This window comes from Ranitomeya imitator, chromosome 2, assembly GCF_032444005.1.
Source record: "Ranitomeya imitator isolate aRanImi1 chromosome 2, aRanImi1.pri, whole genome shotgun sequence".
NCBI lineage: Eukaryota > Metazoa > Chordata > Amphibia > Anura > Dendrobatidae > Ranitomeya > Ranitomeya imitator.
This window is the reverse complement of record NC_091283.1, coordinates 255,638,094-255,705,172: the sequence shown is the minus strand read 5'-3', so window position 1 is coordinate 255,705,172 and position 67,079 is coordinate 255,638,094. Positions and strand designations below refer to the sequence as shown.

Genomic DNA, 67,079 nt, shown 5'->3' with positions numbered 1-67,079 from the left:
TAACAGGAGAAATAGGACAAATTGGACAACAACTTTTGGGGTCCAGAGTACCCTGATACCCCATATGTGGGGGGAACCACCGTTTGGGTGCATGGGAGGGCTCGGAAGGGAAGGAGCGCCATTTGGAATGCAGACTTAGATGGAAAGGTCTGCAGGCGTCACATTGCGTTTGCAGAGCCCCTAATGTACCTAAACAGTAGAAACCCCCACAAATGACCCCATATTGGAAACTAGACCCCCCAAGGAACTTATCTAGATGTGTTGTGAGAACTTTGAGCCCCCAAGTGCTTCACTACAGTTTACAACGCATAGCCGTGAAAATAAAAAATCTTTTTTCTTTCCCACAAAAATTATATTTTAGCCCCCAGTTTTGTATTTTCCCAAGGGTAACAGGAGAAATTGGACCGCAAATGTTGTCCAATTTGTCCTGAGTACGCTGATACCCCATATGTTGGGGTAAACCCCTGTTTGGGCACACGGGAGAGTTCGGAAGGGAAGGAGCACTGTTTTACTTTTTCAACGCAGAATTGGCTGGAATTGAGATCGGACGCCATGTCGCGTTTGGAGAGCCCCTCATGTGCCTAAACAGTGTAAACCCCCCAATTCTAACTGAAACCCCAATCCAAACACACCCCTAACCCTAATCCCAACGGTAACCCTAACCACACCCCTAACCCTGACACACCCCTAACCCTATTCCCAACCGTAAAATGTAATCCAAACCCTAACCCTGACTTTAGCCCCAACCCTAACTGTAGCCTTAACCCTATCCCTAACTTTAGCTCCAACTCTAACTGTAGCCTTAACCCTAACCCTAGCCATAACCCTAATGGGAAAATGGAAATAAATGCATTTTTTTAATTTTTTTATTTTTCTCTACCTAAGGGAATGATGAAGGGGGGTTTGATTTACTATTTATAGAGGGTTTTTTAGCGGATTTTTATGATTGGCAGCCGTCACACACTGAAAAACACTTTTTATTGCAAAAAATATTTTTTGCATTACCACATTTTGAGAGCTATAATTTTTCCATATTTTGGTCCACAGAGTCATGTCAGGTCTTGTTTTTGGTGGGACGAGTTGACGTTTTTATTGGTAACATTTTCGGGCACGTGACATTTTTTGATCGCTTTTTATTCTGATTTTTGTAAGGCAGAATGACCAAAAACCAGCTATTCATGAATTTCTTTGGCATTGCTTTATTCTGAGGACTATAACTTTTTTATTTTTTTTTCTGGCTGTATGGTGGCTCGTTTTTTTGCGGGACAAGATGACGTTTTCAGCGGTACCATGGTTATTTATATCCGCCGTTTTGATCGCGTGTTATTTCACTTTTTGTTCGGCGGTATGATAATAAAGCGTTTTTTGCCTCGTTTTTTTTCTTACGGTTTTTACTTAAAAGGTTAACTAGTGGGACAGTTTTATAGGTGGGGTCGTTACGGACGCGGCGATACTAAATATGTGTACTTTTATTGTTTGTTTTTTTTTATTTAGATAAAGAAATGTATTTATGGGAATAATATTTAGTTATTTTTTCTTTATTTAGGAATTTAATTATTTTTTTTACACATGTGGAAATTTTTTTTTTTAACTTTTTTTACTTAGTCCCAGGGGGGACATCACAGATCGCTGATCTGACAGTTTGCACAGCACTCTGTCAGATCAGCGATCTGACTTACAGCACTGCAGACTTACCAGCGCCTGCTCTGAGCAGGCACTTGGTAAGCCACCTCCCTCCCTGCAGGACCCGGATGCCGCAGCCATCTTGGATCCGGGCCTGCTGCAGGGAGGTGAGGTAGGAGACCCCCAAAGCAACACGATCACATCGCATTGCTGTGGGGGGTCTCAGGGAAGCCCGCAGGGAGCCCCCGCCCTGCGCGATGCTTCTCTATACTGCCGACACACCGCGATCATGTTTGATCGCGGTGTGCCGGGGGTTAATGTGCTGGGAGCAGTCCGTGACCACTCCTGGTACATAGTGCCGGATGCCAGATGTCAGCTGCGATAGGCAGCTGAAACCCGGCTGCGATCGGCCGCGCTCCCCTTCGTGAGCGCGGCCGATCGCGCTGGACATACTATTCCGTCCTTGGGAAGTAAGGCCCACTCCACATGGACGGAATACTACGTCCAATGGCAGAAAGGGGTTAACATGTGCCGCCCTGTTTTTAAAGGGACCAAAAGTAATTGGACAATAGACTCCAAGGCTATTTCATGGACAGGTGTGGGTAATCCCTTCATTAGGTCATTCTCAATTAAGCAGATAAAAGGCCTGGAGTTGATTTGAGGTGCGGTGCTGCATTTGGAAGGTTTTGCTGTGAAGTACACATGCAGTAAAGGAGCTCTCCATGCAGGTGAAACAAGCCATCCTTAAGCTGCGAAAATAGCAAAAACCCATCCGAGAAATTGCTGCAATATTAGGAGTGGCAAAATCTACAGTTTGGTAAATCCTGAGAAAGAAAGAAAGCACTGGTGAACTCATCAATGCAAAAAGAGCTGGGCGCCCACGGAAGACAACAGTGGTGGATGATCGCAGAATAATCTCCATGGTGAAGAGAAACCCCTTCACAACAGCCAACCAAGTGACCAACACTCTCCAGGAGGTCGGCGGATCAATATCCAAATCTACCATAAAGAGAAGACTGCATGAAAGTAACTACAGAGGGTTCACTGCACGGTGCAGCCACTCATAAGCATCAAGAAGAAAAAGGCTAAGAAACATCTGAAAAAGCCGCACAGTTCTGGAAGAACATTCTATGGAGAGATGAAACCAAGATCAACCTCTACCAGAATGATGGAAAGAGAAAAGTATGGCGAAGGCGTGGTCCAGCTCATGATCCAAAGCATACCACATCATCTGTAAAACATGGCGGAGGCAGTGTGATGGCTTGGGCATGCATGGCTGCCAGTGGCACTGGGTCACTACTGATTATTGATGATGTGACACAGGAATGAATTCTGAGGTCTTCAGAGCCGCCATACCGTGTGCTCAGATCCAGCCAAATGCAGCCAAACTGATTGGTCGTCGTTTCATACTACAGATGGACAATGACCCAAAACATAAAGCCAAAGCAACCCAGGAGTTTATTATAGCAAAGAAGTGGAATATTCCCGAATGGCCAAGTCAGTCACCTGATCTCAACCCAATTGAGCAGCATTTCACTTGTTAAAGACTAAACTTCAGACAGGAAGGCCCACAACAAACAGCAACTGAAAACCACCACAGTGAAGGCCTGGCAGAGCATCAGAGCTGTTTTGTACAGCTGACATGTGCGTGCAATAGCGGCGGGTGAAATCGCAATTCACCCGCTGCTATTAATCTGGCCGGAAATGATGTCATCGCCAACCCCCGTCACATGATCGGGGGTCGGCAATGCATCAGGAAGGTAACCATAGAGGTCCTTGAGACCTCTATGGTTACTGATGCAGGCCTGCTGTGAGCGCCACCCTGTGGTCGGCGCTCACAGCACACCTGCATTTCTGCGATCTGATGATCGCTGCTATGTAGCAGAGCCGATCAGGCTATGCCAGCTTCTAGCCTCCCATGGAGGCTATTGAAGCATGGCACAAGTAAAAAAAAAAATGTTTTTAAAAATATGAAAAAACATTGGGAACATTGGATGCCCTCTGCGTCTACCCACTATTCTAACAATGGACGGTCTCTCCGCAATCATCTCCTACCTGCACTTTACTGTCCTATGGTGAAGATCCTCTAGACACCCGGATAGTCAGGAACATTGGATGCCCTCTGTGTCTCCCCACTATTCTAACAATGGACGTTCTCTCCGCAATCATCTCCTACCTGCACTTTACTGTCCTATGGTGAAGATCCTCTAGACACCCGGATAGTCGGGAACATTGGATGCCCTCTGTGTCTACCCACTATTCTAACAATGGACGGTCTCTCCGCAATCATCTACCTGCACTTTACTCTCCTATGGTGAAGATCCTCTAGACACCCGGATAGTCAGGAACATTGGATGCCCTCTGTGTCTCCCCACTATTCTAACAATGGACGGTCTCTCCGCAATCATCTCCTACCTGCACTTTACTGTCCTATGGTGAAGATCCTCTAGACACCCGGATAGTCCGGAACATTGGATGCCCTCTGTGTCTTCCCACTATTCTAACAATGGACGGTCTCTCCGCAATCATCTCCTACCTGCACTTTACTGTCCTATGGTGAAGATCCTCTAGACACCTGGATAGTCGGGAACATTGGATGCCCTCTGTGTCTACCCACTATTCTAACAATGGACGGTCTCTCCGCAATCATCTCCTACCTGCACTTTACTCTCCTATGGTGAAGATCCTCTAGACACCCGGATAGTCGGGAACATTGGATGCCCTCTGTGTCTACCCACTATTCTAACAATGGACGGTCTCTCCGCAATCATCTCCTACCTGCACTTTACTCTCCTATGGTGAAGATCCTCTAGACACCCGGATAGTCGGGAACATTGGATGCCCTCTGCGTCTACCCACTATTCTAACAATGGACGGTCTCTCCGCAATCGTCTCCTACCTGCAATTTCCTCTCCTATGGTGAAAATCCTCTAGACACCCGGATAGTCAGGAACATTGGATGCCCTCTGCGTCTACCCACTATTCTAACAATGGACGGTCTCTCCGCAATCATCTCCTACCTGCACTTTCCTCTCCTATGGTGAAGATCCTCTAGACACCCGGATAGTCGGGAACATTGGATGCCCTCTGCGTCTACCCACTATTCTAACAATGGACGGTCTCTCCGCAATCATCTCCTACCTGCAATTTCCTCTCCTATGGTGAAGATCCTCTAGACACCCGGATAGTCGGGAACATTGGATGCCCTCTGTGTCTCCCCACTATTCTAACAATGGACGGTCTCTCCGCAATCATCTCCTACCTGCACTTTACTGTCCTATGGTGAAGATCCTCTAGACACCCGGATAGTCGGGAACATTGGATGCCCTCTGTGTCTACCCACTATTCTAACAATGGACAGTCTCTCCGCAATCATTTTATCTTTCCAGTTGGTTATAAGGGATTTTAATATAAGCCCATATATACCGGGAAGGAGATCAGGTTCTGTGATTTCATTATATTTTTTAATAACAATTTAATTTACGATTATTCACTAAATTTATTGTTCATTACATTTTTTTAACCAAATAACATATTTCTCCTTTTTACTCATCCTAATACTGATTTCTTTATATTTCTATATTTTACAGAAAACATTTTTATGAGTGTATACACTTCCCCACACTTTTCCATATATTTTATTATCCATCGCTGTTTTTTAAGCTGCTTTTATCTTTATAACTTTAGCCTATCACTTTATTCTGCATTTCTCACCCGTTGCACTGTCACTGGTTACTTGGTGGTCTCATATCTGGCACTTGTCACATGCATTGTTGTGTTTCCTCACACCCCTCACTATCACTTTACCTGACTGATCGCTACCAGATGGCTCTATGCCGCATTATTCATCTTGGTCATACCAACAGGGTTTCATCCTGAACCTCCTGCTTCACTGGGGATGCTGAACACTCGCGTGGTGTGGGCCCGTCCAGTCTCCATGGCAACGAGTCCATTCAGCATCATTCCGGACACTCCCCTTCGGTGACGCCATACAATCAGAGGTGCCTGGAGGCGGAGTTACCCGGGATGGCGTGTGACGCTGTTTCCTGGATCCCGCACATGACACACCACCCGGGGCGTCACAGATGCATTTACCCACGTGGGGTATACTCGCTTCCTGGGAGCTCTGATTGGCATTTGTCCCAGGTCGTTAGGATTACACCAATAAGCCATCAGGGGTATGTCCCAACCACTATTAGGTTTCATGCCAATAACTTGACCCTGAATAGGAAAGGGTGGTATAAACAATAACCACCAATGTGATTGGCTTACACCGGCAGACTCATTCATGTGTTCCATAGATGTGACCGGGGAACAGCCCCAATTAGAAACACTCCCACTGTATCCCAGAGTTACTCACCTTGCCTGGATTAGTGCAGGACCTTGGTTTGTTGGAAACACTTATCCATACCCTCTGAGGAAGCTGACGTGGCGAAACGCGCGTAAGAGGGAATAGTGGTAAATATTTCATCCTTATCGGTATACCACTGGCATGTCGTCTATAGGATTTGTAATCTCCATCTCTTATTTACTCCTTTACACTATATGGGCTGTACTATATTCCTGGAATATTCCATAGAGCACTTGCTGCACTTTATATCTCCTAGTTTTATTCCAGGAATGTAATGCACTGTTAGCGCTTTATGTTCTTACTATTATTACCCTTTGCTCTGTGTCCTCTCATTATAGAAGCTATTCATTTATAAGTGCACAGTATCTAATGACCTTATAAACTGATAAAGTGATATATCTACAATTCGTTTACATATATCTATGTATGTATTTATCTCATACTCAATAAATACAGTTGTGCTCAAAAGTTTACATACCCCTGCGGAATTTTTACTTTCTTGGCCTGTTTTTAAGAGATTATGAATAACACCAAAACTTTTTCTCCACTTATGGTTAGTGGTTGGGTGAAGTCATTTATTGTCAAACTACCGTGGTTTCTCTTTAAATCATAATAACAACCCAAAACATCCAAATGACCCTGATCAAAAGTTCACATACCCTGGTGATTTTGGTCTGATAACATGCACAGAAGCTTACACAAATGGGTTTGAATGGCTACTAAAAGTAACATCCTCACCTGTGACCTGTTTGCTTGTAATTGGAGTGTGCATAAAAGCTGAGTGTGTTTCTGGGATACAGACAGACTCTTACATCTTTCATCGAGCCACTGACTTTTCTGGATTGAGAATCATGGGGAAAGCAAAAGAATTGTCAAAGGATCTTCGGGAAAAGGTAGTTGAACTGTATAAAACAGTAAAGGGATACAAAAAGATATCCAGGAAATTGATAATGCCAGTCAGCAGTGTTCACACTGTGATCAATAAGTGGAAAATCAGGGGCTTTGTAAAAACAAAACCACGGTCACATAGACCAACAAAAATGACATCCACAACTGCCAGGAAAATTGTTTGGGATGCAAAGAATAACCCACAAATAACATCAGCTGAAATACAGTACTCTGAAAACTAGCGGTGTAGCTGTTTCAAGATGCACAATAAGGAGGCTGCATGGTCGAGTCGCCAGAAGAAAGCCATTACTGCCAAAGTATATCACCTACAATACATGACACAGCACAGAGACAAGCCTCAAAACTTCTGGAACAAGGTAATTTGGAGTGATGAGACCAAAATTTAACTTTTTGGCCACAACCAAAAATGTTACATTTGGAGAGAGGTCAACAATGCCTATGGTGAAAGGAACAACCTTCCTACTGTAAAGCACGGAGGTGGATCGCTGATGTTTTGGGGATGTGTGAGCTACAAAGGCACAGGAAACTTGGCCAAAGTTGAAAGAAAGTTGAATGCAACACGTTATCAGCCAATACTAGAGGCAAATTTGCAATCATCAGCCCGGAAGCTGCACATGGGACGTACTTGGACGTTCCAACATGACAATGATCCAAAACACAAGACCAAGTTGACCTGTCATTGGCTACAGCAGAACAAAGTGAAGATTCTGGAGTGGCCATCTCAGTCTCCTGACCTCAATATCATAGAGCCACTCTGGGAAGATCTCAAGTGCGCAGTTCATGCTAAACAGCCCAGGAATGATTTTACAGGAACTGGAGGCTTTATGCCAAGAAGAGCGGGCAGCTTTACCATCTGAGAAAATGAAGAACCTCATCCACAAGGACCAAAAAGACTTCAAGCTGTCATTGATTTTAGAGGGGGAAATACACAGTATTAAGAAATGGGGTATGTGAACTTTTGATCAGGGTCATTTGGATCTTTTAAGTTGTCATGATTTAACCCCTTCACGACCTTCGCCGTACTAGTACTGTAGAGGTCCCTTCCCTCCCTTTGATGTGGGCTCCGGCGCTGAGCCCACATTTTTCCTGGGACATGTCAGCTGTTTTGAACAGCTGACATGTGCCCGGAATAGCCGCGGGTGGAATCACGATCCATAGCAAGTAATTCCATAGCATCATAGCAAGTAATTCTACTGCATAGAGGCGATCTGATCATCGCCTCTATATAGCAGAGCTGATCGGGCTATGGCAGCTTCTGGTCTCCCATGGAGACTATTGAAGCATGCCAAAAACAAAAAATGTTTTTAAAAATATAAGAAAAATATAAAAGTTTAAATCACCCCCCTTTCGCCTCATTCAAAATAAAATTAAAAAAAAATCAAACATACACATATTTGGTATCGCCGCATTCAGAATCACCTGATCAATAAAAAAATGGATTAACCTGATCGCTAAACAGCGTAGCGAGAAAAAAGTTAAAATGCCAGAATTATGTTTTTTGGTCACTGCGACATTGCATTAAAATGCAATAACGAGCGATCAAAACACCGTATCTGCACCAATATGGTATCAACAAAAACGTCAGCTCGGCACGCAAAAAATAAGCCCTCACCCGTCCCAAGATCATGAAAAATGGAGACGCTAGAGGTCTCGGAAAATGGCGCATTTTTTTTTTTTTTTACAAACTTTGGATTTTTTTCACCACTTAAATAAAAAAGAATCTAGACATGTTTGGTGTCTATGAACTCGTAATGACCTGGAGAATCATAATGGCAGCTCAATTTTAGCATTTGGTGAACATGGTAAAACAAAATCCAAAAAAACCATTGTGGAATTGCACAATTTTTACATCATGCATAAATTTATTTGCAATTTCACCGCACTTGAATTTTTTTTCCCGTTTTCTAGTACAGGACATGGTAAAACCAATGATGTCGTTCAAAAGTACAACTCGTCCTACAAAACAACAAGCCCTCACATGGCCATATTGATGGAAAAATAAAAAAAAAGTTATGGCTCTGGGAAGAAGGGGAGCGAAAACTAAAATGCAAAAATGAAAAAGGGCAGGGTCTTGAAGGGGTTAAAAACTGAAAACAATAGTACGACAATAAACGGCTTCACCCAACCACTAACCATGAGTGGAGAAAAAGGTTTGGTGTTATCATTCACATTCTCTGAAAAAAGGCCAAAAAAGCAACAATTCTGCTGGGGTATGTAAACTTTTGAGCACAACTGTATGGTGCACTTAATCTCATTTCAACCTTGATAGTGACACTCTCTTAGGATACATTTTACTCTATGATGGCACTCTAGCACAAAGCCACTAGATGGAGCGACATTTGCCTGAATTTTTATATCTACACATGGTTTACCCAGATAATATTTTATTGCCTTAACTATATACTATTTATTATTATAAGCTGTGTCTTGTCATTATTTGTATGTATACATGATTGATTACCACTTCTGTCTGCTAAAACAATCCCCTGTAACGCCTTTCCGACATAGGGCGTAAATGTATGTCAATGTCTGACTCCCTCCCTTTGATGTGGGCTACGGCGCTGAGCCACATCTTTTCCGGCCCGTCAGCTGTTTTGAACAACCTCTGACAGCAGCATTTAACATAGTAACATAATTATTAAGGTTGAAGGAAGACTTTAAGTCCATCTAGTTCAACCCATAGCCTAACCTAACATGCCCTAACATGTTGATCCAGAGGAAGGCAAAAAAAAACCATGTGGCAAAGAGTAAGCTCCACATTGGGGAAAAAAATTCCTTCCCGACTCCACATACGGCAATCAGACTAGTTCCCTGGATCAACGCCCTATCAAGGAATCTAGTGTATATACCCTGTAACATTATACTTTACAAGAAATGTATCCAGTTCCCTATTACATTTAAGTAATGAATCCCTCATTACAACATCATACGGCAGAGAGTTCCATAGTCTCACTGCTCTTAGAGTAAAGAATCCGCGTCTGTTATTATGCTTACACCTTCTTTCCTCCAGACGTAGAGGATGTCCCCTTATCCCTGTCTCAGGTCTATGATTAAAAAGATCATCAGAAAGGTCTTTGTACTGTCCCCTCATATATTTATACATTAAAATAAGATCACCCCTTAGTCTTCGTTTTTCCAAACTAAATAGCCCCCAGTGTAATAACCTATCTTGGTATTGCAGACCCCCCAGTCCTCTAATAACTTTGGTCGCTCTTCTCTGCACCCGCTCTAGTTCAGCTATGTCTTTCATATACACCGGAGACCAGAACTGTGCACAGTATTCTAAGTGTGGTCGAACTAGTGACTTGTATAGAGGTAAAATTATATTCTCCTCATGAGCATCTATGCCTCTTTTAATGCATCCCATTATTTTATTTGCCTTTGTAGCAGCTGCCTGACACTGGCCACTGAATATGAGTTTGTCATCCACCCATACACCCAGGTCTTTTTCATTGACTGTTTTGCCCAGAGTTTTAGAATTAAGCGCATAGTTATACATCTTATTACTTCTACCCAAGTGCATGACCTTACATTTATCCCCATTAAAGCTCATTTGCCATTTATCAGCCCAAGCTTCTAGTTTACATAAATCGTCCTGTAATATAAAATTGTCCTCCTCTGTATTGATTACCCTGCAGAGTTTAGTGTCATCTGCAAATATTGAAATTCTGCTCTGAATGCCCCCTACAAGGTCATTACCTTGTACGCGCGCTTCCGGCAAGTGCCCCAGAAATCCTGCCCATCGGTGACCCCGTCACGTGATCGCTGGTCACCGATGGGTTGGTATGACAACCAGTGGTCTCCAGCAGACCTCTGTGGTTGTCACTGCCGGATTGCTATGAGCATCACCCGGTGGACGGCACTCATAGCAAGTGATTAAGTCTGCTACATTCAGGCGATTAGATCATTGCCTGTATGTAGCAGAGCCAATCAGGCTATGACAGCTTCTAGTCTCCAAGGTAGACTATTGAAGTGCCTGTGGATACATGGGGGAGGGGGTGTCGGCGGGTGCCTGATCCGCTAGCCTAGTCGAAACTGCATGGACCAGGGATCGTCCCGCCACATGCCTATCCTTTTAATATGGGGAAAACGCTACTCAGACAACACAGGGTGAGGGTAAAAGTGTGGCAATGATTTACTAATGATTCATTGAACCACAAAACATGCAGATAACACATAGAACAGTCCCAGCAAAATACCCAAGATGGTGCACATTAGTCTCACCCATCCGCTGACTCCCCGAGATAATAGCAGTTGTGACTACAGATCTTCCAGGGTCGCTACCTCACCTGTGGCACACAGACAGAAGGTAACGACAAGCGTGGGAAGATGCCAGTCCATACAAGGCCAGTTGATCCGAGGATCACAACCTGGCTTCATATTCCAGGGTTGGTTACTTCACCTGTGGCACGCACACAGAGAGGAGGCAATGACTAGTGTAGGAACATGACAGTCCATACAAGGACAGTTGATCCGAGGATCACAACCTGGCTTCATATTCCAGAGTTGGTTACTTCACCTGTGGCATGCACACAGAGAGGAGGCAATGACTAGTGTAGGAAGATATCAGTCCATTGAGTTCATACAAGGTACAAGGCCAGTTGATCTGAGGATCACATCCTGGCTTCTCCAATTGTATGGATGGTTCAGCAATGGCCAATGGAGCAGATCTGTATTCTTCCAACCGAGGCCGAAAACCCCTAGGTTGTTTCCTATAGAATGATAGATAATAATAATCTTTATTTTTATATAGCGCTAACATATTCCACAGCGCTTTACAGTTTGCACACATTATCATCGCTGTCCCCGATGGGGCTCACAATCTAAATTCCCCATCAGTATGTCTTTGGATCCGTGTCCCTCATAATGGAGCCACGATGTAAAATGGCTGCTGTCCTGTCTCTGGTCTTTTGGTTGTATGGATCTCATGGCAGAATCTCTCTGGCTGTTTCTCTCTCTCACTCTCTTTATATAGAGGCATGTTACCTATTTTTAGACCTAACAAGTGTCCCTCATTCAGTATTTACATAAAGGGTAAGAATGGAGATTAGATCAAGTAGCATTACTTGATTTAAACTATTTGCATAGTTTTCCCTCTCTGCTTTATATGTCAACAAACTGGCTCAATAACACAATGCATAATTAGCATATCAGCAAACATCACTAGTGATCAAGGATAAGAGCACAATAAAAGTCAATATTACCAGCTTACACAAACAAAAGTCTGTTTGTTCTTGGTCCTTTATTTTCTGTTGGTATTTGGTTTATCCTATAAAACTCCTGTGAAGAAACCAGATTATATCTTAATTACCCAGACAGCTATCTTTTTGCAAACCAATAAGAACTGACTTTTCATCTGTATATTGGCTTGTGGATTTAAGTGTTTATGTCTGGTGGTTCAGAAGACAGACTTGCAAACTGATATACCATTTAACATACTGTGTAAGTTTGTAAGGGTACCGTCACACTATACCATTTCGATCGCTACGACGGTACGATTCGTGACGTTCCAGCGATATTGTTACGATATCGCTGTGTCTGACACGCAGCAGCGATCAGGGATCCTGCTGAGAATCGTACGTCGTGGCAGATCGTTTAGAACTTTCTTTCATCGCTGCATCTCCCGATGTCATCGCTAGATCGGTGTGTGTGACACCGATCTAGCGATGCGATGCGTTCGCTTGTAACCAGGGTAAACATCGGGTAACTAAGCGCAGGACCGCGCTTAGTAACCCGATGTTTACCCTGGTTACAAGCGTAAAACTAAAAAAAAACAAACAGCACATACTTACATTCTGGTGTCCGTCAGGTCCCTTGCCGTCTGCTTCCCGCACTGTGACTGCCGGCCGTAAAGTGAAAGCACAGCCGCTGTGCTCTGCTTTCACTTTACGGCCGGCAGTCACAGTGCGGGAAGCAGACGGCAAGGGACCTGACGGACACCAGAATGTAAGTATGTGCTGTTTGTTTTTTTTTAGTTTTACGCTTGTAACCAGGGTAAACATCGGGTTACTAAGCGCGGTCCTGCGCTTAGTTACCCGATGTTTACCCTGGTTACCCAGGGACCTCGGCATCGTTGGTCGCTGGAGAGCTGTCTGTGTGACAGCTCCCCAGCGACCACACTACGATTTACCTACGATCACGGCCAGGTCATATCGCTGGTCGTGATCGTAGATAAATCGTATAGTGTGACGGTACCCTTATAGTGACTTGAACATAGTGTGTGTTTATCTTTGTTTATTGATATGTGCTGATATGCTAATTGTACATTGAAATCTGGAACCAGCTTGGTGACTTCTAAAGCAGAGAGGAAAAGACTGCTACATGATCACATCACCATTGTTTACCTTATCTTGATGTTGGACTGACCCTGTTTCTCCACAACTCCTGTTATGGTCTGGTGATTATGGAGCGACATGTGTTATGATCTGGTGATTCAAAACCACAATGGGTCTAGTGGTTAAGAGCACACAAAGTGACCTGACAGAAATAACATATGACGAGCTCTGAGACGTGGGAACTCTGCTGACCGCAATCCCTAATCCTATCGTACCACACTAAAGGCAGCCGTGGAGCGCTCCTATCCAAGGCCTAGGCGCCTCGAGCACAGCCTGAGAAACTAACTAGCCCTAAGAGAGGAAAATAAGCCTACCTTGCCTCAGAGAAAATCCCCAAAGGAAAAGGCAGCCCCCCACATATAATGACTGTGAGTTGAGATGAAAACACAAACACTGATGAAATAGATTTTAGCAAAGTGAGGCCCGACTGACTAAACAGACTGAAGATAGGAAAGATAGCTTTGCGGTCAACACAAAACCCTACAAACAACCACGCAGAGAACGCAAAAAGACCCTCCGTACCAACTAACGGCACGGAGGTACCCCCTCTGCGTCCCAGAGCTTCCAGCAAGCAAAATAGACAAAGCACAAGCTGGACAGAAAATAGTAAACAAAAGTGAAACCAGCAAAACTTAACTTATGCAGGTAAGACAGGCCACAGGAACAATCCAGGAGGGAACAAGACCAACACAGGAACATTGACTGGAGGCAATAAGCAAGGCACTAGGTGGAGTTAAATAGAACAGCACTTAACGACCTCACCTCATCACCTGAGGAAGGAAACCCAGAAGCCCCAGTACCACTCGTGACCACAGGAGGGAGCCTGACCACGGAATTCACAACAGACATGAGACTAGCTCTGAGCAGGTGGTATCTATACTGACCGCAGACCCTAAGCTCAACACACAACTAGAAGCAGCCGTGGATTGCTCCTAACGCTCCCTATGCAACTCGTCACAGCCTAAGAGCTAACTACCCCTAAAGATAGAAGCAGGAAAACTATCTTGCCTCAGAGAAAATCCCCAAAGGAAAGACAGCCCCCCACATGTAATGACTGTGAGAGGAGAAGGAAATGACATACGTAGTATGAAACAAGATTGAGCACAGGAGGCCACTTCTAGCTAGAAAGGAAAGTACAGAAAAGAGCTCTGTGCGGTCAGTAGAAAAAACTAGAAAAAGTCCACCGTAGAGAAATGCAAAAATCTCCACACCTAACTAAAGGTGTGGAGGGCAAACTCTGCTGCCCAGAGCTTCCAGTTTAGCTAAATAGATCCATACTGATAAACTGGACAAATGAGCAAAAACAAGACAGTACAAAACAACAAGTCCACAATAAGTGAACTGCAAAGGACATGGAAGGACTTAGCTTAGCAGAACTTGGTCAGAGTGTCAGGAAAGTCCAAAGAGCAATGACTCCAGGCAGAGACAAAAAACAACTGGCATTGAATGAGGGCTAAGGCCAGACTAATATAGCCGAGCCCAAAAGACAATCAAAGGAAACAGCTGAGAAGCTAAATCCAAGAAGCAGCCATACCACTAAAGACCACAGGAGGAGCCCAAGAGCAGAACTCACAAAAATACTACTTACAACCAAGAACGGAATTCACAACAAACTCCCATATAATATTCTCACCTTGAACGCATGCTGCGCGCATTGTTTATGTACAATTTGTCAATAATATATATAGGTTCTCCCCATCTGAGTTATTTTTGAAGGTCAACAAAATACGATTTTCCTGTAATTCATTTCTCACCCTCTAGGTATAATAATGGCATTTCCCATGTGTGGGATTTTTGCTGTTTATAAAGGTTGACAACTAGTTGGACAAGCCCTTCTCATTCCTCATGTTTGGTCCTGTTAAAATAAAAACCCTTATACAAACCTCCCATGGTGGCGCCGTTTCACTGGTGTTGGAGTTTGTGTTCTTGGGGCTTTTTTGAGGTTTTTACGTCATGTGAGCCCTGTGCCCAATCAGTGCTGACGTCACTGTCCCCACCTTCAGACAAATCAAGCATCATGAGGCAGTCAGAGAGCAGCCGCGGCCCTGGCTTCCTGTTCATGTTCAATATGTCCGAAGGAAGGAGCAGTGAAGCTGCCGCTGATCGGGTACAGGGCTCGTGTGATGTAACAACCTCACATAAGCCCCAGGACAGTGAGTCTTGACACCGCTGAAGTGGAGCCGGCCGCCAGCGGAGTATGAGTGTTTTTATTTTAATGAGGCCAAACATGAAGAATGAGTTCACTGGGAAAAAAAAGATATATATACCGTATTTTTTGGACTATAAGATGCACCTAGGTTTTGGAGGAGGAAATTAGGAAAAAAATTGAAGCAAAAAATGTGGTCAACTCTGTACGTAATATCCCCTATCCTGGTATAGTTGGTCCTCTCCCCCCATTCTGATACACATGGCTCCCTCATCCCTATCCTGGCAGGAATGATCGCCCTCATCCCTATACTAGAATGCATGGCCACATCCCTATCCTGGTATGCAGGGCCCCCATTTCATCCTGGCATGGAGGGCCCCATCTCATCCTAGTATGAAGAGCCCCATCCCTATCCTGGTATGCAGGGCCCCCATTTCATCCTGGTATGAAGCGCCCCATCCCTATTCTGGCATGCAGGGCCCCATCTCATTGTATGCAGGGCCCCCATTTCATCCTGGTATGGAGGGCCCCATCCCTATTCTGGTATGATTGGCCCCATCCTGACTCTGGTATGCATGGCCCAATCCTTATAATTGCCCCCCACCCCCACCCTGGCCCCATCAGAAAACATTAAACAAAAAAATATTACACTTATCTACCCAGCGCCCCCTCGGAGCATCCTGCTCCGGTGCCAGCAGCTGCTTTATGCTTGTAAGCAGCACATGGCAGGGACGTCACAAGCAGAGCACAGATGGCGGAGTACTCGCTGGGACTGTCACAGTTCAGTATATAAGGTGAGGTGACGTATACACACTCACTCAAACCAGCCACATATTGGCAGATTCCAGACTACAAACTATATACTTTGTAAGTTTATAAGCCACTCCAGTGTCAGGAATAGATAGTATGTGACAATACAGTATATACCGCTCAGGGAACACTTAACTTTCAGAGATAATCTCCATATTCATACTAAATAATGGCACAGATCTTCCAGACATTATGAGTGCACACATCCCTAGTCTTTATAACGATATTGGGCCAGCACGGTGGCTCAGTGGTTAGAAGTACAGCCTTGCAGCGCCAGGACAACATCTGCAAGGAGTTTGTATGTTCTCACCGTGTTTGTGTGAGTGTCCTCCCACATTCCAAAGACATACGGATAGGGAATTTAGATTGTGAGCTCCATCGGAGACAGCGATCATAATGTGTGCAAACTGTAAAGCGCTGCGGAATATGTTAGCGCTATATAAAAATAAAGATTATTATTATTCCCTGACAGACCGCAGCATGGCCATTAGTTAGAAGCTGCCATTGATCTTTGGAGCAGGTAAGTTTTCCCTGAGTGGTACATATTGGGCCATCTGAAGACGGAGTTTAGTCTAGGACAATTTGCACTACTAATTAACAGCTGTTACAATACCAAACTAGGGCAGTCCCTACAGGAGGAAAACACAAGAATTATACTGTATTGTCACATACTATCTATTCCTGACACTGGAGTGGCTTATAAACTTATGAAGTATATAGTTTGAGGTCTGAGATCTGCCAATATGTGGCTGCTTTTCTGTTTTGGATAACATGATACATGATTTTGTTTTTTTTTTGTCTAGTATCACTTGAATATAGGTCAATATTAATTAGTCTCCTGATGCGTCACCTTTAGTGAGGACGATGAAACCTGTAGAAATGAGAGGCTTGGGAGCGTGAGTGTGTATACGTCACCTCACCCTACATACTGAACTGTGGGGTGTGAGGATAATGTATAAGTGTTAGTTTCAGGGGGTAAATTACGGGTACAGTTTTACATTTGGAGTTAATAAAGTTTAGTTTTATCCTGTTGTCAGCAAACAAGAAATGACAAGAGGCAACAAATTTAAGAAGATTTAATTTTGGTTAACACTATTCCAACATTATGAACATAAAAAAGGCTTCTCCCCTATGTGACGTCTCTGATGTTTATTAACCCCTTCATGACCCAGCCTATTTTGACCTTAAAGACCTTACCGTTTTTTGCAATTCTGACCAGTGTCCCTTTATGAGGTAATAACTCAGGAACGTTTCAACGGATCCTAGCGGTTCTGAGATTGTTTTTTCGTGATATATTGGGCTTCATGTTAGTGGTAAATTTAGGTCAATAAATTCTGCGTTTATTTGTGATAAAAACGGAAATTTGGCGAAAATTGTGAACATTTTGCAATTTTCACATTTAGAATTTTTATTCTGTTAAACCAGAGAGTTATGTGACACAAAATATTTAATAAATAACATTTCCCACATGTATACTTTACATCAGCACAATTTTGGAAACAACATTTTTTTTTGCTAGGAAGTTATAAGGGTTAAAATTTGACCAGCGATTTCTCATTTTTACAACGAAATTTACAAAACCATTTTTTTAGGGACCACCTCACATTTGAAGTCAGTTTGAGGGGTCTATATGGCTGAAAATACTCAAAAGTGACACCATTCTAAAAAATGCACCCCCTCAAGGTACTGAAAACCACATTCAAGAAGTTTATTAACCCTTCAGGTACTTCACAGCAGCAGAAGCAACATGGAAGGAAAAAATGAACATTTAACTTTTTAGTCACAAAAATGATCTTTTAGCAACAATTTTATTTTCATAATGGTAAAATGAGAAACTGAACCACGAAAGTTGTTGTCCAATTTGTCCTGAGTACAATGATACCTCATATGTGGGGGTAAACCACTGTTTGGGCACACGGCAGGGCTCGGAAGGGAAGGCGCGCCATTTGACTTTTTGAATGGAAAATTAGCTGCAATTGTTACCGGACACCATGTCGCGTTTGGAGAGACCCTGTGTGCCTAAGCATTGGAGCTCCCCCACAAGTGACCCCATTTTGGAAACTAGACCCCCCAAGGAACTTATTTAGATGCATATTGAGCACTTTAAACCCCCAGGTGCTTCACAGAAGTTTATAACGCAGAGCCATGAAAATAAAAAATAATTTTTCTTTCCTCAAAAATGATTTTTTAGCCTGGAATTTCCTATTTTGCCAAGGGTAATAGGAGAAATTGGACCACAAATGTTCTTGTCCAGTTTGTCCTGAGTACGCTGATACCCCATATGTGGGGGTAAACCACTGTTTGGGCGCACGGCAGGGCTCGGAAGGGAAGGCACGCCATTTGGCTTTTTAAATGGAAAATTAGCTACAATCATTAGCGGACACCATGTCACGTTTGGAGAGCCCCTGTGTGCCTAAACATTGGATATCCCCCACAAATGACCCCATTTTGGAAACTAGACCCCCAAAGGAACTAATCTAGATGTGTGGTGAGGACTTTGAACCCCCAAGTGCTTCACAGAAGTTTATAACGCAGAGCCATGAAAATAAAATAAAAAAATTATTTTCTCAAAAATTAACTTTTAGCCTGCAATTTTTTATTTTCCCAAGGGTAACAGGAGAAATTTGACCCCAAAAGTTGTTTTCCAGTTTCTCCTGAGTACGCTCATACCCCATATGTGGGGGTAAACCACTGTTTGGGCACATTTCGGGGCTCGGAAGTGAAGTAGTGACGTTTTGAAATGCAGACTTTGATGGAATACTCTGCGGGCGTCACGTTGCATTTGCAGAGCCCCTGAAGTGGCTAAACAGTTGAAACCCCCCACAAGTGACCCCATTTTGGAAACTAGACCCCGAAAGGAACTTATCTAGATGTGTGGTGAGCACTTTGAACCCCCAAGTGCTTCACAGAAGTTTATAATGCAGAGCCGTGAAAATAATAAATACGTTTTCTTTCCTCAAAAATAATTATTTAGCCCAGAATTTTTTAATTTTCCCAAGGGTAACAGGAGAAATTTGACCCCAATATTTGTTGTCCAGTTTCTCCTGAGTACGGTGATACCCCATATGTGGGGGTAAACTACTGTTTGGGCACATGCCGGGGGTCGGAATTGAAGTAGTGACGTTTTGAAATGCAGACTTTGATGGAATGCTCTGCGGGCGTCACGTTGCGTTTGCAGAGCCCCTGAAGTGGCTAAACAGTTGAAACCCCCCACAAGTGACCCCATTTTGGAAACTAGACCCCGAACGGAACTTATCTAGATGTGTGGTGAGCACTTTGAACCCCCAAGTGCTTCACAGAAGTTTATAATGCAGAGCCGTGAAAATAATAAATACGTTTTCTTTCCTCAAAAATAATTATTTAGCCCTGAATTTTTTATTTTCCCAAGGGTTACAGGAGAAATTGGACCCCAAAATTTGTTGTCCAGTTTCTCCTGAGTACGCTGATACCCCATGTGGGGGGGCAAACCACTGTTTGGGCACTCGTCGGGGCTCAGAAGGGAAGTAGTGACTTTTGAAATGCAGACTTTGATGAAATGGTCTGCGGGCGTCACGTTGCGTTTGCAGAGCCCCTGGTGTGCCTAAACAGTAGAAACCCCCCACAAGTGACCCCATTTTAGAAACTAGACCCCCCCCCAAGGACCTTATCTAGATATGTGGTGAGCACTTTGAACCCCCAAGTGCTTCACAGACGTTTACAACGCAGAGCCGTGAAAATAAAAAAATAATTTTTCTTTCCTCAAAAATAATGTTTTAGCAAGCATTTTTTTAATTTCACAAGGGTAACAGGAGAAATTGGACCCCAGTAATTGTTGCGCAGTTTGTCATTGAGTACACTGATACCCCATATGTAGGGGTAAACCACTGTTTGGGCGCACGTCAGGGCTCGGAAGTGAGGGAGCACCATTTGACTTTTTGAATACAAGATTGGCTGGAATCAATGGTGGCGCCATGTTGCGTTTGGAGACCCCTGATGTGCCTAAACAGTGGAAACCCCTCAATTCTACCTCCAACACTAACCCCAACACACCCCTAACCCTAACCCCAACTGTAGCCATAACCCTAACCACAACCCTAATTCCAACCCTAACCCTAAGGCTATGTGTCCACGTTGCGGATTCGTGTGAGATTTTTCAGCATCATTTTTGAAAAATCCGCGGGTAAAAGGCACTGCGTTTTACCTGCGGATTTACCGCGGATTTCCAGTGTTTTTTGTGCGGATTTTACCTGTGGATTCCTATTGAGGAACAGGTGTAAAACGCTGCGGAATCCGCACAAAGAATTGACATGCTGCGGAAAATACAATGCAGCGTTTCCGCGCGGTATTTTACGCACCATGGGCACAGCGGATTTGGTTTTCCATAGGTTTACATGGTACTGTAAACCTGATGGAACACTGCTGCGAATCCGCAGCGGCCAATCCGCTGCGGATCCGCAGCCAAATCCGCACTGTGTGCACATAGCCTAATTCTAAAGGTATGTGCACACGCTGCGGAAAACGCTGCGGATCTGCAGCAGTTTCCCATGAGTTTACAGTTCAATGTAAATCTATGGGAAACAAAAATCGCTGTACACATGCTGCAGAAAAACTGCACGGAAACGCAGCGGTTTACATTCTGCAGCATGTCACTTCTTTCTGCGGATTTGCAGCGGTTTTACAACTGCTCCAATAGAAAATCGCAGTTGTAAAACCGCAGTGAAATGCGCAGAAAAACCGCGGTAAATCCGCCATAAATCCGCAGCGGTTTAGCACTGCAGATTTATCAAATCCGCAGCGGAAAAATCCGCAGAGGAACAGAATACGTGTGCACATACCGAAACCCTAACCCTATTCTAACCTTAGTGGAAAAAAAAAATAAATAAAAATTCTTTATTTTTTTATTGTCCCTACCTATGGGTGTGACAAAGGGGGGTGGGGATCATTTATTATTTTTTTTATTTTGATCACTGTTATAGATTATATCTCAGTGATCAAAATGCACTTTGGAACGAATCTGCCGGCCGGCAGATTCGGCGGGCGCACTGCGCATGCGCCCGCCATTATTGAAGATGGCGGCGCCCAGGGAGAAGACGGACGGACCGCGGCAGGATCGGTAAGTATGATGGGGTGGGGGGGAGCACGGGGGGGGAATCGGAGCACGGGGGGGTGGATCGGAGCGCGGGAGGGTGGATCGGAGCGCGGGGGGGTGGATCGGAGCACGGGGGGTGGATCGGAGTGCAGGGGGGTTGGATCGGAGCACGGGGGGGTGATTGGAGCACGGGGGAGCGGACAAGAGCACAGGGGGAGCGGAGCACAGGACGGAGCGGTGCATAGCACTGATCGGAGGACTGGGGGGGGCGATCGGTGGGGTGGGGGCACATTAGTGTTTCCAGCCATGGCCGATGATATTGCAGCATCGGCCATGGCTGGATTGAAATATTTCACCAGTTTTAATAGGTGAAATATTACAAATCGCTCTGATTGGCAGTTTCACTTTCAACAGCCAATCAGAGCGATCGTAGCCACGGGGGGGTGAAGCCACCCCCCCTGGGCTAAACTACCACTCCCCCTGTCCCTGCAGATCGGGTGAAATTGGAGTTAACCCTTTCACCCGATCTGCAGGGACGCAATCTTTCCATGACGCCACATAGGCATCACAGGTCGGATTGGCATCGACTTTCATGACGCCTACGTGGCGTCAAAGGTCGGGAAGGGGTTAAGAGTTGATTTCCAAGTAAAATATTTCCCACATTAAGAAAATGAAAAATGCTTCTCCTTTGTGTGACTGCTCTGATGTCTAACAAGAAGCGCTTTCCGGTTAAAACATTTCCCACATTCTGAACAGGAAAAAGGCTTCTCCCCTGTGTGAGTTCTCTGGTGATTAACAAGATGCCATTTGTGGTTAAAACATTTCCCACATTCTGAACAGGAAAAAGGCTTCTCCCCAGTGTGAGTTCTCTGGTGATTAACAAATGCCATTTGTGGTTAAAACATTTCCCACATTCTGAACAGGAAAAAGGCTTCTCCCCTGTGTGAGTTTTATGGTGCCTAACCAAATCTGATTTCAGGATAAAACATTTCCCACATTCTGAACAGGAAAAAGGCTTCTCCCCAGTGTGAGTTCTCTGGTGATTAACAAGATACCATTTGTGATTAAAACATTTCCCACATTCTGAACAGGAAAAAGGCTTCTCTCCTGTGTGGATTCTTTGATGGCTATCAAGATTTATTTTCCATGTAAAACATTTCCCACATTCTGAACATGAAAAAGGCTTCTCTCCTGTGTGGATTCTTTGGTGTTCATCAAGATTTCCTTTCTGGTTAAAACATTTCCCACATTCTGAACAAGAAAAAGGCTTCTCTCCTGTGTGAGTTCTTTGGTGTGTAACAAAATGTGATTTCTTGTTAAAACATTTCCCACAATCTGAACATGAAAATGACTTATTTGCTTTAGGAGCAGTTTGTTTTTTAATGCCTCTTTTGTGACTTTTATTTTCCTTAGTAGTCAGTAATGAATCAGGAGAAGGGACCTGTTCCATGGGATCAGATGATAGATCTTTGCTGTGAAGGGATGATGATATATCTGGAGTAATGGCATTCACTTCAGTTGTATCTTGTAGGATCTCAAGATCATCAGATTTAAAAACTGAAGATGTCAGCTGTCCCTCTGATCTCCTGGTACAGCCATCTGCTAAGATAAGAAACAATTTTTTAAATAAAATATCCTTGTTTTATATTATTGAACCTTTCTACTTAGCTTGCCATTTTTATGGACAGTTCATGTAAAAAAATCTTTAATTATTTACCAAGAAAATGACAGGTCACAGTCTAATAGAAAACCTTGTTGGATGAACCAGTAGCGTGTGGTGTTCAACTGTTTGTTCATTCGAATAAAAAGAAACCAATCAATGTTGTGTAGACAAAAACAACAATTCTCATCTCACAAAAAAACAAGTCCCCACTCAGGTCCATCATCTGTCAAAGGAAAAACAGAGGTTCCCACAATACTAGTGGCTCAAAGGCTGTTGAAAAGCAACAGAGTTTCTATAAACCAATCCAGAAAAATCCGCTCTCACTTCTGAATCTTGCAGTGTGCTCAAACAACATTTAGGATCCCTGTATTTAGCAATATTATAGTGAGAAGAATCCAGTGTGTGTCTCCTGGAAAACAATCCAGCACGATGTGCTGGGTAATAAAATGGCAAATGTGTAATTTTCACTCTCCAACATCCACTGCGTGTAAATTTCCGGAAAGTGGCTGTGGAGTCAAAATATTAATTCCTCCTACACACGTGGTCAAAATTGTTGGTACACCTCGTTTAATGACAGAAAAACCCACAATGGTCACAGAAATAACTTGAATCTGACAAAAGTAATAAAAAATAAACAATCTATGAAAATGAACAAATGAAAGTCAGACATTGCTTTTCATCCGTGGTTCCACAGAATTAAAAAAAAATATATATAACTCATGAAATAAACCTGGACAGGAATGATGGTACCCTTAACTCAAGCGCTTCGTGACCACCAGCAGTAGATAAACGTGGGCACTAGCAGAGCTTTGTTCTTAATGTGACCCCTGATCTCATCGAGACCTGATTGGTTCAGGTCCTGATGATGTCAACGTCACACCAGCCAATGAGACAAATCACTAGGAAAGTTTGTTATAGCAACGAACTTTCCCGGGCGATCTGCCTCATAAAAACGCTGTTTCTCCTCAGATCTCCTGTCAGTGAGAGATTAGAGGAGAAACTGTGTTAGAAGTGCTGCTGGCAACAGCTGTGTCAGTAAACCATCTTGCTATAAAGTAAAAAAACAAACAGATAAGGCAGGTTAGGGTTAGTGCTATAGTTAGGGTTAGTGTTGGGGCTAAAGTTAGAGTCAGGGTTTATTCTAAAGTTATGGTTAGGTTAAAGAATTAGACTTTTCTCAATTGTCTCCCCAATAATTTGGTCACCTCAGTCACGTCACTTTTCTATTTCCGGGGAAAAAAAAAAAAAGAGTAAAATGGCCGTCAGTATTATGGTGCAGAGGAGGCTTATGCACTTTTATGTTCTGACAGTGAAGAAAGTGCAGTGCCAGATGGCGATGTGGATTTCGAGGGCTTTAGTAGCAGCGACAGTGATAGCTCAGAAATGAGCAGCGATTCTGGTCCATCCTCACACACAAGGGCCAGTACAACAAGGACAAATAGCGCTTCTGGAGAAATGTCTCCAACTCAGGGAGCGATGCCCAGTACTAGCGCTGTCCCTAGTGCTCGTGAATTGGAGCACACCAATGTCCAAGGGGCTTTGCCTCTTGATATAGCATTTCCCAGATGGGAGGCTTCGGATTCGGCTACTCCATTCATCCCTAATTTTAATGCCATTCCTGGTATAAATGTGGAGGTGGAAAATTTTGGACCAGTTAATTTTTTTAAATTTGTTTCTGACAGATAGCGTGCTAGAGTATATTATCCTACAAATTTATATGCGTCCCAATTCATCAGCCAGAATCCACAATCCTATTATGCTAGGTCAAATTTATGGACACCAACTAAAGTCCTAGAAATGAAAAACATTTTTTAGGACTTACATTCACTATGGAGCTTGTTAAAAAAATGAGCATTCGGTCCTATTGGTCCAACCGCCCTGTTCAAGCCACCTTGATGTTTTCTGCCGCTCTTCCTAGGACCCGTTATGAAATGCTCATGATATTTTGGCTTTTTAATGACAATAGTCAATGCCTGCCCAGAAATGCCCCAGAACATGACAGACTATTCAAAATCAGACCCATCATCGGAGACTTGACAGAAAAGTACTCAAAGCTTTACACCTAAACAGAAAACATTTCCATTGATGAGTCCCTTGTAAAAGTCAAAGAAAGACTGCACCTCAAGCAATTTATTCCTTCTAAGAGGGCAAGGTTTGGAATAAAACTCTATAAAATGTGCGACAGTTCAATTTATGAGGGGAAAGATAGCCAAATAAACCCACCAGGATGCCCTATTTATCTGGGGACATCTGGAAAAATCGTTTGGGAGCTGAAAACTCCATTTTCACAAAAAGGCTACAATCAGTATGTTGACAACTAGTACACCAGCATTCCCCTATTTATAAGTCTGGTTGAACATAACATGGGGGCTTGTGGGACCATTCGCAAAAACCATCAGGGGTTTCCACAATCATTGGTCACTGCACCACTAGGAGAATTCTTTCAGGGAAGTATTTTCTAAAATGCAGTCACTTTTGGGGGCTTATGCTGTTCTGGCACCTCAGGGGCTCTGACAATGTGACAGGTCACTCACAAACAATTCCAGCAAAATCTGCTCTCCAATATGGCGCTCCTTCCCTTCCGAGCTCTGCCATGCGCCAAAACGGTGGTTTACCCCCACATATGGGATGTCAGCATACTCAGGACAAATTGGACAACAACTTTTGGGGTCCAATTTCTCCTGTTACCCATTTTTTAAAAAAAATTGAGGTTGAAAAGTTCATTTGTTGTGGAAAAAATATGATTTTTTATTTTCATGGCTCTACGCAATTAACTTCTGTGAAGCACTTAGAGGTTCAAAGTGCCCACCACACATCTAGATAAGTTCCTTGGAGGGGTCTAGTTTCCAAAATGGTGTCACTTGTGGGGGTTTCCACTATTAAGGCACATCAGGTGCTCTCCAAACGTGACATGGCAACAGCTAATTATTCCAGCATATTTTACATTCAAAATATCAAATTGCGCGCCTTTCATTCCGAGCCCTGCCATGCACCCAAACAGTAGATTTCCCCACATATGGAGTGTCGGCATGCTCAGGAGAAATTGCACAACAAAATATATAGTCCATTTTCTCCTGTTACCCTTGTGAAAGTAAAAAAAAATAGGTCACAAGGAAACTTTGTGAAAGAAAAGTAAATGCTTATTTTTTCCTTCCACATTCCATTCATTCATGTGAAGCACCTGAAGGGTTAATAAACTTCTTGAATGTGGTTATGAGCACCTTGAAGGGTGCAGTTTTTAAAATGGTGTCACTTTTGGGTATTTTCTGTCATATTGACCCTCCAAACTCACTTCAAATGTGAGGTGGTCCCCCAAAAAAATGGTTTTGTAAATTTTGTTCTAAAAATTAGAAATCGCTGGTCAACTTTTAACCCTTATACCTTTCTAACAAAAAAAATTTGTTTCCAAAATTGTGCTGATGTAAAGTAGGCACGTGGAAAATGTTATTTATTAACTATTTTGTGTGATATGACTCTCTGATTTAAGAGCATAAAAATAAAAATTTTGAAAAATGCAAAATGTTGAAAATTTCCATTTTTTTAACAAATAAACGCAAGTTATATCAAAGAAACGTTACCACTAACATAAAGTACAATATGTGACAAGAAAACAATGTCAATCACCAGAATTCGTTGAAGCGTTAAGAGTTATGACCTCATAAAGTGACACTGGTCAGAACTGAAAAAAATTGGCCCGGTCACGAAAGCAAAAACAGACTCTGGCGCAAAAGGGTTAATACTCTGCTGCCCAACCTTTTGAGGCAATCGCTGCAATCAAATGATTCCTTTAACTGTCAATGAGACTTCTGTGTTGTGAATTCTGTGGCAGAGTTCACTCCTGTGGTCACAAGTGGTACTTCGGCTGATTCTCTCTGGGAGCTTCCGTTTGTGGAGGAAAGTGGTACTGCAGCTTCTGAGTTTCCTCCCTCAGGTGATCTGGTGAGCTCGTTAGCTGCTTCTCTACTTAACTCCACCTAATGCTTTGATCCATGCTTCCTGTCAATGTTCCAGTGTTGGACTTGTGTATCTCTGGATCATTCCTGTGGCCTGCTGCTCTGCATAGCTAAGTGCTTCTTTGCTATTTGTTGCTGTTTTTTCTGTCCAGCTTGTCTATTTGTTTTGCTGGAAGCTCTGGGACGCAAGGGGTGTACCTCCGTGCCGTTAGTTCGGTACGGAGGGTCTTTTTGCCCCCTTTGCGTGGTTATCTTTAGGGTTTTGTGTAGACCGCAAAGTTATCTTTCCTATCCTCGTTCTGTCTAGAATATCGGGCCTCACTTTGCTGAATCTATTTCATCCCTACGTTTGTCTTTTCATCTTACTCACAGTCATTATATGTGGGGGGCTGCCTTTTCCTTTGGGGTATTTCTCTGAGGCAAGGTAGGCTTATTTTTCTATCTTCAGGCTAGTTAGTTTCTCAGGCTGTGCCGAGTTGCATAGGTAGCGTTAGGCGCAATCCACAGCTGCCTCTAGTTGTGTTTGGAGAAGATCAGGGATTGCGGTCTGCAGAGTTCCCACGTCTCAGAGCTCGTTCGATTATTTTGGGTTATTGTCAGATCACTGTATGTGCTCTGATCGCTATGCACATTGTGTTCCTGAATTGCCTATCACAACACTTCTGCACCTCTCGTCAGGTATTTTGGGGAGGGAGGGAAAAAACGAAATCGCAAAATCGAAGAAAACTAGGGTCATGAAGGGGTTACTCTGTTTAGAAGTTTTTCTGGGCTCTTTTGTTACCATTCGTATCATTCGTCTCTGATTTGTCATCAGTTTTCCTCCTGTGGCCATGTGCAGGGAGGTCGGCTACAGTCCCATGGATATTAAGTTTCTGAATAATATGTGCAACTGTAGGCACAGGAACATCAAGCTGCTTGGAGATGGTCTTATAACTTTTACCTTTTACATGTTTGTCTATAATTTTCTTTCTAATCTCCTGAGACAACTCTTTCCTTCACTTCCTCTGGTCCATGTTGAGTGTGATACACACCATGTCACCACACAGCACAGTGAGTATCTGTAGCCCTATATACAGGCCACTCACTGATTCCAGGATTGTAGACACCTGTGATGATAGTTAGTGGACACAGCGCGATTTAACATGTCCCTTTTGTCACATTATTTTCAGAAGTCCCATCATTTCTGTCCAGGCCTATTTCATGAGTTTTATTTATTTATTTTTTTAATTCTGTGGAAGCATGGCTGAAAAGCAGTGTCTGACTTTCATTTGTTCATTTTCATAGATTTTTGATTTATTATTACTTTTGTCAGATTCAAGATACTTCTGTGACCATTGTGGGTTTTGTCATTAAACGAGGGGTACCAACAATTTTGACCACATATGTATAGAATATAACCCTCAGTGAATTAATGTATAAAATGGAATCACTTTATGGGGATTTCAACTATTCTGGTTTTCTGTCATAAGCCAATACAGATGAATATGTAATCAGAGCACCACATAAAGCCCACAGCCCGTCCCAGAGCACCACATAAAGCCCCGCCCACAGCCCCGCCCCAGAGCACCACATAAAGCCCCACCCAGAGCACCACAAAGCCCCGCCCACAGCCCCGCCCCAGAGCACCACATAAAGCCCCGCCCACAGCCCGGCCCCAGAGCACAAGAATCTCATTAGCTGAAAACTACAAATACAGATTACACAACAGTAAACCAGAGTTGCATTCATTTATGGTGGACCATTGGAGCTACTATGAATCCTGACCAGAAGATTAGAGGAAATAATATTGCTCCCCATTTCAGGAGAGATTGTGCAGTAATCTGAACTTCTTAGGATCAAAAACAATGTAATTTATGAGGTGGAGTGAATCCATGAAACCAGGGCTGGAGCCAACACATCTCCTGCAGGCGGGAATAAATGTACATTACAGCCATCAGCCACGCACAGCTCAGAGATATATCATGGCACCGGTGTGATGGGTTTATGTAGATTATCAGACTCCTCCTGGAAGTTAGTGGGTTTGAATACAAATTGAAAAGTCAGGATAAAGGGAAACTCTGTCAGGAGTTTCCAGAAATTGTCCAGAAATTCCAAAATTGTCCAGAAATTGTCCAGAAATTCACACTTGGCCTCACTGCACATTTAATGTTGTCGATTATAAAAGTGAAGTTTGGCCAGAAAGACTGGACCTGGTCTTGTAGGGACCATATGATCACATTCAGCAGCACAGAAGGGAGAGAAGGGAGATTCATCCAATAAGATCTCAGGGTTCTAGGAAGCCAAGCATCATTACCCTCCACTTTCTCTTACAGGCCCATCAGAATATTTTTCTTCAAGTGATTTTCTATCTTGTCAGCACATTCTACGTACGCTGTCATTTGGCTTCATAGTTCACAGATCTGGGCAGGTAACAGCGTCTCCTAAACCCAGGGGGTAGGTGGATCTACCAGGTTGTAAGTTCTACAGAAAAGGGCTTTCAATGACCAAAGTCATTTGAACAGTTTTGGGTGGAGGAGGAGGTTGTGGTCTAGACGCAAAATGGTGATCATGGTAATACGGCCAGACTACACCACCGATAAAGCAGCCACAGCCGGTGACTGAGAAGAATCTGTGACCTCTCTGCATTTAGTGGTCACTACTCACCTGGGTAGCCATATGTGGGAATCTCCTCTTTACACCACTCATCCCCCCTCACATATGTCTCTGTAATATTATTATGGGTCAGATCTTCACCCTGAAACAAATATTGTAAAAGTCACCGACAGATGGAGAAGTCACATCTATGATCAGCTCTAATCCTGCCATCGCCACCGTTCTCATTACACAAGTATAAAACATATAATACTGGTGGATAAAACAAGACTGAGCACAAGACCTTCACCGGCGTCTACACATCATAGGGGAGATCTCCTGACACCTTCTCTCCATCTACCTGATGATCCTGAGGAGCATTGGGATCTTCTTGGTTACAGTGCTTTGGAAGAAGAGGACGGGGACATCTCTCTGGTGTTGTCCTCTTACTGGATAGATCTGGAGGGAACAAATACAGGGAGTGAATTCATTCTTTACAGATAATTATAGGCCGTGTCTATTTAGTCCTGTCTATTACCTGGAGATGTGAGGAGCTGGGGAACCTCCATTATGACGTTCTTGTACAGATCTCTGTGTCCTTCTAAATACTCCCACTCCTCCATGGAGAAATAGACAGCGACATCCTGACACCTTATAGGAACCTGACACATACAATGATACCATCATCCCCCCGATCCCTTCAAAAGTGTTACTGTATAATGTCCCAGCATTCCCAGCAGTGTCACCTCTCCAGTCAGCAGCTGAATCATCTTGAAGGTGAGTTCTAGAATCTTCTGGTCATTGATGTCCTCATGGATCAGGGGGCGAGGTGGAGGCCCTGTGATTGGGCTCATGGGTCTTCCCCATCCCTCAGACACAGGGTCCTGACAGCGATCACTAGAGGTCTTCTTCACCACTGTGTAATCCTGGTAATGGAGAGACACATTAATAAATCTCACTACAGACATTTCCAGAGTCCTCACCTCTCCAGTTCTGTCCATCTGTTATTCCCATAGATAAGAATGATGTAATGTGATGTCATCAGAATCTCTCACCTCTCCAGTAAGCCGGAAGAGGATCTCTAGGATGAGGTGTAATATCTTCTCCGCCATCTTGTTTCTGTCCATATCCATCTTTGATGGGTGCATACAGAACAAAGCAGCAACACTCACCGGTCCAGGTGTGGTCTGAATCCTTTATTTAGAAAATACAAAAAGACACCGTCATCTTCACGGCTTGGGACAACAAGCAGGGAAGGAGGTGAGCAGGATGTGACGACGGCCGTTTCGCGCCGACAATAGCGCTTCCACGGGTCAAATGACCATTCAGCCAACTCTTATCTCATGTGTTTGGGGCCGTTAGTATTACACTGACAGCAGTGATGATACACGGCACTACAGTAGTACAGGGCATCACCGGAGACATCAGAGGCTTGTATGTTGTGTGATCGCAATGATCAGAGGGGTTAACAAAGGGTTAAAGTGAAAACATCATAGTTTCACCAACAAGAAATATCGATCACTATATGGAAAGCAGAGTCACTGCACAATGTTAGTTAAGTCTCGTCCATAACTACTTTATTATACTCTATTATCCTGTACACAGTGGAGGAGATAGAAATCACAGGTCTGACAGCAATAGCTGGAATTGGGCCCTCCAACGTAAAGAAAAAAAACTATCTATATATAAAGCTGAGTGTATGTGAAGCGCCCCCAGACACAGGGCCGTGGGATACTCTGTATCGGTCCGCTCTGTCTCGATGCTGAGGTTGGCACGGTGGCTGGACCCGGTCCGTGACACTGCTAAGGGGCGTCCAATGAAAGGGTGATGTAGTTTGTCAAGGATTCGTGACGCCACCTGTGGTATTCGGTCAGGATGACCGACGCTGCTAGGGGGATCCACTGAGGTGATGGAATGGCAGCTAGATGGTGTACCTTCCCACAGGTGAAGTATATCCCCAGGGCTTCCCAGTAGTGTAGGTGGCGATGATGTGAGGCGCAGTTAATAATGAGGACACAGGGTTGCAGTCTCTTTACCTTTTACTGAAGACTTCGGGATCCGCAATCCAGAGCACTGCTAACAGGGCTGGCTGAGTCTGGCCGGTTCCCTTTGCAGGTGGAAATCAGTGCCTACCAACTAGCGCCTGTGTGTTGTAGTTCTTCCCTGCTGAGCATTCGGGATAGCCCCCGCAACTGTCGTATCTGTTCTTTCTCTTTCTCTCCGTCCCCCAAGTTATTGTGTGGATAGGACGCACCCGTTTGTCGGGAAGGCTCTGAGCTATTCTGGGACCCTAGAGACGCCCCTCTCCAACTTTGCCCCCTATGTCTTCTTAGGTGATGTAAGGTAGACAGCCAACCTAAAATTAACTGCCCTGCCGCTGTTCGAAGTAATGCTTGGAGTCTGTCACTTCCTCGCCGTTCTGGCCACCGGCTACGCGCCTCAGAAGGATGTTGACGATCTCGGGGCACGACTCCTACTGGATATCTCCTTGTGCTCCGATTTCGTTTCTCACTTCTCCACAATATCCTTCGCTTTGTGTCCTTCCTTAAGATGCCGCCGCAAGGTAGTGCAGGCGCGGCTCCGTAACGTTCTGTCCTTTCTGCTAGGTACCTGCCAGGATCCTACCCCTGACAGGTCCTCCCTGGAACTCTCCCAGGCTGTGTTCTGTTCTAACTTCCTATCCGACCCCTAGTTTTACCAGTGTGAGGAGTGGCCTAATACATAGTGCCTTTTCCTCCCCCTAGTGGCCGGAGTGTGAAGTGTAATGTGTGACTGTGATACCTGGTCAGGTGAACTCCTTTAGTGCAATCAGACATAACATCACTCCCCTTAGTGGCAGAGCGACATTATTGCAACGACCAGGACCCTGGGGCGCTACACTTCCCCCCGGTTAAATCCAGTACTCCCGGACTGGGAAAAGAAGAACAACAATACATGTTAGGGAAAAGACATACAAAATTTTGAAATGCTATGAACAAGTAAATATAACAATGCTTCCCTTTATGGGAGGTGAGGTCACTTGAACGTTACAAACAGAAACATTTTAAATAACATTCTAATCTACTGACTATCAATATCTTCCTATTACCCAGCTGGGTATTCTACTAAGTGCAAATCGTTGAACAATAATTTAACTTTTCCTTTAAGGGCGTATAAGCTTAACCCACTAAAGGCTTACTATAAAACACTATGGTACAAAACTAACATTCTCTTTACTTCTTCTAACTTCACACAGATGCAGGACCGTCTGGCTATTCGTCCGGGCCTACTGCCTCTCTTCTTCTTGGTTCACAGCAACCATCTCTCTATGGTTCTCAGGCTCACTAACCCCTACGGGTTCACTTTCTAGCTCTCTAGCTACATGGCATCTATTATGCAAACATTATCACTATCTTACTATTTAAGGTAACATCATCAAGTGCAACAAGTAAACATTCCCTTTAAGAGGAAAAATCAGTCTTTTCTGAGGTAGTGCAATCAATCAACAAGTCACTAATAAACTTTAAGACAAGAGAAACTTTCACGTCATCATCAGGAACAGTTTCTTCGCAAAGTCTTCTGCCTTTGTAAAACCAGTAGGGAGCACCTTTAAGAAGGTGCAAACTATTTACAATACAGTTTGTGAATCATTCACCGTCCATGATTCGGCAGTCTTTTAAACAGTAATGAACTTGTGCAAAAAGAAAAATGGAAACAATAGGGATCCCGGGTAAACAAAGGGACCCCTTTAAGGATTAACCCTAGACGGGTTCAAGTAGCAAAAGAGCAGGAAACAGTTAGTTAACTATATACATTTGTTGGGGTTTCGAGGTTTTATTCCTGCTCCGGTGGTCTCCGCCAGGGCCTGACCGGGCAGGCAGGCCTCGGGGGTCTGGGAAGACTTTGATTTTAGTCTATCTCCGGCATCATGGAAGTCCAGTGGACGATCCGAGGGACGGCAGCAGCGGCTGCCGCCGCTTCAGCAAGTTCTTCCTCCAAGGACTTAGCAGCGACCAGTACAAAGGTACAGCGCTGGATGTCCCGAGCCCACCAGCCGTGGCCCTTTTGGTATCGGCAGTAGCTTACCGCCTCCCCCGGCATCAGGACGGGACCTTTGCTGTCGCCACGCAGGCCAGCCTCCACCACCTCCCGGGTGATGTGGACCCTTATCGTCGATCCGATTTCTTGGACGAAGCCTTTTCCTCCCTGGGGCTGGTAAACAATTACCACTCCCCATTTCGGTAGGGACCCATCCAGCAGCTCACCGCGGGCCTCCAGCTCCATGTCTCTGGCACACTCGGCTATCAGATGCTTCCGATAATCCCCCCAGGGGAAGGGACCCATATCCCACTCACGCATTTCCGGGTTGAATGATGCGGACTCCGGGGTTCTGCCAGCCGCGTTGACGGTCGGGTCAAAAGTCGACGGAACACCGATCCCCGGTCGGCCAGGACACCAAGCTCTCTCACAGGTAGAGGCTCTGTCGCCGCCACGCCGCTCCTCGGGGGCTGCCATCAGATCTGGTGCAGGTAGCGGAGGTTCCGCGGACAGCTCCCAGGGCTCGATCGGCTCCAACAGCGGCATGTTGGTATAATCCACCGGTGACGAGGATCTTGACGAGGCCATCTTTTTCCGTAAGCCTTCCCGGCTCTCCAGTTCTGCTCCGTCTGAGTCATAGTTTCGTTTCTTCGGTCTCCGCCCGCCATAAAGAATCAGGAGGCAGACCTCAGCTGCTGATGGACACGTCCTCAAGACACAGAAATATTTAGACTGGGCGGCCATGGTTTTTCGCGCTTTTCAGTTCGTTCACGCCCACAACTCCACGCCCTTTGTCTTCTCCTGCGCTTCTCGTGGCGCTATAGTGGCGTCAATTTTGGTGGGAATCTTGGCGGCAATTAGCAATGCACAGTCTTTGCAATAAATCACAGTTCAAGCACAATTCCAACACAATTCCAAGGCAAACCCAATTCTTCAGACTTAAGTACGATCCTGTTCGTGACTAGGGTTGAGCGACTTTTACCTTTATAGGATCGGGTCGGGTTTCACGAAACCCGACTTTTTCAAAAGTCGGGTCGAGTGAAATCGGCCGATCCTATAAAAAAGTCGGGGTCGGCCGAAACTCAAAACCCAATGCAGTGCATTGGGTTTCCAATGGTTCCCAGGGTCTGAAGGAGAGGAAACTCTCCTTCAGGCCCTGGAATCCATATTTAAGTGTAAAATAAAGAATTAAAATAAAAAATATTGCTATACTCACCCTCGGACGCGCCCTGGTACTAACCGGCAGCCTTCCTTCCTTCGAATCAGCGCGTGAAGGGCCTTAGATGACGTCGCGGCTTGTGATTGGTCGCGCGAGCAGTCACATGGGCGGTCGCGTGACCAATCACAAGCCGTGACATAATCTAAGGCCCTTCACGCGCTCATTCGAAGGAAGGAAGGCTGCCGGTTAGTACCAGGGCGCGTCAGAGGGTGAGTATAGCAATATTTTTTATTTTAATTCTTTATTTTACACTTAAATATGGATTCTGATACAGATTTCCGATATTGCAAACATATCGGAACTCGGGATCGGAATTCCGATACCAGATTCAGAAGATCGCCGACCTCATGGCCGACCCCACACAGGGGTCGGGTCGGGTTTCATGAAACCCGACTTTGCCAAAAGTCGGCGACTTCTGAAAATGGCCGACCCGTTTCGCTCAACCCTATTCGTGACGCCAAGTTGAAGTGCCCCCAGACACAGGGCCGCGGTATACTCAGTACCGGTCCGCTCTGTCTCGATGCTGAGGTTGTCACGGTGGCTGGACCCGGTCCGTGACCCTGCTAAGGGGCATCCAATGAAAGGGTGATGTAGTTTGTCAAGGATTCATGACGCCACCTGTGGTATTCGGTCAGGATGACCGACGCTGCTAGGGGGATCCCCTGAGGTGATGGAATGGCAGCTAGATGGTGTACCTTCCCACAGGTGAAGTATATCCCCAGGGCTTCCCAGTAGTGTAGGTGGCGATGATGTGAGGCGCAGTTAATAACGAGGACACAGGGTTGCAGTCTCTTTACCTTTTACTGAAGACTTCGGGATCCGCAATCCAGAGCACTGCTAACAGGGCTGGCTGAGTCTGGCCGCTTCCCTTTGCAGGTGGAAATGAGTGCCTACCAACTAGCGCCTGTGTGTTGTAGCTCTTCCCTGCTGAGCATTGAGGATAGCCACCGCAACTGTCGTATCTGTTCTTTCTCTTTCTCTCTGTCCCCCAAGTTATTGTGTGGATAGGATGCACCCGTTTGACGGGAAGGCTCGGAGCTATTCTGGGACCCTAGAGACGCCCCTCTCCAACTTTGCCCCCTATGTCTTCTTAGGTGATGTACGGTAGACAGCCAACCTAAAATTAACTGCACTGCCGCTGTTCGAAGTAATGCTTAGAGTCTGTCACTTCCTCGGCGTTCCCGCCACCGGCTACGTACCCCAGTAGGATGTTGCCCATCTCGGGGCATGACTCCTATTGGATATCTCCTTGTGCTGCAATTTTGTTTCTCACTTCTCCACAATATCCTTCGCTTCGTGTTCTTCCTTAGGATGCTGCCGCAAGGTAGTGCAGGCTTGGCTCCGTAACGTTCTGTCCTTTTTGCTAGGTACCTGCCAGGATCCCACCCCTGACAGCTCCTCCCCGGAACTCTCCCAGGCTGCGTTCTGTTCTAACTTCCTATCCGACCCCTAGTTTTACCAGTGTGAGGAGTGGCTTAATACATAGTGCCTTTTGCTCCCCCTAGTGGCCGGAGTGTGAAGTGTAATGTGCGACTGTGATACCTGGTCAGGTGAACTCCTTTAGTGCAATCAGACATAACATCACTCCCCTTAGTGGCAGAGCGACATTATTGCAACGACCAGGACCCTGGGTAGCTGCATATGTATGTGTGCGTGTGACAAGCCACACCCATTCCACATAGAAACCAATCACTAACCATCTATTATTTCACCAGAGCAGTTTAAAAGAAGCTGAGCTGGGATTGGTTGCTATGAGCAACAGTTTTCCCACTCCACAACACCTCAGCAGACACTGACCGGGTGGGAGAAATCTAGCATCCCTGGGAACATAAGCTCCAGCCATTGTCTGCCCCCCAGAAAGGAGCAGAGAGCACATGACAGAAATGAATCCCCCTCCTCTATTACTGCCGCGCTCTATTGTTACCGGCGTAGAAAATCGTATCATCAGCGGCCGCACACAGAGCCGCACTGCCAGGTTACATAACAGCATATCTCCAGGAACTCCCTGCTCAGCGCCACCCAGCTCTGGACTATGTGATGGAGGATGTGTGATGGGTCTATGGGCACGGGACTATGGGATGGAGGATGTGTGATGGGTATATAGTCACTGGACTATGGGATGGAGGATGTGTGATGGGTATATGGGCACGGGACTATGGGATGGAGGATGTGTGATTGGTATATGGGCACTGGACTATGGGATGGAGGATGTGTGATGGGTATATGGGCACGGGACTATGGGATGGAGGATGTGTGATGAGTATATGGGCACTGGACTATAGGATGGAGGATGTGTGATGGATATATGGGCACTGGACTATGGGATGGAGGATGTGTATGATGGGTAAATGGGCGCTGGACTATGGCATGGAGGATGTATGATGGTTATATGGGCACTGGACTATGGGATGGAGGATGTGTGATGGGTATATGGGCACTGGACTATGGGATGGAGGATGTGTATGATGGGTATATGGGCACTGGACTATGGGATGGAGGATGTGTGATGGGTATATGGGCATTGGACTATGGGATGGAGGATGTGTGATGGGTATATGGACACTGGGCTATGGGATGGAGGATATGTATAATGGGTGTATGGGCACTGGACTATTGGATGCAGGATGTGTGACGATCTCCTGCATTGACTACTCCAACATCCTTTTCTGTGGCCTCCCTGCTAAAACCCTTGCACCTCTCCAGTCCATTATTAGCTCTGCTGCCCGACTAATTCAGCTCTGTCCTCGCTACTCCTCCACTTCTCCCTGCAAATCTCTTCACTGGCTCCCATTCCCTCTTGCCTTGTCCATGTATGGTTTGGTCCAGTAGCCCATTTATCATCAGATTGTCCTGGTTCCTTGACATCTGACGCGGACCTTGTTAATGCAGGTGACGTCTGAGCCGGCATGACTCTCTTTGCTCGTAACACTCTCATGTTTATTGAGGTAGGCGCCATAGTGTTATGGACCACTACTGGTATATTATGTCCAACAGGACAGGATTTGAACCCCAGTCTCCCACATTGGTGGCTGTGATTTTACTAAATGCGGCACATGTATTGCCGGCTTCTATTATTCTTTACCAAATGTTAACGACTTTTTCCGATCTTAAGAAAAATGCTCGTGTTACCGATCATGAATCCAAATGTACCATATTTGTGCCAAATTTATGTTTGGAGATCGTTTTATGAACATATTCGCTCATCTCTAATTATGGCCACCACAACCTGCTACACAAAATAAAACCCCCACTCAGTATGGAGGCATTTACAGTCCACCACAACCCCAGTATAATGGCCCCTACCAGCCACACATTCAGTATGAGAGTCCCAACAGCTCTTCTCTTAATATGATGCCCCCACAATTCCTGATATTTGATAAATAAAACCACACACTACTCAGCCAACCCGGTTCCTGAGGAGCGCTGCTCTGGTCTGTGCGGTGTGAGTACTGAGGCTCCGTACTACAGGTGTGATGTAGTGACGTCATTGTGCCTGCAGTGCACGGAGTCTCAGACTCAGAAGTGAAGGCTAAATGGTGGATCAGGAGCTTTCCACTCCCTGATTCACTAATCTATTCAGCGGTATCACCGTCATGGGAATGTGGATATCGCTGACATTGTGATGATGGGAAGGAGAGGGTGACCAATACCACACCCCACCGAGCCCTGTCAATTCATAGGCATCATAGCAACCGAGTGGGCTACCTTTATGGATGATACACTCCTGCCTATCCAACTATCGTATGGAAATATCTCATAGATCCTGGGTTCATCAGTATCTGCACCAAGAATGAGGCTAAGTGAGAATTTATTAATTGTCGGTGGTCGGAGGTAGTCAGTGAGGTGGATGGTACCATATTGTGCATGTAGGGGCAGTACTGTGGGAACATTAGAAAGTGGGGGAAGGCAGTACTGTGGGGACATGATCCTGTGTGTGAGGGGGATGCCAGTCCTGTAGAAACATTGTACTGTACTGTGGGGACATTATACTGTGTGTGGGGGTATGGCGGTTTTATGAGAAGATTATACTGTGTGTGGTAGGATGGAAGTACTATGAGAACATTATACTGTGTGTGGGGGTATGGCGGTACTATGAAGATTATACTGTGTATGGGGGTATGGCGGTACTATGAGAACATTATACTGTGTGTGGGAGTATGGCGGTACTATGAGAACATTACACTGTGTGTGGGGGTATGGCGGTACTATGAGAATATTATACTGTGTGTGGGGGTATGGCAGTACTATGAGAACATTACACTGTGTGTGGGGGTATGGCGGTACTGTAGGAACATTATACTGTGTGGGGATATGGCGGTACTATGAGAACATTATACTGTGTGTGGGGGTATAGCGGTACTATGAGAACATTATACTGTGTGTGGGGGTATGGCAGTACTATGCGAACATTACACTGTGTGTGGGGGTATGGCGGTACTGTACGAACATTATACTGTGTGGGGATATGGCGGTACTATGAGAACATTATACTGTGTGTGGGGGTATGGCGGTACTATGAGAACATTATACTGTGTGTGGGGGTATGGCGGTACTATGAGAACATTATACTGTGTGTGGGGGTATGGCGGTACTGTAGGAACATTATACTGTGTGTGGGGGTATGGCGGTACTGTAGGAACATTATACTGTGTGGGGGGGTATGGCAGTACTATGAGAACATTATACTGTGTGTGGGGGTATGGCGGTACTGTAGGAAGATTATACTGTGTGTGAGGGTATGGCGGTACTGTAGGAACATTATACTGTGTGTGGTGGGATGGAGGTACTGTAGGAACATTACACTGTGTGTGGGGGTATGGCGGTACTATGAGAACATTATACTGTGTGTGGGGGATGGCGGTACTATGAGAACATTATACTGTGTGTGGGGGGATGGCGGTACTATGAGAACATTACACTGTGTGTGGGGGTATGGCGGTACTATGAGAACATTATACTGTGTGTGGGGTATGGCGGTACTATGAGAACATTATACTGTGTGTGGGGGTATGGCGGTACTATGAGAACATTATACTGTGTGTGTGGGGGATGCCAGTACTATGAGAACATTATACTGTGTGTGGGGAGATGGCGGTACTATGAGAACATTATACTGTGTGTGGGGGATGGCGGTACTATGAGAACATTATACTGTGTGGGGGTATGGCGGTACTATGAGAACATTATACTGTGTGTGGGGGTATGGCGGTACTATGAGAACATTATACAGTGTGTGGGGGTATGGCGGTACTATGAGAACATTATACTGTGTGTGGGGGTATGGCGGTACTATGAGAACATTATAGTGTGTGTGGGGATATGGCGGTACTATGAGAACATTATACTGTGTGTGGGGGTATGGAGGTACTATGAGAACATTATACTGTGTGGGGGGGTATGGCGGTACTATGAGAACATTATACTGTGTGGGGGGTATGGCGGTACTGTAGGAACATTATACTGTGTGGGGGGTATGGCGGTACTATGAGAACATTATACTGTGTGGGGGTATGGCGGTAAAATGAGAACATTATACTGTGTGGGGGTATGGCGGTACTATGAGAACATTATACTGTGTGGGGGTATGGCGGTACTATGAGAACATTATACTGTGTGTGGGGGTATGGCGGTACTATGAGGACATTATACTGTGGGGGGTATTGCGGTACTATGAGAACATTATACTGTGTGGGGGGTATGGCGGTACTGTAGGAACATTATACTGTGTGGGGGGTATGGCGGTACTATGAGAACATTATACTGTGTGTGGGGGGATGGAGGTACTGTAGGAACATTATACTGTGTGTGGGGGGTATGGCGGTACTATGAGAACATTATACTGTGTGTGGGGGTATGGCGGTAGTGTGAAAATACCTTTTTTACGAGAGATGCCAGTGTTGTGGAAACATTATACTGTGTGAGCGCCATCATATATATTACATAAGGAGTCATAAAGACTCCTCAAGGCTGTGCTGCATTTGTACAGACTGCTATCTGCCGTCCAGACGGGACCATGTGACATCAGTGGGAAGAGGGAGGGTTTCCGGAGGGAAGAGTCTAGAGGGTGCACCTGCTCAGGAGACCTTGATGACGCAGTTACTGATATTATAAAGGCCGGAGCCCCAAAGGCAGAACGGATTTAGCGCCAACAAAGGAAAGGGGTGCGGGGAAGAATCTAAGGTACCAGCTGATGGTAAAGTGCCCGAGGCAGCTGGGTGTGGGGCAGAACCTGCTTACAGGGCATAATGGGGGCATTACACTGTGTGGGGCCAAGAAAGGGGCCCTGTACTAGGAGAACAATCCGCTCCCTCACTTCCTGTCCTCCATAGTTGGCTCGTATGTATCTATTACAGGAAACAACAACAACGTTATGATTCTTATAAAGAGTCTCAGTGCAGAAGGGGTTAATGTCCCGGCGCTCAGTAATGGGGAATCTCCACATACCTCCACCTGCAGAGCCGCACTCCACATACAGGTCCTTCTCAAAAAATTAGCATATAGTGTTAAATTTCATTATTTACCATAATGTAATGATTACAATTAAACTTTCATATATTATAGATTCATTATCCACCAACTGAAATTTGTCAGGTCTTTTATTGTTTTAATACTGATGATTTTGGCATACAACTCCTGATAACCCAAAAAACCTGTCTCAATAAATTAGCATATTTCACCCATCCAATCACCATCCAGTCCAATGACTGCTTCAATGCGGCGTGGCATGGAGGCAATCAGCCTGTGACACTGCTGAGATGTTATGGAGACCCAGGATGCTTCAATAGCGGCCTTAAGCTCATCCAGAGTGTTGGGTCTTGCGTCTCTCAACTTTCTCTTCACAATATCCCACAGATTCTCTATGGGGTTCAGGTCAGGAGAGTTGGCAGGCCAATTGAGCACAGTAATACCATGGTCAGTAAACCATTTACCAGTGGTTTTGGCACTGTGAGCAGGTGCCAGGTCGTGCTGAAAAATGAAATCTTCATCTCCATAAAGCATTTCAGCCAATGGAAGCATGAAGTGCTCCAAAATCTCCTGATAGCTAGCTGCATTGACCCTGCCCTTGATGAAACACAGTGGACCAACACCAGCAGCTGACATGGCACCCCACACCATCACTGGCTGTCGGTACTTGACACTGGACTTCAGGCATTTTGGCATTTCCTTCTCCCCAGTCTTCCTCCAGACTCTGGCACCTTGATTTCCGAATGACATGCAAAATTTGCTTTCATCAGAAAAAAGTACTTGGGACCACTTAGCAACAGTCCAGTGCTGCTTCTCTGTAGCTCAAAAGTGGCTTTACCTGGGGAATGCGGCACCTGTAGCCCATTTCCTGCACACGCCTGTGCATGGTGGCTCTGGATGTTTCCACACCAGACTCAGTCCACTGCTTCCTCAGGTTCCCCAAGGTCTGGAATCGGTCCTTCTCCACAATCTTCCTCAGGGTCCGGTCTCCTCTTCTCGTTGTACAGCGTTTTCTGCCACATTGTTTCCTTCCAACAGACTTACCATTGAGGTGCCTTGATACAGCACTCTGGGAACAGCCTATTTGTTGAGAAATTTCTTTCTGGGTCTTACCGTCTTGCTTGAGGGTGTCAATGATGGCCTTCTTGACATCTGTCAGGTCGCTAGTCTTACCCATGATGGGGGTTTTGAGTAATGAACCAGGCAGGGAGTTTATAAAAGCCTCAGGTATCTTTTGCATGTGTTTAGAGTTAATTAGTTGATTCAGAAGATTAGGGTAATAGGTCGTTTAGAGAACCTTTTCTTGATATGCTAATTTATTGAGACAGGTTTTTTGGGTTATCAGGAGTTGTATGCCAAAATCATCAGTATTAAAACAATAAAAGACCTGACAAATTTCAGTTGGTGGATAATGAATCTATAATATATGAAAGTTTAATTGTAATCATTACATTATGGTAAATAATGAAATTTAACACTATATGCTAATTTTTTGAGAAGGACCTGTATATGGCTGCTCTGTGCGCACAGGACCTATGATGAGGTCACAGGGGGGAGGAGTCAGGGGTCACGTGATCCGCAGTGAAGACGCTACATGGAGACTTCTCCTCAGTCAGTGACATTTCCGCCATTGTGCCCTCACTACTGGCACAATTACCTCGCGCCGCCTTTTCTACACAATGTTATGTGTGGAATGTAACGTGTGATTTCTCTGGAGACAAATAGACCCCACACATGAGGGAATTATTACCGGTTACCGGGCGTCTAGTATATGGCGGCATATGATTGTGCTATCGCCTCCACACCAGGAGCTAAAATGCCGAAATATCACTTATTTACCCCCTTCCAGTGTCCGGCTGAGGGTCATATACGGCCATGCTCCTCTCCAGTCGCTGTGGGGGTTTGGTAATAGGATGGAGGGCGGCGTCCATGCTTGGACTTCAGAGAGAGTAATAAAATCACAGCTCACCTTCCCGATCCTTTACCCCTTAGGCTATGTGCACACGTTCAGGAATTCAAGCAGAAATTTCCGGAGAAAATCCGGACATTTCTGCCAGAATTCCGCAACAATTCTGCATGCAGAATTACCGCGGATTTTGCGCGGTTTTTCCCAAAAATGTCTCACTGCTTAGCCAGTGGGAAATCCGCGCAAATTCCGCAAAATTAATGGACATGCTCATTATTTTTCCGCAAAGTGTTTTTTGCGCGGAAAATAGCGCAGCATGTGCATTAAAATTGCGGAATTCATGTAAAATGATAGGATGCTTAAAATATGCGGATTATTTGCGGATTTATAGCGTTTTTATAGCGCAAAAACGCTTAAAATCCGCAAATAATCCGGAACGTGTGCACATAGCCTTACACCGGACCTGTTTAGCCAATTACCTGGAGATAAATGGTTTTACAGACTTAGGCCGGCGTCACACTATCGAGTTTTACGGACGTATGAGCGCATTAAATACGTCCGTAAAACTCGCCTAACAAACGTCCCAATTATTCTCTATGCCCCTGCTCCTATCTGCCGTATTTTACTGATCAGTATTATACGGCTTTCTACGGCCGTAGAAAATCGCAGCATGCTGCGTTTGTCACCGTATTGCGCCAAAAAAAGCCAATGAAAGTCTATGGAAGCCTCAAAAATACAGATTACACACGGACCAGCAGTGTGACTTGCGAGGAATACGCAGCGGTGTTAGAGAGAAAAGCCGGCAATTCAGTGCGGTGTACAGTAAAATCACACTGACAGCTTACAGTAGAATAGGTAGAATAGATGTCTACATATAGAATAGGTATATATATATATATATATATATATATATATATATATATATGTCAGTAAGACACATGTATGTATATATATTTATATTTCATCCAGCGCGAGATAGCTTTAAAGCCGGTAATTCAATTGCCGGCTTTTTCTTTCTCCTTCCTAAACCCGACATGATATGAGATCTGGTTACATACAGTAAACCATCTCATATCCCCATTTTTGTTTGCATATTCCACACTACTAATGTTAGTAGTGTGTATGTGCAAAATTTGGGCTCTCTAGCTATTAAATTAAAGGGTTAAATGGCGGAAAAAATTGGTGTGGGTTCCCGCGCAATTTTCTCCACCAGAGTAGTAAAGCCAGTGACTGAGGGCAGATATTAATAGCCTGGAGAGGGTCTATAGTTATTGCCCCCCCCCCTGGCTAAAAACACCTGCCCCCAGCCACCCCAGAAAAGGCACATCTGGAAGATGCGCCTATTCTGGCACTTGGCCACTCTCTTCCCATTCCCATCTCAATTACCTATTTTTACCTTCATTTGCGGTGAGGCGCCCTCTGCTGGTTGTTCCTGGAGCGTGGGAACTTTCCTGGAAAGCTCCCAGGCTCGAGTTCATATGAGGACAACCAGCAAAGGGCGCATCACCGCAAATGAAGGTAAATATAGGTCATTGACCTACTTTACCTTCATTCCCCGGAGTTTTGCAGCCAAGAGCACCGCTGCATTAGCAGAGCTCATGGCTGTAAAATATTTTAACCCCTTCAGATGGATTTACATCGTGGGACCTTACAGATCTTCGGTAGGTATGTATATTGTTGGTTTATTATTTTTACTTTGTTACAGAGCGAGGGTCTTCAGAAGGATTGAGCGAAGAATAAATTATTACAACAGCCTTTGTTTTTATTTCAATAAAATACTTTTTAATAATGTTTGTGTTTTTTTTAACCCTTTACTACTATTGGATTAATAATGGATAGGTGTCATAATTGACGCCTCTCCATTATTAATTTGGCTTAATGTCACCTTAGAATAGCAAGGTGACATTAACCCTTTATTACCCCATATCCCACCGCTACACGGGAATGGGAAGAGAGTGGCCAAGTGCCAGAATAGGCGCATCTTCCAGATGTGCCTTTTCTGGGGTGGCTGGGGGCAGATGTTTTTAGCCGGGGGGGGGGGGGGGGCAATAACCATGGACCCTCTCCAGGCTAATAATATCTGCCCTCAGTCACTGGCTTTACTACTCTGGCGGAGAAAATTGTGCGGGAGCCCACGCCAATTTTTTCCGCCATTTAACCCTTTAATTTTATAGCTAGAGCGGCCAAATTTTGCATATACACACTACTAACATTAGTGGTGTGGAATATGCAAAAAAAATGGGGATATGAGATGGTTTACTGTATGTAAACCATGTCTCATATCATGTCGGGTTTAGGAAGGAGATAGCAAAAGCTGGCAATTGAATTACCGGCTTTAAAGCTATCTCGCGCTGGATGAAATATTAATATATATACATATGTGTCTACTGACATATATATATAATGTATAGAGAGACAGTATATACAGTGGGGCAAAAAAGTATTTAGTCAGTCAGCAATAGTGCAAGTTCCACCACTTAAAAAGATGAGAGGCGTCTGTAATTTACATCATAGGTAGACCTCAACTATGGGAGACAAACTGAGAAAAAAAAATCCAGAAAATCACATTGTCTGTTTTTTTATCATTTTATTTGCATATTATGGTGGAAAATAAGTATTTGGTTAGAAACAAACAATCAAGATTTCTGGCTCTCACAGACCTGTAACTTCTTCTTTAAGAGTCTCCTCTTTCCTCCACTCATTGCCTGTAGTAATGGCACCTGTTTAAACTTGTTATCAGTATAAAAAGACACCTGTGCACACCCTCAAACAGTCTGACTCCAAACTCCACTATGGTGAAGACCAAAGAGCTTTCAAAGGACACCAGAAACAAAATTGTAGCCCGGCACCAGGCTGGGAAGACTGAATCTGCAATAGCCAACCAGCTTGGAGTGAAGAAATCAACAGTGGGAGCAATAATTAGAAAATGGAAGACATACAAGACCACTGATAATCTCCCTCGATCTGGGGCTCCATGCAAAATCCCACCCCGTGGGGTCAGAATGATCACAAGAATGGTGAGCAAAAATCCCAGAACCACGCGGGGGGACCTAGTGAATGAACTGCAGAGAGCTGGGACCAATGTAACAAGGCCTACCATAAGTAACACACTACGCCACCATGGACTCAGATCCTGCAGTGCCAGACGTGTCCCACTGCTTAAGCCAGTACATGTCCGGGCCCGTCTGAAGTTTGCTAGAGAGCATTTGGATGATCCAGAGGAGTTTTGGGAGAATGTCCTATGGTCTGATGAAACCAAACTGGAACTGTTTGGTAGAAACACAACTTGTCGTGTTTGGAGGAAAAAGAATACTGAGTTGCATCCATCAAACACCATACCTACTGTAAAGCATGGTGGTGGAAACATCATGCTTTGGGGCTGTTTCTCTGCAAAGGGGCCAGGACGACTGATCCGGGTACATGAAAGAATGAATGGGGCCATGTGTCGTGAGATTTTGAGTGCAAACCTCCTTCCATCAGCAAGGGCATTGAAGATGAAACGTGGCTGGGTCTTACAACATGACAATGATCCAAAGCACACCGCCAGGGCAACGAAGGAGTGGCTTCGTAAGAAGCATTTCAAGGTCCTGGAGTGGCCTAGCCAGTCTCCAGATCTCAACCCTATAGAAAACCTTTGGAGGGAGTTGAAAGTCCGTGTTGCCAAGCGAAAAGCCAAAAACATCACTGCTCTAGAGGAGATCTGCATGGAGGAATGGGCCAACATACCAACAACAGTGTGTGGCAACCTTGTGAAGACTTACAGAAAACGTTTGACCTCTGTCATTGCCAACAAAGGATATATTACAAAGTATTGACATGAAATTTTGTTTCTGACCAAATACTTATTTTCCACCATAATATGCAAATAAAATGATAAAAAAACAGACAATGTGATTTTCTGGATTTTTTTTTCTCAGTTTGTCTCCCATAGTTGAGGTCTACTTATGATGTAAATTACAGACGCCTCTCATCTTTTTAAGTGGTGGAACTTGCACTATTGCTGACTGACTAAATACTTTTTTGCTCCACTGTATGTGTTTTTTTTTTTTAAACACATGGATCCCTTGTATAGCCGTATGTCGGTTTTGCAAGCCTGCGAGAAAAACACGCAGTACGGATGCCATACGGATTACATACGGCGGATGCCATGCGCAAAAAACGCTGACACACCCTGCCTACGGAGGAGCTACGGACCACTATTTTGGGGACTTTTCAGCGTATTACGGCCGTAATATACGGACCGTATTGTCTTACGCTGAGTGTGACGCCGGCCAAAGGACCAGGTCCCTGTGAGTGTTTTAATACTAGACCTAGCAGGCTGAAGGACCAGGTCCTTCTGCCAAGTTGGATTTAGCCTGCTCTCTGTGAGAAAGCTAAATCCCATTTGGCTAAGGCCTCTTTCACACTTCCTTTTCTTGCAATCCGTCGTTTTGGGCAAAAAACGGATCCTGCAAATGTGCTCGCTGGATGTGTTTTTTGCCCATAAACTCGTATTAGCGACGGATCGCGGCGGATTGCCACACGTCGCGTCCGTCGTGCGACGGATCCGTCATATTTTGGTGGACCGTCATCACAAAAAAAGTTCAATGTAATGTTTTTTTGTACGTCGCGTCCGCCATTTTCGACCGCGCATGTGCGGCCGAAACTCCGCCCCCTCCTCCATGGACTGCAGAATGGGCAGCGGATGCGTCGAAAAACTGCATCCGCTGCCCACTTCGTGAAAAACTTTCACAACGTCCGTCGGTACGTTGGCCCGACGCATTGCGGCGAAAGATGATCTACTAGATCTAGCAGGCTAATGGACCAGGTCCTTCTGCCAACTTGGATTTAGCCTTCCTGCTCTCTGTGAGAAAGCTAAATCCAAGTGGGATAAAGGACCAGGTCCCTTGAAGGGGTTTAATACCAGAATTAGAAAGCTAAAACACCAGGTTCTTCTGCCCACTTAGATTTAGATTGCTGTATATAACAAATTCTAGTGGGCAGCGCAGTCCAACAGTGATTCACCAATCTGATGCACTGTAATGATTCCACTGGTTTACTATCGGACTTCCGTACTGTAGTGCCCCTGTGTCACGCAGGGGGCAGTCCGGCAATCCAACCTACTACAATGTTTCCGCCAGGAAGACACAAAAAGAGCACAGCGAGGTAAAAAATACTCTGTTGTAAAGAAGTCACAGTAAATAAGCAAGTGCTAGTCAAAAAATGAAAAAAATACAGGGTATTTAGTTAATACGTTTTTTTGCAAAAAAATGTATATTAAGCTGCTCCACCAATCGCCAAGGTATACCCATAATAGAGCAGTCCTATCTAATGTATATAATCCCTATCTGATGTATTTAAAAACCTGATCATCTGTATAGTACCTGTATAAGCAGGGTTCAGAGAGAAAATATCCATGTGGACATGCTGGATGGAACAGCTTCAGTGCAAATGGCCCACAGAGGAGTGGTGGACTCCCCAGTCTTGTAGAAACAAGAGAACAATTATAGAACCAAAAACACATGGGCTACTTGCACAGTGAACAAGTCTGTAGAAACCTGTTCACACCACCAAGAAACTTGAAGACACAAAAAGAGCACAGCGAGGTAAAAAATACTCTGTTGTAAAGAAGTCACAGTAAATAAGCAAGTGCTAGTCAAAAAATGAAAAAATACAGGGTATTTAGTTAATACGTTTTTTTGCAAAAAAATGTATATTAAGCTGCTCCACCAATCGCCAAGGTATACCCATAATAGAGCAGTCCTATCTAATGTATATAATCCCTATCTGATGTATTTAAAAACCTGATCATCTGTATAGTACCTGTATAAGCAGGGTTCAGAGAGAAAATATCCATGTGGACATGCTGGATGGAACAGCTTCAGTGCAAATGGCCCACAGAGGAGTGGTGGACTCCCCAGTCTTTTAGAAACAAGAGAACAATTATAGAACCAAAAACACATGGGCTACTTGCACAGTGAACAAGTCTGTAGAAACATGTTCACACCACCAAGAAACTTGAAGACACAAAAAGAGCACAGCGAGGTAAAAAATACTCTGTTGTAAAGAAGTCACAGTAAATAAGCAAGTGCTAGTCAAAAAATGAAAAAGTACAGGGTATTTAGTTAATACGTTTTTTTGCAAAAAAATGTATATTAAGCTGCTCCACCAATCGCCAAGGTAAACCCATAATAGAGCAGTCCTATCTAATGTATATAATCCCTATCTGATGTATTTAAAAACCTGATCATCTGTATAGTACCTGTATAAGCAGGGTTCAGAGAGAAAATATCCATGTGGACATGCTGGATGGAACAGCTTCAGTGCAAATGGCCCACAGAAGAGTGGTGGACTCCCCAGTCTTGTAGAAACAAGAGAACAATTATAGAACCAAAAACACATGGGCTACTTGCACAGTGAACAAGTCTGTAGAAACCTGTTCACACCACCAAGAATCTTGAAGACACAAAAAGAGCACAGCGAGGTAAAAAATACTCTGTTGTAAAGAAGTCACAGTAAATAAGCAAGTGCTAGTCAAAAAATGAAAAAGTACAGGGTATTTAGTTAATACTTTTTTTGCAAAAAAAATGTATATTAAGCTGCTCCACCAATCGCCAAGGTATACCCATAATAGAGCAGTCCTATCTAATGTATATAATCCCTATCTGATGTATTTAAAAACCTGATCATCTGTATAGTACCTGTATAAGCAGGGTTCAGAGAGAAAATATCCATGTGGACATGCTGGATGGAACAGCTTCAGTGCAAATGGCCCACAGAGGAGTGGTGGACTCCCCAGTCTTGTAGAAACAAGAGAACAATTATAGAACCAAAAACACATGGGCTACTTGCACAGTGAACAAGTCTGTAGAAACCTGTTCACACCACCAAGAAACTTGAAGACACAAAAAGAGCACAGCGAGGTAAAAAATACTCTGTTGTAAAGAAGTCACAGTAAATAAGCAAGTGCTAGTCAAAAAATGAAAAAGTACAGGGTATTTAGTTAATACTTTTTTTGCAAAAAAAATGTATATTAAGCTGCTCCACCAATCGCCAAGGTATACCCATAATAGAGCAGTCCTATCTAATGTATATAATCCCTATCTGATGTATTTAAAAACCTGATCATCTGTATAGTACCTGTATAAGCAGGGTTCAGAGAGAAAATATCCTCTGTGGGCCATTTGCACTGAAGCTGTTCCATCCAGCATGTCCACATGGATATTTTCTCTCTGAACCCTGCTTATACAGGTACTATACAGATGATCAGGTTTTTAAATACATCAGATAGGGATTATATACATTAGATAGGACTGCTCTATTATGGGTATACCTTGGCGATTGGTGGAGCAGCTTAATATACATTTTTTTGCAAAAAAAAGTATTAACTAAATACCCTGTATTTTTTCATTTTTTGACTAGCACTTGCTTATTTACTGTGACTTCTTTACAACAGAGTATTTTTTACCTCGCTGTGCTCTTTTTGTGTCTTCAAGTTTCTTGGTGGTGTGAACAGGTTTCTACAGACTTGTTCACTGTGCAAGTAGCCCATGTGTTTTTGGTTCTATAATGTTTCCGCCAGGTTATGCGTATTGCCGGTCACTGTGCCCCTTGAGTTCACCTCAAGTGACAGTTGACAGCTCAGAGGGTTCTGTGATAACCGCAAACTGTAATCTCCAGTGACCTCACAGGTGGCGGCTTCCATGCCACCCTTAGGGTGTGTACGGCACGGGGAGGGGTCACGTGTTATGATGTCACTGTGGCCTCTGTATGTATTGGAGCCGGGGATCATCTTGAGACCTCGATGTGGATTACGCTGGACCTTGTGGATCTCATTGAACCTGCAGGTGTTTTTTTTAGTAAATGGGTGAAAGAGGGTGTCTGTTTTTATATTTTAATTACATCTTTTTAATCTGTGTTTCTTTATTTTTACTTACAGTGTTAGTATTCGGGGTGTTTCATAGACACCTCTCTATTACTAACCCTTGGCTTGATGTCAGCTCTGATTTTTGACAAATCACAGTTGTAATTATACTTACAGCCCTGGCAAAAAGAGACCACTGCAAAATGTCCAGGTTGTCTGATTTTTCTCTTTACAGGTATATTTTTGAGTAAAATGTAAATTGTTCTTTTATTCTATAAACTTCTGACAACATGTCTCAGAATTTTCAAGCAATAAATTTAGTATTTTTTTCTAACAAAGCAAAATGGTCAAAATAAAAAACCCCAGTGCTTTCAGACCTAAAATAATGCAAAGAAAACAAGTTCATAATCATTTAGAGAGAACAGGACAAATTTTTTTAAGTCAGGAAGAGTTCAGAAATAGTGATGAGTGAACGTGCTCGCCACTACTCGTTATTTGCTTGTGTATCGGGGTACTCTGCGAGCAGCGAGCATTTCTGGGATTATTCAGCGGTAACTGCAGTCTCCACCCAGAAGTTTTGGCGGACTTTAGAGACCCAATCACGGTGCAGGGATTGTCTGCCAAGCCATGAAATGTGGCAGCCATCTTTGTTGTGGTCGTACAGTGATTGGCTGGGCCATACAGCATCATCCCGAGTATAAGAGACCTGGTGCCGCCCTGCTCGCCGCATTCTGTTCCTGTTCAGTGAGAGTAGGGAGAGCTGCTGCCGAGGGTCAGAATCGTGGTGTTAGAGTTAGTGTAGGTCTGCAACTCTTACATCCACAACTCCTCAGAAACCGAAAGTCCTTTTTAGGGCTAATTCGTGGGTCCCGATATTGCAGCGCTAGGTAGGCAGGGCACAGCATATCCACATCAGTGCAAGGCCTGCAGGCACTGTATGTGCGTCCATTGCTCCCACTGCATCCCTCCGAAAGCTCCATAACTGCCTGCTGCTGCAGCTTATTTACTGTCTATGTACCTATTTTTCCTTCTTTTTTTTTCCAAAAATTCCCCCCCCCCAAAAAAAAACAACAAAAAAAACAGTCTGTTCTGTCAGACTGAGGCCTGTTGAAAAGCTATAGTTTGTCAGGCATACGTAGCATAGTTGTGTGTGCGACCCTTGTGCCCCCTTTTTTTTTGGTGTTTTAAATTCACTGAAAAAAGCCTCATATATCTGCGTGCTCCATGTTTGGTCATTGGAGGCCGGTGTACTTATTTTTTTGGCTGTGTGATACTCAAATTCTATACAGCACTATTTTGCATAAATTAACTTAAAAAAAATAAAAATTCTACACAGCACTATTTTGCATCAAAAAAATTCAAAGGCCACAGATTTGCCAGTGTGGTATTTCCGTTACAGCCGTCATATATCTCTGTGCTCCAAGTTTGGGCATTGGAGGCCGGTGCACTTATTTTTTTGGCTGTGTGATACTCAAATTCTATACAGCACTATTTTGCATAAAAAAATAAAAATTGAATACAGTCTGTTAGGTCAGGCTGAGGCCTGCCTGGTGTTTGGGTTTGAAAAATCGTAGATTTGCAGGCATACTGATCACATATTATTTCGCTTCTAATAAAGACATTTGTTTTGAGCATTTGAAATAGCGCAGTAGTCCATTTAAAATGGTTAAGGCAAGGGGCAAGGGACGGGGAAGTGGACGTGATGCTGATGGTGCATCCAGAGGACAAGGCCGTGGGCAAGGTGAAAGTGGGCAACAACAAAGACCCACATCTTCTCGCTCGACATTCCTGTCCCAGTTTCTAGGGGACCGCAGCACACCACTATTGAATCTAGAGCAGTGTGTATCGGTTGTTGGTTGGATAGCGGATAATGCTTCCAGTCACTTAGCCACCACCACCACCTTGTCTTCCACACGGTCACGTCTGAGTAGCCGTGAGTGTGGCCAGGATATTCCTCACCCTGATCCTCCTTCCTCCCACCATGCCGAGTGCCCTGAGACAACTGATCCCATACTTGGACACTCTGAAGTGCTGTTCAGTTTTCCATTTCAAGATTCAAATTCTCTCCCAGTCAACTTGAAGTGGGGAAAGATGAGATCGCATGTAGAGCTGCCCAAAGCTTTGACCAGCCCCGGTCAGACGAAGGCAATGGTGGGAAAGTGTCACAAGAGGTGGACGATGATGAGACACAATTGCTAGAAAGTCAGGAGGAGGAGCAGGGTGCGGATGTGGAAGACAAGGTGGTGGATGACATAGTAACTGACCCAACCTGGCAGGAGGACATGCGTAGTGAGGACAGTAGCACAAATGGGGAAAGAGGCATATCCTCCCAACAGGCAGGAAGAAGCAGTGTGGTGGCCACAGACAGAAGGCGTGCATCCGTTCCCTGTAACACCAACATGAGTGAAGTTGCCATTCCACCTGTGAGATCTTCCCGAGTCTGGTTATTTTTTAAAGACTCTGCCGATAACACTAAACAGGTCATTTGCAGCACCTGCCATGCCCGCTTCAGCAAGGGTAGCAAAACAACCAGTCTGACCACCAGCATGATCAGGCACATGCAAGGAAAGCACCTGACTTTGTGGGCCAAACCCCAGGCTCGAGGACCACTGCCTGCTGGTCACACCACTGCTTCTTCCACTGTTTTGCATAGAAGCCAATCCCCAGTACACCGTGCATGTGAAGATGCCTCTAGCCCTGCACCTGTTGTGGCCCACAGTCAAGCAGCACCATCAGCAAGCCCGTCCATGTCCTTGTCCCAGCACAGCGTTCAGTTGTCTATAACCCAGTCTTTGGAACGCAAGCAGAAATACCCAGCCAACGCACCACAGGCTACAGTCCTCAATTCTAATATTTCTCTTCTGCTTGCGCTAGAAATGCTGCCTTTTAGGCTTGTTGAGATGAAAGCTTTCTGCAACCTGATGGGGGCGGTCGTCCCAAGGTACTCAGTCCCCAGTCGCCAGTGTTCGCCACTATTTCTCCTGGTGTGCCGTACTGGCATTACACCAGCATGTGTCCCACAACATTACCCGTGCCCTCATCAATGCTGTTACTGGCTAAGTCGACCTAACCACGGACACGTGGACAAGTGCTTGTGGGCAGGGACATCTCAATCACGGCACACTGGGTTAAGATAGTGGAAGCCGGGACCCAGTTGGACCTTGGGATGGAACACATCCTCCCCACGCCGAGGATTGCTGGCCCTATGTCAATCAGGGTTGCCCCCACAGTCTACAGCTCCTGCACCTCCTCCTCCTCTTCATCCTCCATCTCTGAAATCAACACATCAGTCAGAAGCTGGAAGCACTGCAGCACTGCCTCAGCCAAGCGGCAACAGGCTGTGCTGAAGCTAATCTGCATAGGTGACAAACCGCACAATGCAGAAGAGTTGTGGACAGTGCTGAGAGCAGTCAGATGTTTGGATGACACCGATGAACCTACAGCCAGGCATGGTCGTGTGTGAAAATGGCCGTAACCTAGTGGCGACTCTGAGGCAAGGTGAGCTGACACACGTACCTTGCTTGGCCCATGTGCTTAACCTCTTGGTTCAACGTTTTCTGAAAAGCTACCCGGAGCTGCCGGATCTGCTAGTGAAAGTATGCCGTCTGTCTGCCCATTTTAGAAAGTCAGCTACAGTTTCAGCTGCCCTTGCCGTGCTTCAGCAGCGTTTTCAGATTCCAGCTCACCAACTGTTGTGTGATGTCCCCATCCCCACGCTGCATATATTGGAAAGGATTTGTGAGCAGAAAAGGGCTGTTGTTGACTACCAACATCAACAAGGCCGTCGAATTTCAGGTCAGACTCCACACATAAGACCTCAGGAGTGGACATGGATGTCAGACATATGTAACATCCTCCAAAACTTTGAGGACTGCACTAAGATGGTGAGTGGCGATGATGCCATAATTAGCATCACTATCCCGCTTTTCAGCATTCTGAAAAACTCTCTGCTCACAATCAAAGAGGATGCATTGTAGGCGGAACACGAGGACATGGAGGACGGAAACATACAGGGGGATTACACTCAGCCCAGCCTCATGTCTTCTCAACGTGGATTGGTAGGCAATGAGGAGGAGGAGGAAGAACAGGAGCTACTTTCATGTGCTATAGATGGTACTACAAACACATCTGTACTAGCTTCTGTTCAGCGGGGATGACTTGAGGACAGGGAGGAGGAGGAGGAGGACAGCATCGTCCGTCGTCCTGTTGGTGAGGACACGGAAGTCTTACCTATTAGCAGTCTGGCACGCATGGCTGACTTTTTGTTTCACTGCTTTTCACGTGACCCTCGGATTATCAAAATTTTGGGTGACACTCATTACTGGTTGGTGACACTTCTAGACCCACGCTGCAAGGATAACTTTCAATCTCTTCTGCCTGAGGCAGAGAGGTGTACTAAAATTTTGCAGTACCACAGGGCCCTTGTAGCGGAATTACTTAGAAAATTCCCATGTGAGAACGCTGGCAGCAGACGTCAGAGTTTGTTGTACAACCAAGGACTCCAAGCAAGAAAGAGACAGAAGTACAATCCAGCTCAGGCAGGGGACCAATGGCCAAGTTCTGGGACAGTTTTCTCAGACACTCCCATCGTTGCGGCACAGAGGCAAGGGGTGCTGTCACAAGAAGTGCAATGTTTGGGAAGATGGTGAGGGAGTACCTTGCAGATCGTACAAACGTCCTCCGTGATTCTGTGCCTTTGAATTATTGGGTATCCAAGCTGGACACATAGCATGAACTGGCTCTTTACGCCTTGGTGGTCCTGGCCTGCCCTGCTGCTAGCATTCTGTCAGAGAGGGTTTTTCAGTGCCGCTGGTGGAATTATAACAGATAAGCTCATCCACCTTTCAACTGAAAATGCTGACAGGCTGACTGTTATAAAAATGAACAAGGCCTGGATTGGGGAAGACTTCTGTACACCACCAAGTGAAAACAGCGAAACATAACTTCAAATACATTCTCCCTTTTGGGGAGGCGTATTCTAATGCACCTCTTCACAACCCCACATGGGTATACGCTTCCAGATTGGGTCTGTTTGTTCTTATCTTCCTCCTTATCCTCATCCTCCTCATCCAGAACCAATATATCACCAGGGTGAAAGTGATCTGTACGGTGCATTTTGGCGAAGGGTGCTGTGATGGCACTCTTTTATTTTTTAAAAAAAGGACAACACATTGGGGAACTGGGCATGACATTACATTGGGCCTACTTCTTAACTCGGTCGCCTGCAATCTGTCCTGTACCTGCCAGTAGATCACCAGGGTGAATGTGCTCTGTACGGTGCATTTTGGCCAAGGGGCTGTGATGGCACACTTTTATTTTTTTTAAAAAGGATCCCACATTGGGGAAATGGGCATACCATTCCATTGGGCCGACTTCTTAACTCGGTCTCCTGCAATCTAAAATGTTCCTGCCACTAGATCACCAGGGTAAACGTGCTCATTACTGTTATAGGCCGTTGATATTTGGGCTAGGGGCATGCGATGGCACTAGTGTATTTTTAAAAAAGGTATCCCCATTGGGGAATTGTTTGGCAGATCATGCACTGCATTACAAGTCTCAGAGACCCACACCACTACATTGGCCCTAATTCTTAACTCTGTCTCCTGCAATGTCTCTTCCTTTTCTATGACGACATGACCTGGGTGAACATGCTTTGTATTGTTATAGGCCCGCGAAGTTTGGGCAAGGGTGGCTGTGATGGCAATAGTATATTTTTTAAAAAGGTAACCCCCATTGGTGAAATCACATCCTTGATGGCAAACACTTCACATTTGTGTACCTTAAAGAGCTCACTGGAAAAGCTCCTTTTTGTGTTGCTTGGTTGCTCAAATTGGACACAATACACTTCATATAAATTTGATAATGCAATGATGTTATTTTGGCTCAGTAGTTTATTACAAATATTTCTTTGTCCACTATATTAGATTCTCTCCTTGAGAGCCATAACTTTGGCTGCCTCAAATGTACAAATGGCGAATATACAAATGGCGAATATACAAATGGCGATTGATATACTGTACACCGAATGCGTTCAGACAATCACATAGCTGCATGTCTTGTAAAACATTTACTGATGTGACAGACAATGCTCATAGTGACACAATAATGATAAATGTTTGTTTTCTCACTTCAGAAACAGTTTGAAGCCTCTATGTTTGCTGTTTGTCATTGTAAAACATTAAGGTTTACTGAACCTCTGCCTCTGGTGGTTTGATCTAAATCCTTGTGGCTTTTGTTTTCTAGTGGTTTATGGCCCCTCGTCTGATGACTCCATGATATCTCAGTTTCATCCAACCTTGAAAGCTGGCTACTTGAAGGTCTGGGTGAAACTAGAGTTACTACATAGTGTAAATCATTATGTAAGACCAGAGAAACCTGACTAAGACAGATGCCAAAACTGGGGTACCTGTACATGTACAGTGTGCTGATACCTGCATAATTGGGGACGCCCATGCAGTGTAGGTAATCTCCCAGGGGTTCTCTGTCTTGGTGTTGCTTCTCGGATATTCCAGACGGATGATATTTAAAAGCCTCTTGGTGATGATCTAAGTAGACTGTATGAAGTTAATCTTCATATATACATAATCAGTATATTTATGTAATCCTTATATGTAATTATTAACCTTTGTATGTTATTGTTAACATATACAAAAATGTACGCACTCACACTATTCAATCTTAATATTCCTTTAATTTTGTAGTTTGCAATGAAATTGCTTGGTATTGCAAGGATTAGACTTTTTTAAAGCCGTATCTGAACCTTAGTGTTAAAAACATGGCACACACAATTGCCAAATTCTCCTGTAAATAATTCTGCAAAGAGGGAACCATCATACCATAAAAAATACGAGTGGATTTTCATGGGCCCATCCAGTATGTGGGTTCCAAAGCCTAATGGGGTGCATATGACTATGCAGCAGGGCTCGCCTTGCCACCAATGTGTAAAACAAAGGAGTACGGAGCACAAAATGCATATTGTGAAGTGGATTTCCCTAGGCCCATCCGGTATGTGCGGTCTAAGGCTTATTGGGGTGCATATGAATTGGTAGCAGGGCAGGCCTTGAATTCAATGCAACACTTTTTCAGGAGTCCCCCCTGGACATCTTATGACAGGGGTATAGTGGTGCGTCATAATTCTTGGCAGCCCATCCACTCACAGTATAGGCTACAACAGCTTAGGAGACCCACTGTTTCACAATGGCCCTTTAAGAAGATTAATGCCACCTGATGCACCAGTAAAAATAGGCTCTGTGACTTTAAGAGTCCCTCCTTCATAAATTAAACAAGATGGGTCTGCGTATGTGTCACACACCACATGGCCAGCTAGGGGTGTTACATGGTACAATGAGATTTCCCAGTAATTGCATTTGTAGTGGTTGAAAGCAATGTTAAAGTTGAAAAACGCTTCAAAAACGCTGCGTCTGAACTAAGCCTAAGTGGGGGAGGAAATTTTCGGTCTGGGGTTAAATATTTGGCCTTACAGGCAAGTCATTAACCTACAAAGGATGGACCTTGACATATTTCCCAGCAAAACCCGTTTTGGTTTCGCTTTAATGTGTCTTTTGTGGCACCGGGAAAAATGGCATGAATCTCAGAAAATATGATTAAAGCTGTGAACTAGGAGTCAGGAATGCTTCCAGGGGAGATCCCCATGAGGTCCCTGTGTAATTTGAGCAATGTTTCCATCATTATCAGATGTTTTTAGACCTTAAAAGGACCCCCGGGGGATCGCGGTAAAAATACTCAGGTCTCCCATAGACTTACATTGGGTTCGTTCTGGCCGAGTACCCGAGTATTCCAATCTGCTCGACCCGAGCAATGAGCACCCAAGCATTTTAGTGCTCGCCCATCACTATTCAGAAATTAATATTTTGTGGAATAACCATGATTTTTAATCACGGCTTTCATGCATCTTGGCAGCTTTCCAGCAGTGTTTCTCACTGCTTCTGGCACAAAGATGTAAGCAGTTCTTCTTTGCTTGATGGCTTGTGACTATCCATCATCCTCTTGATTACATTCCAGAGGTTTCCAATGGTGTTCAGGTCTGGAGAATGGGCTGCCCACGACAGGGTTTTGATGTGGTGGTTTCTTAATTTTTGCCAGAGCTGTATATATTACCCCAATTGCCACTGCACAAAAGCAATATAGGAAGAGCCGAGTCGATGCTCAAGAATTAGCGCTTCTAATAGATGCTCCATTTCTCGTGCGGCTGAGGACTAGTCTTATTAGTGTTGGTAGGAGCCAATTTCCATGGACCTTCACAGCTTTTTAATATCAGCCCTTAGCTGTCTGTTTTGCCTTAGCTGGTTATTAAAAATGGAGAAGGCCCCAATTAATTTTTTGGGTGAGTCCACCCATTTTTTAATAACCAGCAAAGAAAAAGCAGACAGCTGTTCACTGATTAATAGGCTGAAAAGGTAAATGTTTATTGGGCCCTTCCCAGCATAATGAGACCAGTTCACAGCCAATGTGGTCTCGAACTTTCATGCTGTAAAATGGGGGTAGTAAGCGGTAAAGGTGAAAAATGGAACAAAAAGGGGGTAAGCAGGACAACAGCCCTGAAAACAAATGTGGATAGTAAGATCAATTAAAATAACAGAGAATAAAAAGCAATAATAATAATCTTGAAAAAATAGGCATAGGTCCAAACGTAGGAGGAGGTGTAGTCAGTGGCGTAGGAAGAGGGGTGCGGGGAGGGCGGTCCGCCCCGGGCGGCACAATGCGGGGGGCGGCCGGCGCTGCAGGAGGAGAAAAAAAAAAAAAGACGCCCCTTTAAATCTTCGGGCGGCGCCGTCCGCCGCCACGACCAGGCTCCCCCCACCCCCGCGCCCCCGCCCCCCGCTCTAATACTCACCTCTCCTGGTTCCTGCAGCAGCTGCAGCATCCTCTGACTCTGCGACGTCTCAGAGCAGAGGGCGCGATGACGTCACTACTGTGCGCACCGCTCAGCCTCTCTGTCCTGAGCGTCGCAGAGCCGGAGAGACGGTGACTGCATCGGACCTGCGCTAGGAACGGGAGAGGTGAGGATTTTACTTTTTTTTTTTTTCTTTATGTCTGACTCTGTCTGGGGGCAATGCTGGAGACCATGGGGCAGATTGCTGGACACACCGGGGCAATACTGGAGACCATGGGGCAGATTGCTGCACACCGGGGCAATACTGGAGACCATGGGGCAGATTGCTGGACACACCGGGGCAATACTGGAGACCATGGGGCAGATTGCTGCACACCGGGGCAATACTGGAGACCATGGGGCAGATTGCTGGACACACTGGGGCAATACTGGAGACCATGGGGCAGATTGCTGGACACACTGGGGCAATACTGGAGACCATGGGGCAGATTGCTGGACACACTGGGGCAATACTGGAGACCATGGGGCAGATTGCTGGACACACTGGGGCAATACTGGAGACCATGGGGCAGAATGCTGGACACACTGGGGCAATACTGGAGACCATGGGGCAGATTGCTGGACACACTGAGGCAATACTGGAGACCCTGGGGCAGATTTCTGGACACATTGAGGCAATGCTGGAGACCCTGGGGCAGACTTCTGGACACACTGGGGCAGATTTCTGGACATACTGGGGCAATGCTGGAGACCCTGGGGCAGATTTCTGGACACACTGGGGCAATGCTGGACACTGGGGCAGATTGCTGGACACACTGGGGGTAATATGCTGGACACACTGGGGCAATACTGGAGACCATGGGGCAGAATGCTGGACACACTGGGGCAATACTGGAGACCATGGGGCAGATTGCTGGACACACTGGGGCAATACTGGAGACCCTGGGGCAGATTTCTGGACACGTTGAGGCAATGCTGGAGACCCTGGGGCAGACTTCTGGACACACTGGGGCAGATTTCTGGACATACTGGGGCAATGCTGGAGACCCTGGGGCAGATTTCTGGACACACTGGGGCAATGCTGGACACTGGGGCAGATTGCTGGACACACTGGGGGTAATATGCTGGACACACTGGGGCAATACTGGAGACCATGGGGCAGAATGCTGGACACACTGGGGCAATACTGGAGACCATGGGGCAGATTGCTGGACACACTGAGGCAATACTGGAGACCCTGGGGCAGATTTCTGGACACATTGAGGCAATGCTGGAGACCCTGGGGCAGACTTCTGGACACACTGGGGCAGATTTCTGGACATACTGGGGCAATGCTGGAGACCCTGGGGCAGATTTCTGGACACACTGGGGCAATGCTGGACACTGGGGCAGATTGCTGGACACACTGGGGGTAATATGCTGGACACACTGGGGCAGACTGCTGGACACACTGGGGCAATGCTGGACACTGGGGCAGATTGCTGGACACACTGGGGGCAGTGCTGGACATACTGGGGCAGATTGCTGGACGCACTGGGGGTAATATGCTGGACACACTGGGGCAGATTGCTGGACAACATGGGGGTAATATGCTGGACACACTGGGGCAGATTGCTGGACACACTGGGGGCAGGACTTGAGGCATGGGCAGAATGTAGATACAGGGCATGATTGGAGACACGGGGCAGGATTGGATCATGGGGCAGGACAGATACGATGGAGGCTGGTGGGGCAGGATGGGGAGATCATATGGGGTAGAATGGATACTCATGAGGGCAGGATGCGAGAACATATGGCTGGAGCCAGGAATGAGATAAACGGGGCCAGGGTGGGGAATAGTGTTACCATAGGGGCTAATTAAGGGATATTATTATTGCAGTGATGTATTTATTTTATTTTTTGAGTATACTGTTTTAAATGGGGGACGGTCCTGTTACTGTACAGAGTTACACTATATCACCTTTTTTTCTTCATGTGATGTAATGTAGAAGTTGTGAAAAATTAAGTAATGTGTTCTGCAAGCGGAGCTCGAGATAACTGTGTTATTTCCTGCAGAAACGAGTCCTGGTTGGAAGGAATGATGGCGGTCTGTGCTGGATGAAAGATGAAGGACTTCACCTAGAGACGTCACTGGTGAGTCAGTGTTACCTATACACTGACACTATACACTGTATACTATATACAGAGGTCCTGTGTACAATGTCACCAGTGATCACTGTATTATCTATACATTATATACAGAGTTCCTGTGTATAATACCACCAGTGATCTCTGTATTACCTCTACACAGACACTGCATACTAAGTACAGATCTCCTGTGAATACTGGCACTTATGGTGATAGTATTGTGTTGTTTTTTTTTTATTACTGATCAGTATTGTAGTATTCAGTCACTATGTGGTGGTAATATGTGGTCTGGAAATGGTGTTGTGGTATTTGTCCCTTGTATGTAGTATTATTCGGTCACTATGTGGTCTGGTCATGGTGTGGTGGTATTAAGTCACAGGTTTGGCATGTGGGGGTGACACCATTAGGCCCAGTTTAAGTTCTACAAAACAGGAAAACCATTTTTGGTAACCTTTGTGTGTATTGAGCCGGGGGAGGGGGGGGGGGGTGCCAAACTCGGGAACAGCCCCGGGCGGCAAAAGCTCTAGCTACGCCTCTAGGTGTAGTAGGTGGATGAGCTTGAGGCGAATGTGGCGATGAAGGTGGAAGAGGCAGGGGACGAGGTATTCAACATTTTTTTTTTTTTTTGGGGGGGGTTCTTATTAATTTTTTTTTTTTTAGGGACAGCACTTAAAAGAACATAGTATAAAATAAAATAAAAAAGAACAATGTAGATACAGTAGTCGGATGTCCTAGTGGAGGAGGAGGTGGGGTAGGTGGAATAGCAGTAGGTGGACATTGCAGAGTACAGTCATGGCCAAAAGTTTTGAGAATGAGACAAATATTAATTTTTCCAAAGTCTACTGCTTCATTTTTTCTAATGGAAATTTGCATATACTCCTGAATGTCAGAGTGATCAGCTTAACAGCAATTACTGTACTTGCAAAGTCAATATTTGCCCAGAAAATGAACTTTAACCCCCAAAACACATTTCAACATCATTGCAGTCCTGCCTTAAAAGGAGCAGCTAACATCGTTTTAGTGATTGATCCATTAACACAGGTGTGGGTGTTGATAAGGACAGGGCTGGCGATCAATCAGTCATGATTAAGTAAGAATGACATCACTGGACACTTTAAAAGGAGGCTGGTGCTTGGTATCATTGTTTCTCTTCAGTTAACCATGGTTATCTCTAAAGAAACACGTGCAGCCATCATTGCACTGCATAAAAATGGCCTAACAGGGAAGAGTATCGCAGCTACAAAGATTGCACCTCAGTCAACAATCTATCGCATCATCAAGAACTTCAAGGAGAGAGCTTCCATTGTTGCGGGATCGGACTACCAGCAGTGCCGAGCTTGCTCAGGAATGGCAGCAGGCTGGTGTGAGTGCTTCTGCACGCACTGTGAGGCGGAGACTCTTTGAGCAAGGCCTGGTTTCAAGGAGGGCAGCAAAGAAGCCACTTCTCTCCAGAAAAAACATCAGGGACCAACTGATATTCTGCAAAAGGTACAGGGAGTGGACTGCTGAGGACTGGGGCAAAGTCATTTTCTCTGTTGAATCCCCTTTTCGATTGTTTGGGACATCTGGAAAACAGCTTATTCGGAGAAGAAGAGGTGAGCGCTACCACCAGTCTTGTCTCATGCCAACTGTAAAGCATCCTGAAACCATTCATGTGTGGGGTTGCTTCTCAACCAAGGGAATCGGCTCACTCACAGTCTTGCCTAAAAACACAGCCATGAATAAAGGATGGTGCCAGAATGTCCTCCAAGAGCAACTTCTCCCAACCGTCCAAGAGCCGTTTGGCGCCCAACAATGCCTTTTCCAGCATGATGGAGCACCTGGCCATAAAGCAAAGGTGATAACTAAATGGCTCATGGAACAAAACAGAGATTTTGGGTCCATGGCCTGGAAACTCCCCAGATCTTAATCCCATTGAGAACTTGTGGTCAATCATCAAGAGACGGGTGGACAAACAAAAACCAACAAATTCTGGCAAAATGCAAGCATTGATTATGTAAGAATGGACTGCTATCAGTCAGGATTTGGTCCAGAAGTTGATTGAGAGCATGCCAGTGAGAATTGCAGAGGTCTTGAAGAAGAAGGGTCAACACTGCAAATATTGACTTGCTGCATTAACTCATTCTAACTGTCAATATAACCTATTGGTACTCATAATATGATTGCAATTATATTTCTGTATGTGATATAAACATCAGACAAACACTAATAAAAACCAGAGGGCAGCAGATCATGTGAAAATATAATTTTGGTGTCATTCTCACAACTTTTGGCCATGACTGTAGGTGGAAGAGGCAGGTCTGATGGTATCCAACATTATTTTTGTGGATTTTATTTCTCTTCCTTTTTGGTAAGGCCCCAAAATAAAACAAATGGCAAATAAAATATAACAATGTCTGGGTGCAGATGGTACATTTGTCTGGGCAGCCAAAGGTACAGACAAGTCCTGTGGACTCCACTCCTGGTTTCTTTTAATGAATGCGAAAGTGCCCACGTTGGCTTTTGTTAAATATTATTCTTATTCTGTAATGGGCACATTGCTTATTGCTGACACTATCAAAAGCTATTTCTGTGTATGTAGCTCAGAGTATAAGTTATTACCATATACAGGGAACACGTGATCTGTGTTGGACATATATAAACGTCTCTTAGGAGGGTGTGAGGTTCTTTTGTCACGTGGGACGGTCACCTCCCTTCCTACACATCATTCTCCATGGACAACAGAGGAAGAAGCAACAGCTGATAGCGGAAGCCATGATGACCTTCAAACTTCACACAGACAGACTGTTTTATCATTCAGGACCTTGGGAAAGATGAGTAACAAGACAAGCGCTGATATCTACACATGGACAATCTACTTTTATGTTTTCTGCAATTTGGTTCTTCTGTGGATTATTCAATAAACCACTATGCTTCTCACCAGAATACCATGACATTTTTCTTTTAAGAATAACGCACCTGGTTAAGTCTTGATTAAATATTTTTGCGAAATAATCATTTTTAACAGCTTTGGACAGGTGGATGCGCCTATGTGTGATTATATCCCCTGCTGTGATAAACACACGTTCCAACATTACACTTGCCACGGGGCATGCCAGCACTTCCAAGTCCAAAAGTACAAGCCTAGGCCATGTGTCCAGTTTGGAAACCAAGAAGTTAAATGGGCAGACCCATCACTTAGTACATGCAGACGTGTGGACACGGACATGGACTCTTCCACCATGGTGTTATAACGCTGGCACCTGGTTGTATAGACCGTATCAGATGGTGGTGCTGGATGCTGTGGCGTGCTGATGATTTTTTTTTCACATTTTAGCCATGCTAACCCTCCCTTCCGAGGTGGTGCCCCAGCTGCGTTGGTGACTTCCTCCTCCTCTGCCTTGTGTTTCTTCTGTCAGGTGGGAATGCCGTCAGTAGTGCCCCTACCAGCATGTGCTTGTTTTCACACATTTTGCCATCCCACCACAGTGACGGAAGTAATAATGGTACTTTGTCATTGCAGCAGGGATCTAGCAAGGTGGCCACCCAGTAATAAGTAGGGGTATGATCTAGGCAACTCTGCGGTCGTTGCGCAGGCACAGCAGACTGTATTGGCTCATCCCGCCTTCTCTCTGTTGGAGTCCCTCAAGGCTCTGTCCTGGGGCCCCTACTTTTTTTCCCATCTATACCCTTGGCATAGGACAACTCAGAAAGTCCCATGGCTTCCAGTATCACCTGTATGCGGACGACACTCAGATCTACCTCTCTCGCTCAGATGTCACCTCTCTGCTGTCCAGAATCCCGAAGTGTCTGTCAGCCATATCCTCCTTCTTCACCTCTCGCTTCCTAAAACTCAATGTAGACAATACCAAACTCATCATTTTTCCTCCATCTCGCGTATCCCCCTACCTGATCTATCTATTATGGTAAGCGGCATCACGCTCTCTCCCACACCTGAAATCCGCTGCCTCGCGGTAACTCTCGACTCTGCCCTGTCCATCAATCCGCACGTCCAAACTCTTGCCACCTCCTGTCGCCTCCAACTCAAACATATTGTCAGAATCCATCCCTTCCTCTGCCCTCAATCTACTAAAATTCTTGTGCACGCCCTCATCCTCTCTCGCCTCGACTACTGCAACACCCTCCTCTGTGGCCTCCCCGCTAAATTTCTTGCACCACTCCAGTCTGTCCTCAACTCTGCTGCCCGGCTAATCCACATCTCTCCTCACTACTTCCCTGCTTCTCCCCTCTGGAAATCCCTCCACTGGCTCACAATTCCCCAACGAATCCAGTTCAAACTACTAACACTGATATACAAAGCCATCCACAACCTGTCCCCTCCCTATATCTCTGAACTATTCTCCCGATATCTTCCCTCACATAATCTCCGGTCCTCCCAAGACCTCCTACTCTCCTCCACACTTATTCGTTCCTCACACAACCGCCTCCAAGATTTCTCCCGAATATCCCCCATCCTCTGGAATTCAACACGTCCGATTATCCACCACCCTCGGCTCCTTCAGACGGAACCTGAAAACCCATCTCTTCAGGAAAGCTTACAGCCTGCAATAACCATTCTGCCGCCTCACCAACACCGGAGCTCCTGCACCCCCGACCTTCTGTCTCTTCCCCATTATCCCATAGAATGTAATTCCGCAAGGACAGGGTCCTCTCCCCTCTGTACCAGTCTGTCATTGTAAATGATATCTATAACCCGGTATGTAACCCCTTTCTCATGTACAGAACCATGGAATTAATGATGCTATATAAAGAACTCATGCCAGGCTGCCCAGAGGCAAACTGTCCTCTGTGGGGGGTGTATGGTCTATGTCCTCCCTGCCATGCTCCAGTGATAGCCGTTAGTGTTGTTCCACAGAGCGACTCGCTCGTGCATGCTGCAGGTAAAACTCCAGTGCTGCTTCTGCTCGCAGCCTCTACAGCGTATTCAACATTTCAGTTCCACCTTGTTGATATGTCACATATGAGGCACTGAGCGAGAAGGCAGAAGTGACGCTGCAGCGCAGACCGTCGAGCAGCTGCAGGGTGTGAACGTCATAATCGTGCACAGACTACCTTTCACATATGGGTAATTTTTAAGAAAGATGTGCACCACTAAACTTGACACATGTGCCAGGCAAGGGATGTGGTCAAACCAGCTAGGCCTAGAGCTGCTACCAGATTTTAACTAGTGTATTGCTACCAGATTTTGCCCGTTATCGCACACCACCAGGCCTGGATTT

At 45.0% G+C, this 67,079-nt stretch overlaps 2 protein-coding genes across 2 annotated transcripts; both read right to left on the bottom strand.

Moving 5' to 3' along the window:
• Positions 1-21,579: 21,579 nt before the first annotated feature.
• Positions 21,580-23,161, bottom strand: LOC138662965 (oocyte zinc finger protein XlCOF19-like). Its single transcript, XM_069748988.1, has one exon. It carries the CDS (start codon positions 22,690-22,692, stop codon positions 21,808-21,810), a length of 885 nt encoding a protein of 294 aa, XP_069605089.1. The 5' UTR covers positions 22,693-23,161; the 3' UTR covers positions 21,580-21,807.
• A 6,636-nt stretch (positions 23,162-29,797) lies between these two features.
• Positions 29,798-31,506, bottom strand: LOC138662966 (gastrula zinc finger protein XlCGF66.1-like). Its single transcript, XM_069748989.1, has 3 exons — positions 30,485-31,506; positions 30,176-30,355; positions 29,798-30,091 (listed from the first exon to the last, which is right to left on the bottom strand). Exons 1-3 carry the CDS (start codon positions 30,575-30,577, stop codon positions 29,951-29,953), a joined length of 414 nt encoding a protein of 137 aa, XP_069605090.1. The 5' UTR covers positions 30,578-31,506; the 3' UTR covers positions 29,798-29,950.
• Positions 31,507-67,079: the final 35,573 nt, after the last annotated feature.

What these genes read in the sequence shown, in the direction of transcription:
- LOC138662965 (XM_069748988.1), bottom strand. Translation starts at nt 22,692, where the DNA reads ATGGAACAGGTCCCTTCTCCTGATTCATTACTGACTACTAAGGAAAAT.
- LOC138662966 (XM_069748989.1), bottom strand. Translation starts at nt 30,577, where the DNA reads ATGCACCCATCAAAGATGGATATGGACAGAAACAAGATGGCGGAGAAG. An exon ending in TCTTCCGGCTTACTGGAGAG is followed by an intron (nt 30,356 to 30,484) that starts GTGAGAGATTCT and finishes CTCCATTACCAG; the next exon opens with GATTACACAGTGGTGAAGAA. An exon ending in TTCAGCTGCTGACTGGAGAG is followed by an intron (nt 30,092 to 30,175) that starts GTGACACTGCTG and finishes TGTATGTGTCAG; the next exon opens with GTTCCTATAAGGTGTCAGGA.